Below are 72089 nucleotides of genomic sequence, written 5' to 3'. Positions count from 1 at the left end.
TGTCCATCAAGAACAATAAACAATGGATCCTTATTAAGCTCTTCTAAAAAGCTCTAAACAACCATGAATTTCTGAAGGATACATCAAGAACAGCTAAGATATGGGTATCTTGCTAAGACCTCCTAAGCTGTGGTCCAGAGCTGTCTCAGGTGTGCCGCCCAGCCAGGAATCCCCTTACTCCAACACCAGTCACACTTCAAAACCACTCTCAATCGTCCATTTACCAATCATCACCTCCACCTGTTCCCAAACACCTCTCCTCTTATAGCTCACAGGCACCATACTCCAGCCGAGCTAGAGCTGCCTACTCACTTCTCTAAGAGCTGTTTGATTTCTTTTGAATGAAACCCCTTTTTGCTCACCTCCATCACTTGCATCATTAGCCAAGCCTCCCGATTCTTCCCCAAACCTCCGCCTGTCTATTCTACAGCACCGCTGCGCTATAGTATTCATTGAATGCCTATATGCTCACACTATATACCTATATGCTCTTCCAGGTGAAGACCACTGATTCCAGCATAACCACTAGCCATACAACAGACAAGAGTATGGAGGATAACTTCAAAAATGCTACCCTACAAGAAGCAGTCCCACCTGGAATTAGGCCAAAGGGACAGGGCATGTCACAAGACATTAGGAAACTCATTTTGAAACTAGGTGCACTGGGAATGACTTAGTCCTACTCGTCTACTTGTTGTAGAGGGTTATTTTCCACGTTCTTGCCTCAAAATTTCATTGCCAATACTGCTGTTCACTTCAACTTCAGGTGAAATGCAAAAAAGAAAGAGTTAAAATCAGATACCAAAGTATATAATAAGAATGTAATCAAAATCAATATGTATTTACCTTTGTTGCAAGCTCTTTAATTTATTGGCCATTTTTTGTTTTCTCATTATAGAGCCAAACTAAGGGGATCCTTTGAGTGCTGTTGGTGATCTCTCTGCTTCAGGCTGTCATCTCCAGCTGGATAAGGAAGAAAGCAGCAGTAAGGTCTACTAAGCTAGAATAACAATTACTCTGTCAAGGTTCCCCTCCTTTGGTGTTATGGTTCTCATAGCAACTGGATATGTACTCCTTTGTTTTGGGTTTCTTCCTGGTTCCACACTTTGCGTGTGTATTGTAAGTAATGTCCTCCGTGGTTTGCTGTTGGTTTGTGGCATCCTTCATGTATACTTTTAGCCCTTTCTGTTTTTTCTGCATTCCTTTCTGTTTTGTTTGCTGTGTTTTCAGGTTATCTTTCATTGCATGACTGTACTATGGCCGATACTAGATTTGCCCTTAATAAACTTAGTCCATCTATGTGCTTAAATCCTGCCTCGCCTGTCAGATTGTTACATGCTCAGCTTTTTGAATTAGACTTTCTGATTTGTGTATAAATAAGAAGCAAAGTTCAAAGGGCAGAGGCCAATAAGCGGCACAGTAAGTGTTTTATCAAACGTCGAGCCCATAGTCAAACTATAAACTAAAATCAGTCAGATAAACTTGCATTTTCAGTCACCCATCCCTAAAGCATCCAAAAGGATGTGAAATAAGGATTTGTCTTCTCTGCCACAAAAACACAGAGTTACACTTGTGGGATGAAATGGCTTTGAAAACAGAAAATGTTGTCTCTGCTCTACAAATAAATAAATAAAAATAAAAAACATTTAAAAAATAAAATAAAAAATTTAAAAAATCTGCTCCCAACTCAGCAAATCTCCTAATGTAATCTTTGGCCACCAGGGGTCAACCTCTGCATAATTTTGTGTTCCCCTGCCCCTGTGTCATCCTGTCCTAGTTTTGTTCTGTTGTCCCTGTGCATATACTTCCTAATTTACTAATCTGCATTTTGGAGGGACTAGTTCCCTTGCTGTTTTCTGTCTGTTTTAATTTCTGATTTGCCTATACTTGGAATTTCTGGATTTTCTCTCTGCTTTGGTTTAACTTCATTTGGACTTGTACTTTGTATTTATTTGCTACTGTACATCCTCTATTAAATGCTGTATTTGGTTACTCAAATTCTCTTGACTAGTCTGACAATTGTTACAAACATATTTGTGTGTGTGTGTGTGTGTGTGTGTGTGTGTGTGTGTGTGTGTGTTTGTGTGAGTGAGAGAGAGACTATAGGGAGAGATAAAGACAGATAGAAAAAGCAAGAAAGAGAAGCAGAAAGATTATTTAGATGTTTATAGATTAAATTATTTATTCATAATTTATTCAACCATGGATTGGACTTATTGTAGCTTCCCAACATCTACCAAACATGGATAGCATGCTGTTTTAAAGCTCATAAAGTTTACGCCGTTCCAAAGGTCAAGATAAATGCAGTGAACTTCCTCATTTTAAAACAGAGTAGTGGTGCTGATCTTTGAGGTGAGGTAGGAGCCGTGCATAGCAACGCAGAAGATTTCCATTTCAGGTAAATCCCCAATGCTTGGTTTAATTTTTTACTCTGATCAATTTTTGGATATTAGGGACTGTTTCCAAAGTACATGATAAGTGCATTTTTTGAATATGCAGATGTATCTTGTACACATATTTAACATTAGCAGTTTTTAGCACATGCTCCTTCCCAGTATGATTTACAAAGGTGTTTTGTTATCTTCAGAGTCTAATGATACCATTAATTTAGGACCCTCTGAGAGAGAATACACATATTACATACAAGTTCTAAAATATGTATATACACATTCGAGCACTTCTTAAAGAGTTTACTCTTCAGTCTGCTAGTGATTTCAGCTATGTACTCTGCTGAACAGACAAGTAGGGGAAGTTCATTCCACCGTGTGTGTGCTATCTTAGAAAAGGTCTTGAGGCATAACCTTACTGCCTCTCGAGAGGCGGTGGTTTAAGATGAGCTGTGCATGATGGGTGCAATGTATGGTGTGGAGTGAGACCAATGCTTTCAGCTAGGAGGGGGCAGGTCCATTTTTTTGGTTTGCAGGGTTTTTAATTCTGATGCGTGCAAGTACAGGAAGCCAGTGGAAGGAACACAGAAGTGGTGTGATGTGTATGAAATTGGAAGGATTGAATATTTTTGCAGCTGCATTTTGGATCAGTTGCAAGGGTCTGGGGCCCATGTGCAGGGAGGCCTGCCAAGAGTAAGTTTCAGTAGGACATTTGTGACATGACGATAGACTGAGTAAGTAGCTGAGGGATTTCTCTGAACAGAAATGTCTGAGACCTTCACGATGTTATGTAAGAGAAACCTACATGTCCAAGTCATGTTAACATCATAGGCAGAGTATGAAATTATTGACGGTTTATTAGTGTTAGCTATCAGCATTATTTATCACTGTTACCGTCTGCAATTCAGACCTAAGGCTAATTCGAAACTTCACCTTGACTGATCAATTAGTAACTATCACACCAAGACAAGACAGCCATATACTGAAAACCGAGTTTACCTTACCAAGTAAAGGATGAATGCAGAAGAGAACACACAAACGCACATCACACCCTTTTTATTGTAAATAAGCACAGGAGCAGGCCTCTTTAATGTATTTGTTTCAATTTAACTTGTTTTAAAAGGATGGCCACCACATTTATATCAGCTGATAACACGGGAGGTGGCTTCACCATTGTGACACGTGTGATCCCAGTACGGCCTGCATCAGCTGGAACAGGGCTATTTGGACCTGTCACTGGACCAGACGTCTACAGTGCAGCACTAGACAGAACCCTAGAACATAGTGGCTCCAGTGGAGAACTTCGAGTGGAGAAGTTCCTTAAAAGACAACCGAAAGCACTTGGAGTAAGAGACTGCTTTGTGTGATTTAGTCAGAGCTTTCTAATTTTCTATGTTTTGGAATCAGAAATCCGTGAATTTTGAATGAATTACCTACCTGTGATTTTGTTTTCCACAGACCATGCAAATAACAGCTGCAGTGGTGACATTTTTGTTAGGCATCGTGCTGACAGTAGATGCTGACACACTCTCTGTTCGCAGTTTATTTGTGTACTGGGGATCTTTAATTGTAAGCCCTGTCCAGTTCTGTTGAATGTCTATTGCATCGACTCTTTCACAATGCTTACAACTATGCAATAAAACTTTGACAAACATTTGCACCTCCTCCCCCCAGTACATCAGCGCTGGCTGTCTGTCAATTGCTGCTACAAACAAACCTCATCCCTGTGTGGTATGTCAATAATAGCCTTGGGTTTTTCATTATGTTCTTCAGTCCTGATCATTGTTATTTCTTAAAAAAAAAAGATTGCTTTCCAAAATATCAAAAGCAGAGGTATTCAGCTCTACTTTCAGAATCCCAAATACAGTCCTGGATTTCTAATCACTGGTAATCACTAATATTTATGTTATAGAATATAGGTTTTAAAATAAAAGCTCCTCAAGGTCCAGAATACAGATTTTCAGTCTCTGTTTACCTAGGAGTCATATAAACCTAACCCTAAACCAGTTACAATAGCTGTTTGATTAAGTACTAATGATCACAAAATCCTTGACTTAAAACTGCAGTTGACTCAATGTAAACAATGGAACCTCTGATTAATGGAGCGTTCCATGGAGTCATTCATAATTTTGATATAGTCATAGGAGCAATGCATATTTAAACCATCACTTTGAACATTTACGGTTCTAAATACACTATTTTGTTTGTAAACAACTTTAGACATCGTGTGCTATGAAAGGCAGCACTATAAATTCTACAAGCACATAAAACAAAACACAAAACAACTATGTTCTGCATTCTCTACTTCTCTTAGATGAAAGGTTTGCTGGCAATGAACGTGGTCAGTGCCATAACCGCAGGAATAGCTGTGGTTCTGCTTTCACTGGACTTGGCCTCTGGGCCTGGAAATTATTGCGCCAGCAAGATGTGCAACGCATTCAAGGTGTGCGTCTGATTGAAGCAAATCTTAACATATAAGCTTTGTAACATGGCAGGGATCCCCTGCATTACTTTATCGGAGAGTCTTGCTGATCAGGGTGAGGCAGGCGTGGCATACACTGAAGGTCCACAGCATTGGAGCATGTAGGGTTTTCCACTCCAATTCAGAAATAATGTGATATTTTGCTCTAGAGTGGAACTTTGCTCTGGGTGAAGTTGTGAAGGCAGGAAAAACGCTGGACACTGCAGTGCTGCAGTCTTCCACAACTAGAGACTTTTTTTGTGTGTGTGACAACTATACTTTTGCTATTAATTTAGCTATTTTCTAATGAATAGTATCTAAATAACTACTAATGCTGTTATTGCATTGTTTAAATATATTTTATATGATACTTCTGATGTTTCAGAAACAGACAAATGGAATCAATGGGGTGCTGCTTGTGTTCTCACTGCTTCAGTTCATCACCTCCATCTGCATGTCACTGTTTGGCTGTGATTTCATCTGCTGCACTGACCCACTGGTATCAATATCACTTTACTTTCTTAAATAACTGATATACAAGACATCTAGCAGCTTTTATGGTGGAGTGCAGCTGTTAAGATCTGTAAATAAATCTGTATTGTAAAGGTGCCTGTCAGCAGCCGGCTTCCCACCGATGGAGCAAGCTGCTCACTGCTCAATCCTTTCCCAGCTCACAGCAACCAAGAGGTAAGTGACACCAGCAGACCTTAAGGGCTACTGTACATTATATAGTCCATTGAGGGGAAGACGCCCTTCTGAGTTGTATTTGGTTTGGGCATGCTGCATATGTAGGTTTCAGTCCTTGTTATGTCCAGGTTCATCAGCTTTTGAACTCTTTGAAACAGAATGAGATGTGAAAATGAAAAATCAAGTTGTTTCACATTCTGTCATTTTTATACATTTTATACAAAAAATTATTAATCTTCATGCTGTTACAAGATATGAATGTGCTTCTGTTTACAGGGGGTGTTTGTGATCAGTAACACTAACATGAACAACTCAATACCGGCACATCCTCCAGAATACAGTGAGACTGAGCCTCTCTTCCAACCATTAGTTCAACACACAACATCTGGACCTGCAGCAACTAGAATTGAATGGAATATATCTGGAATCTAATGGCTTGTGAGATGGCATGTCAAATAACACTTAAAATTTATTGAAATCAGTGAAAGAAGATTTGGCAAACCTACTTTTATATGAGCTATTAGGCATCAGAAAATGACAGATCATGTCATCAGTATAATTTTGCTAACTTTGAAAATGGGCAGTGCTATGATGATCATTGATAGACGGCAACTCATTAACATAGGGGAAACGGGCTTGAAACGAATTCAGATTGATTCTCTCTATAGTCTAGCTAATATGCTGTAGACTCTGATATTTAAGCGAATGTCAGCTAATGCAAATGTGTTGTGATATCATGTAGCCATGTTTCCTGTTTGTCTACAAAATGTAATGTCAGTCATATTTATGCACTGATGGTTTACAGAGAATTGAAGCATCCCCTTGTGTAAATCACAATAAAATCTAATTTAAAATCACAATAATAATAATTAACAAATCAATTATTCCAAAATGCTTAATAAATACCCATGGTATGGATGTTAGCTTTAATACATCAGATACATCGGAAAGCATGAAACCAGCAAGTCACTTGTACTCTAGATAGATAGATAGATAGACAAACTGAAAGAATTTTAAATCCTAGTCTAGTTTCTAGTGCCATGTATATGCTGTTATTGAGATAAGTTACTGAGATGTTTTATGGATATGATGGCTGTGTAGTTGGCAATTAAGTGCTTTATTGAAACAGGATGGATAGAAATGTTTGCAATGATAAGATGGATGGGACCTGTATGACCAATAATTCATCAAAAAAGCATATTTTTATGTTGTGGATAATATGTTTTTTGTTTGTTTTTAATAATAGTACACTTACACTGCTTTTATGACACCAAGACAAATGGACTACATATATTTCTAATTTAACAATTTAAGTTTTTTGTGATAACTGTTTCAAAAGCAATATAAATTATGGCTTTGTGTTTGATGTTATGAATTATTTTATTATTTATGCTTTAACTGTGATATGTTTCAATTATGTTATATACAATGATATTAAAAACACTTTTTAAGGGCCAGTACACAGCACATGCAACCATATTCTAGTGAATGTATTTATCTGTAGCGCCAGGTATCAAAGTCTGATTCAAATTTAATGCAAGAGAAGTTGTCTCTTAATTCTACCAACAATTTCCTTTTAACTCTGTACTACAGCTTTCTGCACTTAAGAATGCTAATCTTACAGCATTATACATAGCAATTTGCATGCATATATATATATATATATATATATATATATATATATATATATATATATATATATATAGCATACATATATATATTATACATTATACATAGCAATTTGCATGCATATATATATATATATAGCATACATATATATATTATACATTATACATAGCAATTTGCATGCATATATATATATATATATATATATATATATATATATATATATATATATATATATAGCATACATATATATATTATACATTATACATAGCAATTTGCATATATATATATATGCAAATTGCTATGTATAATGCTGTAGGATTAGAGCTTATAAAGCACTTTTATGAAGTGTTTATAAAACACTTTCGGAATGTTGTCTAAAGCACACAAGGCTCATCTAAGACTCATAAGGCAGTGTGGTTAAAGAGGTTACAATACATTCCTAACCTTCCTCTATAAGCACCATCCAAGAGCTGCCATCTTGACTGTTTACAAAAATCAGTGCACCACCACCACATGAAATTATTAAGCAGAATGCAATGAAAAATCCGGAGAATAATGAACAGTTGGTCAAACGAAGAGAGCATCATACAAAGTGTTAGGATACTTGTATATATATATATATGTGTGTGTGTGTGTGTGTGTGTGTGTGTGTGTGCTGCTGCTGCTGTGGGGGTTTTCATCCGATAATCTATACCGCATATTTGCAATTAACCTTAGTTAACTGGTTGGCCTTTCATCTCACTATAAGGTGGAGGACTTTCCACAGATGGACAGTTCATTAGGGTGCTGCTGATGGTTTGCGGTCCCTGTAAAACAAAGAGTATTTGTAAGCATTTCTTTCCACATTAAAATTAAATTCATGTAGTCTAGGTAAAGGAAAGCATAGAAAGTGCAGCTCATGAGGCAATAATGACCTCTGTGGGAAATGAAGGCACTAGTAAACCTGAGTACACTAGTCTGGTAGATCTTCATGTGAGTAACTTCATGTGAGAATACTGCAACTACAGTTTAGACCATAACTTCACTTACTGTGCCATAAAACACAATGTCACAATTGTTGCAATCAAATATGTTTCTAATGAAATATACTGAAACCTTTTATCAGTTGTACGACTATCTAATTTTGGCAGAATTGACTGGAAACTGAGATATTGTGACGGTGAGCGGTAAGGAGGCGGACACGTGTGCTGAGAAGAGCGAGATTTATTATGGGCAAATCCAAAATCAGAGTGGGTATAACAGTCCAGGGTCATTGAGCCAATTGAGATTATGGGGATACATTACAAACAAATAAAAACACACGAAGGCAACCAAGGGAAGCAGACTATAACATAGGCTAGGAAACATGAAGGCTAGGATAACAATATAGGCTAACAAACGAAGGCTTTGAAGCAGCCAGACATTAAACCAAAGACACAAACGCAATGAAGTAAACAACCACAAAAAAAAACATAAATGCACGGATTCAAAGAAACACAATTAACCTAACAACCACAATGAACAGCCCGGACACAGGCCACACGACAGGGTTTAAATACATGAACTTAACAAGGTAGAAACAAGAGACAGGTGTAAGCAGTCAAACAAGGGGCAGAGAAAACCAAACTGGCATGGAACTAAGATACACACGACAGGGAAAGCATGGAACACGGAAGCTGGGAGGGACTAATCGTGACAGATATACTGATATTAAATTGTATAGACAAGCTATATGGATTAATTTTATATAATAAATTCTACAGGGCAATCAATAATTTTTTAAATAGTATCACCCTTAGAAAACTAAGACTACATAACTAATAACTAGTGACCTTTATACCATAAGCTAATTCTAACCATTTAGGTGCATCGTTTCCCATGAAATGTTAAATCAGAACAAGTGCATTTCTTGCAAAATCATTACAATACATGTAGTAGCTTTATTACGCACTTAGTAGCTGGATATGTAAAGCTATTTACCAATGACTTGGCATTTATGTGACTGAGAGTCTTCATATTTAGCAAAATCTGTCTCTGGAGTCACATAAATGGAGCCTCTAATCTCTGGAGTCACATAAATGGAGCCTCTAGTGTCTGGAGTCACATAAATGGAGCCTCTAGTGTCTGGAGTCACTTAATGAAGTTTCCTATTTGTATCATCCTTCACACCCTCTTCAACAACTCCCCAAGTCCTCCATGAGTTACAGTAGTTGGATGAGTTGGAGTAAGGAACAACTCTGGATTGCAGGATTTCCCCAGAAGTGAAACAAACTCCTCTAATCTGTGGTTCCAAATTCATGTCTTACAGGGCCCTAACATCTTACACACACTGACACACCTTATTCATCTCACCAACGAAATATCAAGCCCTTCACGATCTGGATCAGTTGTCTTAAAAGGATGTATTTTACCAGTAAATGACAAAGTACTTTTGTAAGTTGCTCTGGATAAGAGCATCTGACAAATGCAGTAAATGTAAATGTAAATATAAGTTTACACCAAAATGCTACAGGCACACCACATCTAAATGTGCTCAAAAGCAAATGTTTCTCAAGGACGTAGTGCCTCACAGCAAAGACCTACAGGCTTCTCTTACCTATTGGCCACTGGAAGTAGAGAAGGGACTGACCACTGGATGACATTCCTGTGGGTTTGGAACCACAATGTTCACCAGAGGGACAGAGAATTACATAGTTTCACTGCTGTATGGTTTATACAGCATAGTCACTATATAGTCCAAGGTGAATGCATAGAGAATGTTTATAGGCATCATGGGACGATCCCCCTTCCCCCATAAGTCCCTTCCCTTCCGTGGACTCGACAGAGAGACTGGAGGGGTCCGCCCAAAGCCTCAGAGGCAAACCGCTTCTGGGACGCTCCTAGAGCGGCTGGGAGAAGGTGGACCGCTCAGGGGAGGAGTACGGCGAGAACCGGGTCGGATGTGCACGCACCCCGGCGTGTCCGCCGAGGCCGGGGACATGTTTGCAGTGCCTGCACTGACAGCAGGTGCTGCAGCACAGCGCCCAAAGTGATTGCGTGGGCGCTTGTGTTTGTGTAGATGTGCACCTTTTGTGTGTGTTTAGGCGCATCATGTTAGGAGGAGAATACTGGACTGCCCTTAGGGAGGCAGGGATTCTGCCATCCTCCCTCCGTTCAGGAGGTCTCCTGAGCTTTCGGCTCCTAGCTTGCCTCATGTTGGGTAGGCACCTGGCAAAGCCGTGCTGTGTATGTGTGTACACGGCGGCCTGGGGCTCACGGTCCTGGAGTGGATGCGTCGGGAGCTGTACCCCTTGGGAGGAGGCTCGGTCACGGGACGCTCACCCCCCCCCATAAGTCACGTGGTAGGGCCAGCGTGCAGGGGGGTTCACTCCTGTTTGTAGCCACACCCCTGTGATGGCACTCATCTGTAAGGGGTTAATTGCTCGTGTTTTGTCAATCTATTTAACCCCCATCAGGGCGTGCCTCACTGTTGGTTTTGTTTGTTAGTGTCTGCGTATAATGTTAATGTCCAAGTTCATGTAGCCCTTGTTAATGTTTGTTTGACTGTTGTGCCTGTGTATATTGTCTTCAGTTATGTGTGAGTTGTTACTGTTATATGTGAGTACCACAGTTACTGTCTACGTTGCGTGTTAATAAATGTATTTCATAGTCACGGGAGTCTATGCGTCCTGTTATAGCAAGTCAGAGCAGAGAGGAACTGCTCATTTTTAGCTTGAGAAATCTAGTACAAAGCATAGATAAACATTTGAATATGCCACATAACAAAGCTCTCAAAGTTTTGGCACACAAAACTCACAACTATTTCATCAGCTATGTAACAATAATCTTCATCATCCTCATAGCAGGAGTAATATAATGGACCAAAGGCCAAATCCAGGGAAAGCAGGATTATGGCTATTCCTGCAGATATAGTGCTAAACACATTAAGCACCAAAGAGCCGTTCACCTAAAACCACAAAGCAAAAACGTGTTTGTACAAAGAATGCTATTTTACAGGGGCCAAGGAAAAAACTGAAATACATTACATATTTTTGTATTATACATAATATCTATTTAAGTGCATTAAAAGAGTATGTCTGAGAGGATATTTTTTTTATAATAGATTGTGTCAGACTCCAGCCACTCATTTGTGGTCTAATAACAGCTAGTGTTATTAGAATGGTATATTATTGATAAACTGGCAATGTGGCTTTCAAATCTTCTGAGACAATCCCATCCATTCCACTTCATGGAAAATGAAGTATTGCTTGATTTGTCAGGTTGACCAGATCTTGGGATAGGCAACATACTTTCTTAAAAATCAATTTTATTTTACAATGATTAAAATTACAATGATGTTCCCTTTTCTCACAGGGCCCAGAAACTGGAATCATCTCACTGGAGGTATAAAAATAGTTTGGAGGAGCTGAGAAGTTCTAAAAGTCTTTAAGACAGCTTTCTGCACAGTGAAAAAGCACTCAAAAACATGCTTACATTATGTTTATGTTTACATACCAAACAGCGATTATGTTTGTTAATTGCTGCAACAGTGAGTGAACCAGCAATGAGGTACTGAAAGGGAATGAAAAAAAGGTTTTAAAGTATTATTGGGAATGCCATTGGAAAGTACTTCACCTGAGAAAAGGTTTGAATACAAACGTCTGCATAATTATGGTGTGTACCGACTTAGCATGTAGTTGTGAATTTGTGTGTGCCTCATCATATGAACTGTTATTTAGATCAAATGAAACAGAGCATTTACTATTAAAAAAATAATGTCAATAACCTGTTGTTTAATACACATTACATTTTTATTTTAATACTTTGTATTAATTTGAGTAATTATGTTCCTGTCACTTATGTTTACTGTTTATGATGCAAATTTTTACATGTAGTGCACATGCTACTTGTTTGAAAATTAGCTATTAGTGGATATTTATGTAATCATGATTCTACAATAAATATTTTGAGACTCATCACACATTTTCTGATGAGATGGTTTTAAGAAAAAAACTTTTTGTTTTGGTTCTTGTTCTCCTGGTTTACTGGGATGTGCAGCGTGCGCTGTTGCTATTGCCTAGGAGACAGGGACGCATGACATAGATGACATAAGTCTTAAGCAGACAGAAACTATAACATTGTACACCAACCTGACTTAAGTAGGCCTGATCTGTCATGGTTTACCATATATGTGGTCTTTGCAAGTACTTAACCTCAATCATTTTAAAAATGATATGATTAGAAATGATCATTGTTGGCTACATCTACCAACTTAAAGAACATCTAACAGCTAAAAGAACAGCTACAACAAACTGTTAAAAAGGCATCACAAGGATGTTTTGATTGGGAGTTAGGGGAAGGGGGATTTCACTCCCCTCCAAACACTGGGGAGATGCCCCTCCCCAAAAAAATACCTTATGCCTAAGGTTTATATTATATTGTCTTCCATTGACTCTCTTTCAACCCTTAACAGTTTTGTTAAGATTTGCACTGAATTTGGTTTTCGTCTTAAAATCTTGTTTGGTTTTCGTCTTAAAATCTTAAAAACCAAAACAAGTGAACAGGATAACTAATCTGTCATGAAAAGAGGCTGTTTGGAATCAATCAAGGATTTGTAGTGCTCTTCCAAAGTTAACTGTAAAAAATCAGCTGCTTAAAATAACACGTTACTGAAGGCATGAACAAATATTAATACTTTACTTATTCCTAATGCCTTTGGCTCTCCTTTCAGAAATTTCTTAAACGGACCAAGACCAACGACGCTTTCTGTTCCAGCTGGTGCCGTTGGTTGGGAAATAACATGAGTCACAATGGTGTAGCCATTCCCCATGTTCTGCATTGGTACAGCGGTGCTGGACATTTTGAATGCAGGTTATGTTGTTCACCTATGAAAAACCACACACCCCCTATATTGTTAGAAGACTACAAGTGAAGAGAAGAGAGAAAATCTTGCAGTGTCATGTATCAAGCTCCCATGTAGAAAGCTGCACGGGGATGAATTTGTGTCCCCACCCCATCCATCTTTAACCCTGCTTACACCAACCCCACCCCATACCCACGTGACATATCACCATCTCCTCCACATCCTCGTGTAGTTTATTCCTGTCCCTACTCCACCCCCTTGTGGCCCAACAGTGTCCACATATGTCATTTTTCATTGTAAAAACATTTTTTTAAACTGTGTTATTTTTATAACTATTAGAACTACAATATCATGATCGCTTGTATGATACAGTACAATACAAATATAATTCATGTTTTGCTAATATTTAAATGTCATTATACTTTATATCTCAATTTGACAGATGAGTCTTGAGCAAGAAACATATTTGAGCTTTCTCATTCAATATATGAATATGTATTTCTTAACACCAACACTAGTTCTATACAGCACCCATCAAAATTTAGAACATACAAAGGTCCCAATATGTATTCTGTCAGCTGATGATGGAATACAATACTAGACTGCCATAATCAACATAACCTTTGGCAAACTAAAATGTACTGCTCAGTCATAGACAGTATGTCTGTTCACTCTGATCAGTGCAAATTGTTCCCAGACATCACTTTCGGCATTATTCATTTCAAAATATAATGGGCCACTTTTCTGACAAATAGAGAAACATATTATTGCATGCTACCTCCAAGTGGGAGGGTCGTAGCTCCAAATTGGTTGCTAAAAAGTTCCTGAGGGGTTTTCTGTTAATCTCGGTTTGTTTAATTTTTTTAATTAAAAATTGTGTTAAATGTTTTGTGTACAATCATCACACTTGAGAAAAAAGGGATAAATGGATAATAGTGATTAAAATGTGATTCCTTCATTTTTATGTTTTATCTTAACTGTTTAACGGTCTAGTGAAACAGTTTTTCATTGAAATAATCTGTGCTTTCACTACTTGTAGCCAAACAAATGTAGATACGCAATGTAATCAACATTGTCACATGGAATGTCCCAGACCTGCTGTTTCAAAACCGTGTTTTTTATGTCCAAATCTAAATCAATCATTGCAGATTAATTCATTTTTAGATAACTAATATGAAGAGCAATCAGTTTATTATATATATATATATATATATATATACACACACACACACCAAGGCAAGGTCTGCACTTCACGAGTGGGGTGGGGGCAGTCTTACAAGGTCTTTTTTTCACATTCTCCCTCAAACTGGCCCCTTTATAAAAATGTTGCTTAGATTAAAAGACCAACATTTCACTGCACCGAGATTCCATGTAAATGCAGTTTAGTTTTTATATATTTGTATTAAACCAATAATCAATCATTTAATCAAAGGCAATGTCAATTGGAGTTAATACTAACCACATTGGAGTTAAGTTCCTCCCTTGGAGTTGATGTGTGTCTTATAAAATTACTGACACATGTTAAGCACTAGGCTACTTCATCCGTTACACGAAGAAAAAACATGCAAAGTAAAGATGTTGTGAGTTGAACTATATGGAAGTCAGCACTTACACCATTACCTCAAAATAAACAGACATTCCCCAAAAGAATACAATAAATCTTATCCCCATTCCAACTGTCACCATAGAAATATTTGTAATTTTGTCCCCAGCTCACTACACACTCGTATTACTTTAGAAATCCGTGGTATTATCCCCATTCCCGTGCAGTTGTGTACTACCATGAATCTTCCAACCATATACATGACACCCACAAGTACATAAGTAATAGTTCTGTTAACCTACTCCTTTAAGTGAAACAGCAACATTTTTTTAGTGTGTATAACCAAGATCGCAGCGTATAAGTGGCCGGCATGCAAACAACCGTAGCTATTATTATATGATTTACATTACAGTAAGAACTAGACTAAATCATAATGTTGTTCATAACACTTATTGTCCTTGAATTTATTTAACATGAAGAGCATGAAGACCAATCACACATACCAGTGAAATTCTGTTGCTGTTCTTTTTGGACTGCAGTTTGGTGTCTGCCGTTACTTTCCAAATCTTCTCATCTCTTTTGTTTCTATTCTCATCTCTTCCCCGCAATACAGAGCTCAGAAGAACTTCCTAGAGTGCATTTGCCAGATATGACACAGATCTCCTGCTTCTGGTCAGGCGGTGTTCGTGTGGTCCTATTACAAAATCACAGTGTGCGTTTATTTAGCAATGAGAACATGAGTTGTGTTACTAGGACGCGCTCGCACGTCGCTGGAGAAACAGTGAGTGTCGATCCCTGAGCTACAAAATCTGTAGAGGTTTCCAGGAAATGTCTGCTACTTGTAATCTAATTAATCACAATTGGTAGATTAAGGTAAAACACTAAAAATAATATTGACAATAAAATTAACAATATTACTACTACTGTTACTAGCTACTAAATAATAATAATAATAATAATAATAATAATAATAATAACTTTGTGTTCTTGCTTTAGTTCAACACCTCCATCTGCATGTCACTGTATGGATGTGATGTCATCTGCAGAACTGATCCACAGGTACCACCTCAATATCACTTCAGTTCCTTAAATAACTGATATACAAGACATCTAACAACTTTTACTGTTAAGTGCGGCTGTTAAGATTCTGTTAAGAAAACTCAAATTATTCATCTTCATGCTGTTACAAGATATGTGTTTCATTTACAGGAGGTGTTTGTGATCAGTAATGATTTTAATAATCGTACATATATACTGTAAGACTGTAATACTTATGGCGCCAAGACAAACTGACTACATATATTACTAATTTAACTAATAAGTTTTTTGTGATAAGCATTATATATTCAAACGCCTTATAAATTCTTTGTGTTTGGTGTTATTAATTATGTTATTATTTGTGCTTTAATTATGTTGTTTCAATGAAGTTATATTCAAATATAATAGAAACTATAATATGTAAGGGCTAGTACACTTCTTAAACAGCACACGCCACCCAATATTAGCGAATGTATTTTAAGAGGGCCCGGTCTCAAAGTCTGATCCAAATTTAATGCCAGAGAACTTATCTGTCAATTCTACAATTTCCTTTTGACTCTGCACTACAGCTTTCTGCACTGTAGAATTCGTTGTTCTACAGATCCCATTGTACTGTACATACATGAACATAAGTGTTTCTCATCTACTCATTGCTTATATTGATAACTTTCACAACCCAAATAGCAAAATCCATCAGAACATGATCATATTTAAAAAGAATATTATGGTTAATGCTACAAGGAAAATCACCATCCCTGAACACTCCCAAGAAACCAATTGTGGTGATTGTGGCTTTGCATCACAAGAAACATACGAATATTATGAATATTATGTTGAGAGACACTGGTCATAATAATCCAGTTTGAAGTACTGGGAAGTACTACGAGATAAACTTATTCTTATATAAACTTATATAAACTTATTATAAGCATATTCTGTTTATCGCAGTTCGCCATCACAACTATTTTTGTGTTGCGTGTTCATCCAGAAGTAATCTGTTTTTGTGCCATTTTGACACATATTGCTATTTTTTAGCTTTCCCAGCAAATACGTTTACACCCTGGGGTTAAAGGTCAATTTAAGAAGCAACTGCAAAAAATATTTTATTAACATGATACATTTATTAACATGATAGTAAGACTACACTACACTACACTAGCCACACACACAAACATATACATATATATATATATATATATATATATAGCCAAATTCCCATACATAGTGCTGTAGGATGCAGTTAACAAGGTTATAAAACATTCCAAACCTTCCTCTTTATGTACCTTCCAAGTGCTGCCATCTTAATTGTAACAGTTTACAAAAATCAGTGCACCACCTTGCGTCCCATCACCACATGACATTATTAAGCAATGAAACATCAGGAGAATAATGTACAGTTGGTCAAATGATAAGAGCATCATACCAAGTGTTAGGATACTTGTGAATATGTGTACCCATAGGCATATATTTGTCAAAACATAATGCTGCTGTGTGTGGGCTTTTTGCATCCCATAATCTATACCGCATATTTGCATTTAATCTTAGTTAACTGGTTGGCCCTTCATCTCACTATAAGGTGGAGGATTTTCCACAGATGGACAGTTCATTATGGTGCTGCTGATGGCTTGCGGTCCCTGTAAAACAAAGAGTATTTGTAAGCATTTTCCTCCACATTAAAATTAAATTCATGTAGTCTAGGTAAAGGAAAGCATAGAAAGTGCAGCTCATGAGGCAATAATGACCTCTGTGGGAAATGAAGGCACTAGTAAACCTGAGTACACTAGTCTGGTAGATCTTCATGTGAGTAACTGAGGATACTGCAACTACATTTTACACCATAAATATACCTTCTTTACTCTTTATGAACTATATCATCTATGCTTCCCTTACTGTGTCATACAAAATTAACTAGTAACTGAGATATACTGATATTAATTGCATAGACAAGTTATATGGATAAATTTTATACTCTAAAATAAGGCTAGGTCCTACTGAGTAAAGGAATTTGAGCTTTTAAGAAGTCAAACCTGTGAAATTAGAACAAACAATAATTTTTATATTTTTAATAAATATAATCACTTTTATTTCACGGCACTATTGCAGTTGTTCTTAAAACTGTTTATCCCTCTTTGTGTTTCATCTTGATAATGTTCAGTGTCATTCTTCATGTTTTAGTTTCGTTTTCCTAAAACATCTGCATTTGTTCAATCCACGGCTCACCTTTACATCCTGCCTCTGCCTTATCGATGTCACCATACAAAACTAAGGCTACCTAACTCAAAACTAGTGATCTATCTGCCATAAGTTAATGCTAACCATTTAGGTTTGTCATTGTCTATAAAATGCTAAATCACTACAAGGGCACTGCTTGCGAAATATTTACATGTAGTAGCTTTATTAAGCCCTCAGTAGCTGGAAATTTTAAGCTACTAACCAATGAGTTAAAGGGTACGTCTGTTTTTTTCTCTAGCAAAATCTGTCTCTGAAGTCACCCAATGGAGTCTCTAGTCTCTGGAGTCACCCAGTGGAGTCTCTAGTCTCCTATTTGTATCATCCTTCACACCCACTTCAACAAGGAACAACTGTGGAGTGCAGGATTTCCCCAGAAGTGAAACAAACTCCTCTAAAGCTGTGGTTCCAAATCCATGTCTCACAGGGCCCTAACATCTTATTCATCTCACCAACGAAATATCAAGCCCTTCACAATATGGTTTAGGTGTTTTAAAGTACTAAATTGTTCAGAGCATACGACTGTCACCTGCTGCTCTGAGGAACTACAATATAAGTTTACACCAAAAGACACAGGCACACCACATCTAAATGTGCTCAAAAGCAAATGTTTCCCAAGGACGTAGTGCCTCACAGCAAAGACCTACAGGCTTCTCTTACCTGTTGGCCACTGGAAGTAGACAAGGGACTGACCACTGGATGACATTCCAGTGGGTTTGGAACCACTGTGACAATGTTCATCTGAGGGACAGAGAAATACAGAGACCTTCATTCTTTATACAGCTTAGTCACTATTTAGTCCAAGGTCAATGCATATATATACAAAATATAGACAATGTTCATAGACATGATGCAATAGCCATTATAATGTATTATCTCTGTAATACCCACAGAGGGTTCGGTGTTGCAGGTGGCTTTGCAGGCAAAGGCTGAGATGGTGATGGAGATGAAGAACTGAAGCACAGAGAACACCAGCAACACTCCAATTGTTCCCCTGGTCAACTGTTAAAACAAGGTCCATTACAAAAATATGCATCAAGTGATTACACTTTAATTGAAAGATTACACCTTAGTGCTCTCTATTATAGTAAGTCAGACCCGAGAGGAACTGAGCACTTTTATCTTGTTCAAAATATAGTAAAAAGCACTGATACACGTTTGAATATACCACATAACAAAACACACATAGACACACAAAAACTCACAGTTTTGTAGGATGAGCAATTATAACCATAGTCATAGCAGGAGTAAAAGTATCGACTGAAGGCCAAATCCAGGGAAAGCAGGATGATGACTATTCCTGCAGATATAGTGCTAAACACATTAAGCACCAAAGAGCTGTTCACCTAAAACCACAAAAGCAAAGACATGTTTGCAAAAAGCATGCTATTTTACATGGGCCAACAGACAACTCTGTAAAACTTTCTAAAATTTTACAGGGAAAAAAATTCAATACAAAATATGACATACAAAATACAAAATATATATTTAAGTGTGTAAGAGTATACATTATATGTTGTTTATATTGTTTACCAAACTGGTCACACTCCATCCATCCTTTTTTTGGTTTTGTGCTAACTAGCTAGTGTTATTAGCATGGTATATTACTGGCAAACAGGTAATATGGCTTTCAAATTTTCTGAGACAATCCCATCCATTCCACTTCATGGAAAATGAAGTATTGCTTGATTTGTCAGGTTGACCAGATCTTGGAATAGGCAACATACTTTCTTAAAAATCAATTTTATTTTTACAATGATTAAAATTACAATGATGTTCCATTTTCTCACAGGGCCCAGAAACTGGAATCATCTCACTGGAGGTATAAAAATAGTCTGGAGGAGCTGAGAAGTTCTAAAAGTCTTTAAGACAGCTTTCTGCAGAGTGAAAAAACACTCAAAAACATGTTTACATTATGTTTATGTTTACATACCAAACAGCGATTATGTTTGTTACTTGCTGCAACAGTGAGTGAACCAGCAATGAGGTACTGAAAGGGAACGAAAAAAAGGTTTTAAGTATTATTGGGAATGCCATTGGAAAGTACATATTTAACTAAATTTAGTCATGCTTAGTTGATGATATGGACAAAGCTTACAAACAAAGAGCCCCAAAATGTGATACCAGAGTAGACAGTGATGGTAATAGGGTCGATTGTTATCACAATACCAAACAAGATAGTCATCAGTCCAATCATTATTTGTATGGTCTGTGAAGATAAACATTTTGACATAAGTTACATGTTCAATAACAACCAAAAAAATATTGTATAATATACACTGCAGATAGTGTATATTATACAATAAAATACGCTATTGAGTTCAAATAAGTTATCATACAACGCTACAAACTAAAGTATTGTAGGATTTACAAAACGAATTTTTGAATGTTTCTGTAAGAGCCATTCCACGTGAACTCACCTGAATAAAGGTTTGAGCACAAATGTTGGCATAACTAGTGTCCGTACTTTTTGAGTATATAGCTGTGAATTTTGTGTGTGTTTGTGTGTCTCATCATATGAACAGATTTTTCATATAAAACACATGCTACAAATATGATATGCTAAAAAAAGAATATCAATAAATTGTTGCTTAATATGCGAAACATTCTCACCTTGACTACTTTGTATTACTTTCAGTAACTGCTGTTTATGTTGTTTACTGTGTATGACGCAAGTCTTCACACATGTAGGACGTGATACGTGTCTGAAAATTTGCTAGAATATTTATTTTTTACTGCATTTCAAATAGCATTATAATTTCATAATTTTTATTTTAAAGAAATACTTTATATTTATATATATCCCAAGGCCTGTAAAAATCCCTTACACACAGCTACTTAGACTTAAACGCATTTCCAGTGAGAATGAAGACTTCCACCAGAAAAGAATGGAAACGTGAATATCTTCTAAATGTGGGTTTCCTGAGTAAGTCGTAGATGATGCTTTTGCTTGTGCTTTACCTGTCCAGAGTAGACGCACTGTCCTATAAACAATCTGCTGTTAAGACTATAAGACTTCCCTTGGTGCTGACTTTTCATCCTACAAATACAACAGTGGCTGATATTATATTTAAACTAGGGGTGGGACTTTAACATGTTAATTTCGATTAATTAATTACAGGGAAGATTTAACGCATTTTAATCACACTTTTGGACCTTGGAACGTTTCTCAGTGCACGAGTTCCAGGCATACTGATTATATTGACGCACAATGTGATGAGCATGATGGAGATGACGGAAGAGGCTACGCTGGTGGATGGGAAATTTAAATACAAGAAACTTCCAGATGGAAGTACAAACAAAAATGTTGTTATTTGCACTTTATGCAGGAAGGAGTTTGCTTATCACAGGAGCACTTCCACCCTTCGTTACCACCTCAACGCAAAACATGTTGGGGCTAGCGTGCAGGTCAGTAATGTTAATTTAGCTGCTAAATGTAATAGTATTCCTAGTACGAGCAAACAGTGTCGCCAGTCAACACTCGACCACATGTCGGGGTTCACATTCAGAAACAAAATGTCAAAGTCCACGTCAGACAAATTGACCAATTCACTGGCGAGATGGATTGCTGTGGACTGTAGACCGCTATCTGTGGTCGAACTTAAAGGGTTACAAGAGACGCTGCAAATTGCGTCAGGTGATGCAAGTTACGAACTGCCGTCCAGAAAGACAATGGCGAAAAAAATCCAGCAGCTGTATGATGAGGAAAGGGAAGTAAAACAGGTTATTGTGAAGATTAATGAATTCGATCAATTAATTACAAAGCTTCTAATTAATTAGATTTTTTTTTTATCGAGTCCCACCCCTAATTTAAACACTTAAGAATCCTTCAGGAGGATGCAGAGACCACATCGCTTTTTAAGACTCCTCCACTAATATCTTACAGACGTGACAAAAACATCAAAGACATGCTCGTCAAGAGTGAGATAAATGATCATTCAAATAATGGCTGTGGTACTGTAGCCTGTAACCGCTCTAGATGTGCTACATGTTAACATAGTCAATAAAATAACTGGCACAAAAGGATCAATTGTCATCCCCCATTCCTCCTCATGCATACTGCACGAGTTGTGTACGGTATTACTTATAGGAGATGTAATCAGCTTTACATTGGAGAAACCAAGAGAAGGCCTTCTGATCAGTTTGCTGAACACCTTCGGATCATTGGAATTAAAGATTTGTCATTTCCAGTGGCAAGGCATTTTAATACTAATGGACACTGCTGGCATTTCCAGTTGTTGCTATGGCAGCAATGAAATTACCTAAGAACTCACCTATACTCTGGGAATTTTAAAACCCCATGGAATGAATCATTTATACACTTTTTCATATATAAACTGGCTCCTCCTACTAATTCAGAAGAACTTTGCTTGCACAGCTGATGAAGGACCTCCATCCCAAACTTTCTGTTTCTATGGAAACTCTGTACTTTACTACAATTTTGAAAATCTGTACAAGATCTGTAAGATCTGTATCCCTTACAAAAGTACACTGCAGTTACTCACCTAGAATCTTTTCAGATTATATATATATATATATATATATATATATATATATATATATATATATATATATATATGTGTATGTATGTATGTATGTATGTATGTATGTATGTATGTATGTGTGTGTGTGTGTATATATATATATATATAGATATATATATATAAAATATAGTTTTATAGCTGCTTTTACATTTTTATCTATGCATACATGTTTCCATGTTTCCTAGCATTCACACTGGATTAACCTGAGAGAGTTAACAGTGGATATCATACTATATAAAAGATATTTGCAAAATTATAATAACAGCAGTATTATCTATTTTAAACAAAGACATTTTATCTATATGATTATATGGTTAATACAAAGATAATAAAGCATTTGTAAATATACAGATATAAAAGAAACACCTAATAACACCTATTTTGTAGAATACATCAATCTTATGCAGACAGGAAGTGTTTCATTTTTCACCCCACTGACATAGAGAGGCTTTATATGGTTTACCAAATATGTGGTCTTTGGAAGAGCCAAGTTTAAAACTATATGATTTAAAAAATTATAATTTTGGCAACTTCTAACAGCTAAAAGAAATCCTACCAAACTGTTAAAAGGCAGCATCAGAAGGATGGTATGATGCTGTGGGTTAACTGTAAAAAATCAAGTTACTAAAGGCATGAACAATTATTAATACTTTACTTACTCCTAATGTCTTTGGCTCTCCTTTCAGAAATTTCTTAAACTGACCAAGACCAACGACGCTTTCTGTTCCAGCTGGTGCCGTTGGTTGGGAAATAACATGAGTCACAATGGTGTAGCCATTCCCCATGTTCTGCATTGGTACAGCGGTGCTGGACATTTTGAATGCAGGTTATGTTGTTCACCTATGAAAAACCACACACCCCCTATATTGTTAGAAGACTACAAGTGAAGAGAAGAGAGAAAATCTTGCAGTGTCATGTATCAAGCTCCCATGTAGAAAGCTGCACGGGGATGAATTTGTGTCCCCACCCCAGCCATCTTTAACCCTGCTTACACCAACCCCACCCCATACCCACGTGACATATCACCATCTCCTCCACATCCTCGTGTAGTTTATTCCTGTCCCTACTCCACCCCCTTGTGGACCAACAGTGTCCACATATGTCATTTTTCATTGTATATATTTTTTTGTACTTTGGGTCAATTTTTATAACTTAGAACTACGATAGTATGATCAGTACAATACAAATATAATTCACATGTTTTGCCAATATTTAAACGTGTAACGTTTTAGCAGGGACGAGGCGAGAGGCAGAATGCAAATGCAGCAGGTTCTTTAATAAGCAAGGAAAACAAAACACGGAAAGCTAGTAAACTGAGACACGGGGAAAACACGGAGGCAAATAAAAACATGAACTAAACCAAGGGCAAGGACCAGGACGATGACGCAGAGTACAATCGAATATACCAAATTTACCAAAAATAACCGACAAACTGAAATGCAAGACACAGGGCTTAAATAACTGAGACCGATGAATACTAAGCAGACGCGGGTGAACATAATTAACGGCGAAAACCAAAACAAGGACCGGAAAAGGAACAGGCGAAAGCAGCGACAGCTGCGGAAAACCAGACGAGGGGCGGAGAAAACGAAACTAAAGAACGGAACAACGAGTAAGCAAAGGAAAACGGACACGACAGGGAAACCACGGAAACAGGGATGCCAGGAGGGTGCCCAATCGTGGCAAAATGTAATTATACTTTATACCTCAATTGGATAGACTTGAGTCTTGAGGAAGAGACATATATATTCAAGCATTCTCATTCTTTCAGCCAAATATATGAATGTTTATTTAAGTTCTAATATGTATGCAGGTAAGACTCGAAACACATTTACCAGATGACAGAATACAATACTAGACCGCCATAGTCAACATAACCTTTGTCTAACTAAAATGTAACACTCAGTCCCACAATCACCTATCAATTAATAATCATGCATATTTACATTCCAGCCTTTCTATTTAAGCCCACGGAACCATCTTTTCAGGGCGTCACATCGACCTTCTCCTGTATGAGAACGCGTCTCGCAAGCCTACGAGCTCCAAGACTTCAGCCTCTCTGTCTGTTTTCTTCTTTGCACTTTTCTTCTTTCTGTTACATTTTTGCGCTCAATTCGCCCCTGTGTCAACCATTGTTGATTTTTCATTAAAATATTACCTTTAATCTTACAAGCATCTAACACACTAAAACAGAATTGTTCCCCAGAGATAAAAACTAATGGTTTCAACTAACTAATTCCTAGTTTGTTCTTGCTTAAATTATGCCCTGATTTAAATATCTTACTTTAATGCAATTTATTCATATCTAGACTATAGATATCTAAATTCAGCCAATACTAAACAAATACATATTCGCCTAACGGTAGTACGATTTTTATATGGGTTAAAGAAAAAGTGGTGCAGTGAAATCTGTCCAAACATAGTCTGCTAATGGCCAAGGGCTCCTAATCTTATCTGGTAGTGTCACAGAACGCTCGCCTCCCGCGAAGCACATGGTTTGGCCAGCCACTTACAGTGGAGGGACTTTTATTTGTGGCCACGCCTGCACACCTGTACCTCGTTTCGTCTGTGCATTTAAACCCACACCAGCATGTGCAGCGTCGTTGGTCATTGTTGATGTAACGTGTTAATGGCAGGTTAATGGTCTTTTCGTCATTGTTAAACGTTTGCGTATTCATCGTGTTTGTTTAATGTCCACCATTATATGTTCATGTTCTGCGTTTGTAATACGTGTGAGTGCTGTTGTCGTTTTGTGTAAATAAATGTTCGTCCACGTCACTGAAGTCTGTGCGTCCTGCCCCTCGCCCTTCGGTACTCGGGCCACCTAGTGTTACAGGTAGTTGAATTGTTTTAGCTAGGGGTGGGACTTTAACGCGTTAATTTCGAATAATTAATTACAGGGAAAATAACGAATTAAAACATTTAACGCATTTTAATCACACTTTTGCACCTTGGAACGTTTCTCAGTGCACGAGTTCCAGGCATACTGATTATATTGACGCACAATGTGATGAGCATGATGGAGATGACGGAAGAGGCTACGCTGGTGGATGGGAAATTTAAATACAAGAAACTTCCAGGTGGAAGTACAAACAAAAATGTTATTTGCACTTTATGCAGGAAGGAGTTTGCTTATCACAGGAGCACTTCTACCCTTCGTTACCACCTCAACGCAAAACATGTTGGGGCTAGCGCGCAGCTCAGTAATGTTAACTTAGCTGCTAAATGTAATAGTATTCCTAGTACGAGCAAACAGTGTCGCCAGTCAACACTCGACCACATGTCGGGGTTCACATTCAGAAACAAAATGTCAAAGTCCACGTCAGACAAATTGACCAATTCACTGGCGAGATGGATTGCTGTGGACTGTAGACCGCTATCTGTGGTCGAACTTAAAGGGTTACAAGAGACGCTGCAAATTGCGTCAGGTGATGCAAGTTACGAACTGCCGTCCAGAAAGACAATGTCGAAAACAATCCAGCAGCTGTATGATGAGGAAAGGGAAGTAAAACAGGTTATTGTGAAGATTAATGAATTCGATTAATTAATTACAAAGTTTCTAATTAATTAGATTAATTTTTTAAATCGAGTCCCACCCCTAGTTTTAGCATTATGGGACGTTTCTGACAAATAAATAACCATACTGTCTCCAGGCCCATTAATAACAGCATTTTAATATGGAAAAAGTGGAAAAAATGAGAAATTTTAAGTGGTACAGTAGAAACTTTCCAAATTTGCACTGGTGATAGAAAAAGTCTACAACTCTTGTGTGGTAGTAGAACTGTTTTGGAATTCTGGGAAAATTCAGGAAAAAAAATGTAATCTTACTTTCTCTGAATTAAATGGGCATTTAAACATCATTACAAATACAAGGACTTCAATAAAGCTTTATTAAAAACTGGTGCATTAGAATCCTTTCACACTTTATCTGGTGATAGCCAAGGGCCACCCCTCTTGCCAGTGGAGTTTTTCAGCCCTGAAGTACCCAGTGCACTGCACATTTGCAACATTTCACTAGTGATAACCCCTGTTTTAGCTTTCAGTCCAGGTCTATAATAAACCTCCGAGAAACATTATATAGTAAAACCATTTTGCACAATGTTTATTAAGCTGGTTAAATAAATTACTAATTGTGTTTAATGTAATGATACAAGTAAACTAATTCAATCAAGTAGTTTTTACCTATAAATACAGTAAAAGTGCGTATCTAAATCGAAGCTCAAGATCAAAAATATGAACGTCTGTTTCTCTTTGATTATGGAGCGTTAGTTTTATACCGTAAAATTGCGCATAAAGGCGCATTCGAATTTAAAGCGTCGCTGACGACCGTGAATCGCTAAAGGGCGAATAGCTTGACCGCGGTGAAATCATCTGGGCTAACGCTGTTTCTAACAGCTGTAGTGATACAATAATGTAACTAAATCAACATTGTCACTTGGAATGTGCCAATATTGCTGTTTCGACGCCGGTGTGTTTTTATGTCCAATTCTAACGCGATCAATGCAGGAAAAACATTTTAGAAACATATCATTTAAAAAAGAACATTTTAAAAACATCATTTTCGTATATCTGATATGTTTTTGTCGTGACACAAGCAGTGTCTCTCTCTCTCTCTCTCTCTCTCTCTCTCTCTCTCTCTCTCTCTCTCTCTCTCTCTCTCTCTCAGAAAATGGCAGCACCTCGCATACCCCCTTCAAATCGCCCCGTTTATAAAAATGTTGCTTAACATATTAACAGCCTAATATTTATCTGTACTGGAACCACAGGGAAAAGCAAAGACTAGCCTACAGTTTATTTTCATATATTTCTATTAAACCAATAATTAAACATTTCATAGAAGGCAATGTCGATTGTAATTATTGCTAACCAGTTTGCAGTTAAGTTCCTCCCATCTGGAGTTGCTCCAGCGATGTCTCATAAAATTACTGACACCCCTTTGCGCACAGCTTTCCCGTTAAGTATTGGGCAACTTCCTCCGTTATAGGAACAAAAATTCATAATACAAGCAAAACATTTGGGTGGCTGAACTATATGGAAGTCAGCACTTACACCGTTACCTCGAAATAAACAGACATTCCCCACAAGAATACAGTAAATCTTATCCCCATTCCAGCTGTCACCGCGGAAACATTTTTAATTTTGTCCCAGCTCATAACACCCTCGTATTCCTTCGGAAATCCGTGGTATTATCCCCATTCCCGTGCAGCTGTGTACTACCATGAGTCTTCCAACCATATACAGGACACCCACAAGTACATAAGTAATAGTTCCGTTAGCCTACTGCTTCGTGTGAAACAGCATTTTTGGGGTGTATAACCAAGATCACGGCCTACAAATCATCTGTATGTAAACAACCGTAGACATTATTAAACAACGTACATTACTGTAAGGACTAGACTAAGTCTTAACATTTACTTTCATTTAATTTATTTACCGCAAGGAACATGAAGACCAGTCACACATACCAGTGAATTTCTTTTGTCGTTCTTCTTGGACTGCAGTTTGGTGTCTGCCGTTGTTTTCGAAATGTTTTTTTTTTATCTCAGGGTAAAATCCCAAATCCCAGTGTGCGTCTGATTAGCAATGAGAACATGAACTGTGTTACGATGACGCACTGGCGCCTCGCTGGAGAAATGTTGATTGTCGGTTTCCAGGAAATGTTTGCTACTTGTACTCTAACCGATCATATATGGTAGATTAAGTTAATTAGGAAACGCAGGTGGCAAGTATCAACAACACTAAAAATAATATTAACAATAAAATGAACAATATTACTACTACTAGTAGTAGGTACTACTAATACTACTAACAACAACAACAACAACAATAATAATAATAACTTCCTCTTCGCTTCATTGTCATCTGCTGCATTGACCCACAGGTACCAACTCAATATCATTTCAATTCCTTAAATAACTGATATGCAAGACATCTAACAACTTTTACTGTTAAGTGCGGCTGTTAAGATTCTGTTAAGAAACCTCAAATTGTCATCTTCGTGCTGTTACAATATATGAATGTGTTTCCATTTACAGGAGGTGTTTGTGATCAGTAACACCAACATGAACAACCCAATACCGGCACATCCTCCAGAGTACAGTAAGACCGAGTCTCCCTTCCATTCATTAGTTCAATACACAACATCTGGACCTGCAGCAATTGGAACTGAGTGGAATATATATGGAATCTTATGGTTTACAAGATTGCATGTCAAATAACACTTAAAATGAAAGAAGATTTGGCAAACCTACTCTTATATGAGCTATTAGGCATCAGAAAATGACAGATCATATCAGTGTAACTCTGTCTAACTTTGAAAATGGGCAATGCTATGATACTACTGCAACTCATTAACAAATGGGAAACGGGCTTGGAACTAATTCAGATTGATTCTCTCTATAGTCTAGCCAATATACTGTAGACTCTGATATTTAAGCAAAAGCCAGCAAATGCAAATGTTTTGTGATATCTTTTCAGTTGGTCTACAAAATGTAATCTCAGTCAAATTTATGCAATGTTGGTGTGACGGTCCAAGTGCCGCAGGGCAAGGAACAGGATACAGAAGTGTCTTGACTGTTGTGTCCACATGTGTGTGTCTATCTTTCATGTGTTTCAGGCTTCACTTCTGACTCTCCAGTGAGCTGAGGACCATATAAAAGGAAGAGCAATGGAAAACACAAACTATTGTCCAATCGCGATCCTCTCCCCAATTTCCTTGGATCCAGGAAGTGGCAGTGCAGGAAGTGCCCACGCACCTCCCGCTAGAAAGTCCGTCCTTCGCTGAGGGAGCTAGCGTCCTGTGGTGGTGGGTCATTCTGTAACGTTGTCGCAGGCCCGAGTGCCGGCGAGCGTGGAGCAGGACGCACAGACTCCCTCAAAGTGAAACATTTATTAACATAAAACATATAGAACAATGCCACTCACACACAGTACTAACGACAGACATGACTTATACATTTAACTAAACAGACTACACTCACATCTAACAAATGACTATATACGCACTAACATACATCAGTGAACAAACAATAACCAACGGTGAGGCATGCACTGACGAGGGTTTAAATAGACAAACACATTAACACGTAACCCCGTACAGGTGCGTGCCTTCACGGGGGTGTGGCTACAAACATGGATGAACCCCCCTGTACGCGGCAGGCCGTACCACGTGACACCTATGTTACTGCCTCCCAGCCTAGACAGGTTCGTAGCATAACTGGGGGCTTGTCCTTTCTTCTTTTTTCTTTGCCCCTTTTGTGGGATTTTTGATGGGTTTTTTTTTTTCTCTGCTGGTTGGTGGTTTTCTCTTGTGGGTGGGGTGGCTGTGACATTGTGTGTTGGGAACATTTGTGTTAGGATAGCAAGTTTTTATTTGTCTGGTTTTTATGGCCTCCCAGCCTGGACAGGGTTGTAAAATGACATAGACAGACATTTATTTACACGAGACATGGAGAAACAATATGTTATGGAACTCACATAGAACAAACAATGCAGTGTGTTGATAAACAAGTACAGAAACATAAGCACGAGCAGTAACAAAATCAACAGGACTGGTGAACAATGAACAGGAGCATACACGTGAACAATGACCAACAAGGTACTACAAACACAAGCGTTTAAATACAAGTGAAATGATTAACAAGGTGCAGGTTTATGATGGGGGTATGGCAGTCACAGAGAACCAACAACAAACACGATTCCCATAGCATTGGCGGGCTGTACGACATGGTGTGTGGGAAGTGGGGCAAACCATTATAGATGGTTTAAAGAGAATTGAAGCATCCCCTTGTGTAAATGAGCAAATCACATTAAAATGAAATTTAAAATCACATTAATAGCTCACAAATTATTCCATAATGGTTCATACATACCCAAGGTATGGATGCTAGCTTCAGTACATCACTTATATCAGAAATCATGAAGCCAGCAAGTCACGTGCACTCTTCAAAGATATATGCACTGAATTAATGCAAACTTTTTTCTTTTTCTTTTTTTTTATACATTCCTAGTCTAGATTCTGGTGCCATGTATATGTTTGTTATTGATATAAGTTGCTGAGATGTTTTGTGGACATGAAGGCTGTATAGGTGGTACTTGTTGTATGTATGCATAATTTCAGTGGTATTATATAATGTTTTTAGCTTTAACAGCTGTACCATCAGGGGTTGGGCAAGATTATGGGGTTGTATGCTGCAATTTAGAGTAATTCTGACTCTTTAGGACCAAGAGGAAAACTAACAAAACAGCCTAAGTTGTTCCATGCTTGTCAAAGAGGAAAGAAAGTGAAAACCATTTTAGACACTGATGGTGATGTAACCAATCCAGGGAACCTCAGCAAAGTGAGTACATTCCACAAGATGGAATTTCTCGATGGAATTTCACATGCACGTCATAAAAGGTTTGTTTGGAGTAGGAATGCTAGGGTGTGATGTGTCAGGATAATTTTCAGATAATACCATCATAACGCAGAGGCTCTCATGCACTGTGGAGTTTTTTTCGTCTTTGTGTCTCAAAAGCCCAGCTCCCCGGTATTGCAATCACAGTGAAGATTTGGGTAATTTTCGGGGGGTTTGTAGGTGGGTCAGGATTTTATTATACATTTTTAATGTCATCCATTTTATTGGGCTGTTTTGTTGCAATTTTCAGGACTTGTTTTAATGTTAAATACAGCACTTAAAAGAAACGTATCCATTACATAGCCTTGTATTACTCTGAAACATGAGTTATCTGCTTTTGCCAAAAAACTAACTTTAAACTTTCATGGAAATTTGTGTTTTAAGTTATGTTACCTGTATTTGGTATAATTATTTGCTTAATGATAACAGCCCAACTACAGTTTCATTGAAATTACTAATATATTATTAAATGCACAAATAAAAATTTTTTTATGAAACTTCATTAACATTGAGATATCTGCTTTTGCAAATAAACTCTTCATTTGTAGGTTCAGTAGGCAGGCTGTGATTGCATTCTTGTTACTGTTTCAGAGCAAAGGCTTGAACTGGGTTAAAACAAGTTGGAACAGGACAGAAGAACACGGACAGAGGGAGAAGAAAGAATTATCTCTGGATCATGTCGTTTCTCAGTTTACATAGACATTGCCCTCCAGAGGACAGTTCAGCAGGATTTGAAAAAATGCAGGCAGTAATAGACGAGCTGAGACATAGATTCGAGAGTCTGAAAGGCAATTGTGAGTATAATTCCACAACACAAATGTTCAGTGGGTTACCTGTTGAACCAATATAGTTGGCGATGAGCCAGTGGTTTTAGTGTTTTAATTAAAAGTGTTATAGGATGGAAAAAAACAAGATGGATGGGACCTGTATGACCAATAATTCATCAAAAAAGCATATTTTTATATTGTGGTTAAAATTATGGTTTTTATTTGTTTTTAATAATAGCACATATACACAGTAACACAGGTTTATGGCACCAAGACAAACTGACTAAATATATTTCTAATTTAACAGTTGAGTTTTTTTGAGATAGCTGTATAGCCATATAAATTATAACTTCATGCTTGTTATGAATGATTTTATCTTTTATGCTTTAACTGTGTTATGTTTCAATTATATTAAATACAACCATATTAAAAACACTTTTTAAGGGCCAGTACACAGCACATGCATCGCAGGACTGGTGAATGTATATACCTGTAGCGCCATGTATCAAAGTCTGATCCAAATTTTAATGCAAGAGAAGTCGTCTCTTAATCCTACCAAGAAGTTACTTTTGACTCTGGACTACAGCTTTCTACCTGCACTGTAGAATTAGTTTTTCTACAGACCTCACTGTACATATATGAACATAAGTGTCTGATGTAATCATTGCTTATACTGATAACGGTCACGACCCAATTAGCAAAATACGTCAGAACATGGACATATTTAAAACACTTAAGGTGGTCTCTAGGATACAAGGAAGAACGGAACGCAGAACGGCAATTTAAGGCTTTGCATCACAATAAATATGCGAACATTACGGCAACATTTTTTGAGCTTCTCCTTAAAACGTCGACACTGCCCTCTAAGCTCATCCTACACACAAGCACTAGCTAATTAACAGAGCAAAACATGCCAGCTGTAAAGTGACAGCACAAACCGCCATCTTACGTTTGCTGTACTTGCGTCACCAAACTCCAAATGTTTCTCTCACAGCTAGTGATAATTAAAGCTCTCGTTAGAGCATCGATATCCAACTTGTCCAAAATGTGATTATGTACATACATGAGTGCTTTCCTGTATTAAATAATCAAGAAAAACTTTAGAGAAATTGAAACTGCCTGGCTGGTGTGGTTATAGCCAACCGTGAACCCTTTGACCTTGTTACATAGCTTCTACTTTACCACTGTTGTGAAGTGCTGGGGTTATTGTAATAATGCCACTCAAAGTACTTGGAGTAGGAGATAAACTTACAGGAGCATATTATGTTTTATGTGTTGTGTATTGAAGTACTGTAATATTTATTATTTATGTAATTTTGAATACAAGCTTTTCCAGCAAATGCGTTTGAATCCTTAGGTTAAAACTCAGTGTAAGAAGCAAATGCAAAAAACATTTAACATGATATATTTACTACCATGATAGTAACATTATTATTGTCATATTACACTAGACACACACACGGATGTGTGTGTGTGTGTGTGTGTGTTTTGTTAAAGCACAAAACTTTCAGAATGTTGTCTAAAGCACACAAGGCTCATCTAAGACTCGTAAGGCAGTGTGGTTAAAGAGGTTACAATACATTCCTAACCTTCCTCTATAAGCATTATCCAAGAGCTGCCATCTTGACTGTAACAGTTTACAAAAATCAGTGCACTACCACCACATGAAATTATTAAGCAGAGTGCAATGAAAAATCTGGAGAATAATGAACAGTTGGTCAAACGAAGAGAGCGTCATACAAAGTGTTAGGATACTTGTGAAAATGTTATATATATATATATATATATATATATATATATATATATATATATATATATGTGTGTGTGTGTGTGTGTGTGTGTGTGTGTGTGTGTGTGTGTGTGTGTGTGTGTGTGTGTGTGTGTGCTGCTGCTGCTGTGGGGGTTTTCATCGGATAATCTATACCGCATATTTGCAGTTAACCTTAGTTAACTGGTTGGCCTTTCATCTCACTATAAGGTGGAGGATTTTCCACAGATGGACAGTTCATTAGGGTGCTGCTGATGGCTTGCGGTCCCTGTAAAACAAAGAGTATTTGTAAGCATTTTTCTCCACATTAAAATTAAATTCATGTAGTCTAGGTAAAGGAAAGCATAGAAAGTGCAGCTCATGAGGCAATAACGACCTCTGTGGGAAATGAAGGCACTAGTAAACCTGAGTACACTAGTCTGGTAGATCTTCATGTGAGTAACTAAGATTACTACAACAGTTCACGGTTCGTCCCTCCCAGCTTCCATGTTCCATGTTTTCCCTGTCTTGTATATTTTACTTCCATGCCATAGTTTCGCTTTCTCCGTCCCTCGTTTGATTGCTCACACCCATCCCTCGTTTCTACCTTGTTAAGTGCATGTATTAAAACCCTATCTAACACCCTGCATTAGGCTGTTCATAATCTTTGTGTGGAATATATTGAATGTTTAAATGTGGTTGTACTGAATGTATATCTGCCTGAATGTTTGTAAGTCTTGTCCATTTTCCCAGCCTGTGTGTTTATTCCAGCCTTCGTTTACTCATGCTTCTGTGTGTTTCGTTCTAGTCACTGTTTGTGTTTAGTTGTTTGTGTACTTGTGTTTTTGGTTCATCATGTATCCTCGTACTCTCCGTATTGGCTCTATGACCCTGGACTACCCTAACGACTACAACTCTGGATTTGCCCTTAATAAATCTCGCTGTTCTCCGCACATGCGTCCACCTCCTTACCGCTTATTGTTACACAACAAAGCTACATTTCACACCATAAATATAAAAATACCTTCTTCTTTATTTATGAACTATATCACCATAGCTTCCCTTACTGTGATATAAATTACACAATTATTTGTCACACTTGTTGAAATGAACCACATTGAAAACTTTTATTCTGTCAGAATTAAATGGTAACAGATATACTGATATTAAATTATATCACCATAGCTTCCCTTAGGGTGTCATAAAACACAATTATCGAACACTTGTTACACTTTTTGCAATGAAATATGTTTCTAATGTAATACATTGAAACCTTTTATCAGTTATAAGGCCATGTGATTCTTGCAGAATTAACTAGTAACTGATATACTGATATTAAATTGTACAGACGAGCTATATGGATTAATTTTATACTCTAAATTAAAGATTAGGTTCTACTGGGCAAAGAACTTGGGGTTTTAAAATGGCTTGCCAACCTGGGAACTTTGAAACAATAATAATATTTTTAATAATTAGTATCACCTTTAAAAATCTAAAAGCCACCTAACCATCTGCCATAAGATAATGCTAACCATTTAGGTGTGTAATTTCCCATAAAATGTTAAATCACTACAAGGGCATTAGAAGGACATTTCTTGCAAAATCTTTACAATACATATAGTAGCTTTATTAAGTGCTTAGTAGCTGGAAATTTAAAGCTACTTACCAATGACTTAGCATTTATGTGACTGAGAATCTTCATATTTATCAAAGTCTGTCTCTGTCACCTATTTGTGTCATCCTTCACACCCTCTTCAACAACTCTCCAAGTCCTCCATGAGTTACATCAGTTAGATGAATTAGGGTAAGGAACAACTCTGGAGTACAGGATTTCCCCAGAAGTGAAACAAACCCTTCTAAAGTTGTGGTTCCAAATCCATGTCTCACAGGGCCCTAAAATCTTATTCATCTCGCAAATGAAATATCAAGCCCTTCATGATCTGGATCAGGTATTTTAAAGTGCTAAACTGTTCAGAGCATGCAATTGTCACCTACTGCTGTTCTGAAGAACTATAATATAAGTTTACACCAAAAGACACAAGCACACCACATCTAAATGTGCTCAAAAGCAAATGTTTCCCAAGGACGTAGTGCCTCACAGCAAAGACCTACAGGCTTCTCTTACCTGTTGGCCACTGGAAGTAGAGAAGGGACTGACCACTGGATGACATTCCTGTGGGTTTGGAACCACAATGTTCCCCTGAGGGAACATTTTTTTATGTCACTAGATCCAAGGCGGATGCATAAAAATGCAAAATGCAGGCAATGTTTACAGGCATGATGTAATAGCCACTATAAAATTTTATCTATGTAATACCCACAGAGGGTTCAGTGGTGCAGGTGGTTTTGCAGGCAAAGGTTGAGACAATGATAGAGATGACAAACTGAAGCACAGAAAACACCAGCAACACTCCGCTCATTCCCTTGGCCCACTGCTGAAACAAAGGTCCATTACCAATATACAAAATCCAAAAAGGTCCATTACACAGTCATTACAGCTTGTTTGACTCCATAGTGTTCTCTGTTATAGCGAGTCAGAGTAGAAAGGAATTGCTGACTTTTAGTTTGAAGAAAATCTAGTAAAAATCACTGATACACTGATATAACAAAACATATAACAAAAACTTTTTGTGAGATGTCCAACTTTAACATACATCATAAAAGTTGTAAATGTATGGACCAAAGGCCATATGCAAGGAAAACAGGGTGACTGCTATTCCAGCAGATACAGCACTAATAACATTAAGCACCAGCGAGCTGATCACCTAAAACCACAAAGGCAAAAACCTGGTTGTGTAAAGTATGCTGTTGCAAAGTGGCCAACAGTCAACTGAAATACAAAATATTAAAGTGCATTAAAATGTGGGGGATATTTTTACACAATATTTTGTTCATAATGTTTAACAAAATGGTCAGACCCCATCCACTTGTTTTGGTCTTGTGCTAACTAGCTAGTGCTATTAACATGGTATATTGATAAACTGGCAATGTGGCTTTCAAATCTTCTGAGACAATCCCATCAATTCCACTTCATGGAAAATAAAGTATTGCTTGATTTATCATAGTTTTTTGTGGAACTGTAAGATTGGATAGGAAACATACTTTAAAATGATAATTTATTTTACAATGATTCAAATGTTAATAGAATAGAAGGCATAGAAAATGGAATAATTTCACTGGAGGTACAAAAATAGTCTGGTGTGGCTGAGAAGTTCTAAAACACTGATTTTAAGACAGCTTTCTGCAGAGTGAAAAACCACTCAAAAACATGTATTTATGTGTACATACCACACAGCGATGGGGTTTGTTGCTTGCTGCAACAGTGAGTGAGCCAGAGACAATGTACTGTAAGAGAAAAAAGGTTTAAGTATAAAAGCAGTTGGAAAGTTCTTATTTAGTAATATGTATTCATGCTTAGTCAAAGATATGGAAAAAGCTTACAAACAAAGAGCCCCAAAAAGTGATACCAGTGTAGAGAATGAAGGTAAAATGGTGGACTATCACAATACCAAACAAGATAGTCATTAGTCCAATCATTATTTGGATGGTCTGTGCAGATAAACATTTTGACATAAGTTACATGTTCAATAACAACCAAAAAAATATTGTAGAATATATACTGCAGATAGTGTTTTGAACACAGCGTTTGTATTGAGTTCAAATAAGTTATCATACAAAGCTACAAACTAAAGTATTGTAGGATTTACAAAATGAATTTTTGAATGTTTCTGTAAGAGCCATTCCATGTGAACTCACCTGAATAAAGGTTTGAGCACAAATGTTGGCATAACTACTGTACGTACTTTTTGAGTATATAGCTGTGAATTTTGTGTGTTTGTGTGTCTCATCATATGAACAGATTTTTCATATAAAACACATGCTACAAATATGATATGCTAAAAAGAGAACGTCAATAAATTGTTGCTTAATATGCAAAACATTCTCACCTTGACTACTTTGTATTACTTTCAGTAACTGCTGTTTATGTTGTTTACTGTGTATGACGCAAGTCTTCACACATGTAGGACGTGATACTTGTCTGAAAATTTGCTAGAATATTTATTTTTTATTTCATTTCAAATAGCATTATAAAGTCAGATTTTTTATTTTAAAGAAATAGTTTATATTTATATATATCCCAAGGCCGGTAAAAATCCCTTACACACAGCTACTTAGACTTAAACGCATTTCCAGTGAGAATGAAGACTTCCACCAGAAAAGTATAGAAACGTGAATATCTTCAAAATGTGGGTTTCCTGAGGAAGTCGTAGATGATGCTTTTGCTTGTGCTTTAAGTAACATGTTCAGTAACAACAACCAAAAAAAAATTTTTTAATATGGTAGCTAAGATGCAGCTGTTGTATTGATGTTGAACATGTTTTACAAATCTACAAACTGAACAACAAATGTCACACAAATGTCAGCATAACTACTATGTATTGAGCATATAGTGATATTTTTTTGAGGATAGAATTTGGTTGTGTGTCTCGTCTTTTATATCAAATAAAACACAGGATATGCTACAAAAGAAATGTCAATAAATTATTGTTTAATACGCAAAACGTTCTTATTTTGAATACTTTGTATTACTTTGAGTAATTGCTACGTTTATTTTACTTATGTTTACTGTTTATGGTATTATTGCATTTCAAATAGCATTAGACAATCATTTTTTTAAATTTTAAACATATACTATGTCTGATCTATATAGATTTATTATATTTTTGCCTGTCCCAAGTCCTGGTTCACCCACTCAGACTGGCTATTTGACTGGGGGGTGGAATCCAGAGGACAGGCTGACCGTGGCCCCCAGGGAGTTGCAGAATGCTTTCCATGCTTGCAGGCCTTACACGAGGTTCTTTGTTATAGGCTCAGACCCCACACATGGACACGATCTCTGCATGTCCTGCCCCATCATGGGTCACCAGAAGTGTCACCCAATGAATTCATGGGTGCACATGGCCCCGAAATAAATCCCACCAAGCTTACCTCCAGTTCAGCCACTTGGCCCCCTGGATATATGCCAAGTTCTTGTGGTCTGTTCAGATCAACAATGGATGCTTGGACCCCTCCAGACAGTGTCTCCCATCTTTGGGTGTGAGATTAATGGCCAGAAGCTCCCAGTCTCCCAAATCATAGTTCCTCTCAGTAGGAGAGAGCAGATGAGTATGGTAGGCGCATGGGTGGAGGCTGTGATCGGCTCCCGATTGCTGAGAGAGCACTGCCTCATGCCAATCTCAGAGGCATCAACCTCCAGGATTAACAGGAGCTCAGGGTCAGGAAAATGGAGGAATGGCACAGTTGCTGGTGCAGAGTTTGGCATTGAGGGGCTAAAACACCTTCTGTCCTTGCTCCATCCATTGGAAGTGCCCTGGCTGTTTGTGAGTTAAGGTAGTGATGGGGGCAGTAATAGAGCCAATGCCCTGAACAAACTACCTATAGAAATTTGCAAAGCCCAGGAAGCAATTGTAGAGGCAGACTGAGATTGGGAGATGCCATTCTGCCACTGCATTCAGTTTCAGTCGGGATACATAACTAGGTGACTCTTGGAGACCACAAAGCCCAGAAACTGGACAGTTGTTAAGTGGAAAGTGGACTTTCATATACAAGTCATTCTCCAAGAGTGGTTGGTGGACCTGCCTAACATGCATCACATGATCATTCAGGGTCATAATGTAGATGAGGATGTCATCAAGACAAACAAAGGCATATTGCTGGATGGCCTCCCACAAGACCTCATTAATGAGGCATTGGAAGACAGCCAGGGCAGTCATTAAACCAAAGGGCATAACCTGATATTCATACAGGCTCATGGGCATACCCGGATGAGGTGGTAGGCACTGCACATGTACAGTTTGATAAAAATGGTACACTGTGCCATGTAAGGTCTCCAGACCTGTATCAGCTGCTAATGTAGGGCACAAGCAGGAATCCCTGCAATGCAGCCCCCACTGCCTTGGAGAGCAAATCAGTGTGCGGTTTGTGGCATTGAAGCCAAGAGAACCCCAGGATGATCTAGCGGGTTGGAATCAGAGTCAGGAAAAAGGACAGGGTCTCCTCATGTTGGCCCAGCCACAACAGGATTAGCTGGCTGTGCCAGATCACTGACCCAGAAATCAAAGGCTTCCTGTCGACCACTGTAAATGGCAATGGCCTCAGTGGGCAGCCCCAGGGATTTGGCTAGCCTCACATCCATGAAAGTCCCCACAACCTGAGTCCACTAGGTTGCAAAACCATCACTCTTTTGACCGGGACACCCAGAACAATTCAGTGTAAAGAAACAACCCAGAGACCCTGGGAGGTGGCAGGCCTTCCCTTTTCCCGATCAGCAGGGACACTTCTTCCTGGAGTCCATTACTACTGAAGCCTTACTGCGACAGGGCAGCAAGGCTGTCAAGGCGATCGGGGGTGAGGCACCCCAACAGACTAGCAGATAATCTAGGAGGGAGGGACCGCCTAGATGGCTCCAAGTGCAGATGAGAGGGTGCATGGAAAGAGGAGTGGAGAAGAGTGGCATAAGCCAATCAAAAGATGTAAACAGTACATGAAGGGCATAGAACTGAAAGAGTGGGGGTACTAGCGCACCCAGCTCTGCCTGCTACATTCCTGGGAAGCTAAAACAAAGTCCAGGAGAGGGGAAGGGGAATGCTTGGTGCTGACTGGGATGAGGCACACATGACTAGCCCATGATTGAACCAGGGTCCGCACTAGTCAAAAACCTCCACCTCACACACCTCCCTACCCAAGGAACACTTCCCAAGGAAATACCAATAACTGGCAAGATTACCACATGTATGTCACACCAAAGCTTTGCAAAGGGAGATCAGTCTAACAAACCCTGATTTTGGTGGCTGCTAACTGGCATTGCGAGCCACCTGTTACGGTTTATTTTTACATTGTTATCTACACACACATTTTCATATTTCTTGGAGGGGGGACCCCCCCCCCCCCCCCAAAGTTATGTGTTCATGATACTACAATAAATATTTTGAGACTGATCAAACATTTTGGTTTTAAGAAAAAAACTTGTTTCTGCTGCTGCTGCTGTTGCTGTTGCCCAAGAGACCCACTGACTTAAGTATGCAAGATCTGTCATGGTTTGCCATATATATATATATATATGGTCTTTGCAAGTACCTAACCCCAATCATTTTAAAAATAATAATTTTGGCTACCTCTTACAGCTAAAAGAAATCCCATCAAACTGTTAAAATGCAACATCACAAGAATGCTGTGTGTGGGAATTATTGAGAAGGAGGATTTCACTCACTTCCAAACACACCAAAAAAAACAACCTATGCCTATGGTTTATATTATACTTTCTTACATTGACCCTTTTGGCTCTTTGACAGTTTTGTTAAGATTTGCACTGGAATTCGTGTTTGTAGAGTTTCTGGGCCAAGTACTGCAGGGCACAGGGCAGGACGTACAGACTTCCTTAACAGTGCAGAACATTTATTAACATTAAAGACAAAGGTGGCATTCACATACAACATTTACAATGAACATGACTATACAATTAACATTAAATTGAGAACACATACACTTTGACACGGGACTATACAAACTAACGTTACAGCTACAAAGATCTAATTGAACACAAACGTTGTGACAATGACCAACACCAGTGCACACACCTGACAGGGGTTTAAACAGATAAACACCAGTAAACCCTGAGCAGGTGTGTTAAATCTCAGAGGGTGTGGTTACAAAACACATGTGAATCCCCCGCACGTGGCGACCCGAACCACGTGACTCGTGGGGGGAGGAGCGTTCCGTGACAGTGTTGAAAGCTCAGTAGAATCCAAGCCAGATGAACAGGATAACTAATCTGTCATGAACGTAGGCTATCAAGAATTAATCAATGAAAGCATTTTGTAGTGCACTTCCAAAGCAAACTCTAGAAAATCAGCTGTTTAATAATTCAAGTTACTGAAGGCATTATTAATGCTTTACTTACTCCTAATGCCTTTGGTTCTCCTTTCAGAAATTTCAGAAATGGACCTAGACCAGCCATGCTTTCTGTTCCAGTTGGTGCCGTTGGTTGGGAAATGACATGAGTCACAATGGTGTAGCCATTCCCCATGTTCTGCATTGGTACAGCGGTGCTGGACATTTTGAATGCAGGTTATGTTGTTCACCTATGAAAAACCACACACCCACTATATTGTTAAAAGGATACAATCAAAGGTTTCGTTTTCTCCGCCCCTCGCTTGAACACAATGATTCCTGCAAGCAAACACTTCAACCTCTCTTTGAAATATTTCCTGTTATTCTGCCTCAAGCAGAGTAACAACTTCCTGTACAGGTCTTTCAAGGGATGTAATTTTAGTTGTGGATTTTCCTTTTTATCGTATGTGGTGTCACTAACTAGCCATCTTACTTTTCTGACCCTACCATCTGAACCTGGGTAGACGTCTGTGATTCTGGCTAGCTTCCATTCATTGCATTGTTGATTGAAGTCTTTCTTTGTAGTTTTCTTGACATTGATTTTGCTTGGCTTGTGCTAGTCTTTGCTCTTCTTTGGTTTGCTCCTCATGCAGCTTGCGGTACGTATCGCAAACTGTTGCAGCACTTTGAGTGGTGAGACAACCAAAACATAGCCTTTCAGCTTGAACAAATTTGATTCTGTCTGAAACTGCTTTCTCCATGAACTTCTTGCAAAGTGCAAAGTATGTTCAGTATTCTTAGAAAAAATGCATGTTATAACAGTCTTCTCCAATTTTGCTCCAATGCTTTGATGTCTTTGGCATTTTGCTTTTCCACCATGTTTCAGTGACTGCAGCAATGTAACAGGGTAGCAGGCAATTTTTATTTCCTTTGCCAGAAATTTGACAAATTGGCTGAAGGAGGGGAACTGGGTATTCTCTTCTTCTACTTCAATAACCTTTCAGTTGCATCTCACTGTTAGCAAATCCAGTAACTTCAAAATAATTCTTTTCCTGTTTTCATTAGGCATTAAAAATGTAATACCTTGATGTGGTTCATAGCAGCCTCAAAACTACAAAGAAAATCAACAAATTCTCTGAGTGTAAAGCTGTCCTTAGCTCCAACCTTGAGCCATGCCTGAAGCTTGTCTCTGTGCACCTTTTACACTATAAATTTGTTTCCATATCTCTCCTCCAAAATTTCAAAAACAGTAAAATAGGCAGACTCTGTAAGAAATAGCCATCAAGTGCTTTTTTGGCTTGCCCGTTTACATATCTATGGAGATAATATATCTTTTTGTCTTGAATGTTCTTCTGGTCAATCAATGTTTCAAAGGAGAGTTACCATAGGTATTTTATAGAGTCCATACTGAATGCTGACAGTTCAGGAATTATCTTGACACTTAAAGCTCCTACCAGCACCTTAAGAAGCTCTGCTGTACTTTCATTTGAAAAGGTGGCCACAGCTTGCGGTGTGTGAGTCATACACTGGGACACAGGACTTGTGGGAACAGGCACTTGGTCATCTCCTACCACATCTTTTGGGTTTGTCCTTCCATTCTTCTTCTATGGTCTTCACTTGATCATATACCAGCATTCTTGCTCATGCTGCATTGAGACCTTTCACTGCCTCCAAATGCTGAATCTTTCTCCAATTTTCTTCCAGAGTCCTTTGTAGGGCCATATGCTCTTCTTCCATCTGAGCTTTAATTTAGCTTCCCATTCCTCTCATTTTGTTTCACCTCTTCTTCTTCTTGTTCTAAACAATGCCTTATGGCTGCTGCCTCTTCTTCAGCTATCCTCCTTTTAGCTTCTGCTTCTAGGCACTGTATTTTCATCTATTCTCTTTCTTATTCTTGCAACACTTTCAGAACAGCTTGGCTTGGAGCAGCTCCAGTGGCAGCTTCTTGCCATTTTACAGAAGATCTACTTCAGTGCTCTGAGATGGCTCTCAAGATAGAAGTGACCAAACCTGATTTACAGGTGCTTGGGTGAAAGAGAGAGCCTGCTTCTGGCCTGTCTTGCACTTCTCTTCCTGGTACCCTTCCATCTAGTGGACTTGAAGCTCTGGTTACAATGAACTTATAAATCTCTACACACAAATCCACTCTGTGACCCATAATTCCTGGTCTGGAATTAAGACTTTAATTTCATTATAAACACACTGGACATCTGCAATTATATCACTAAGCAAATCTTCAGACATGGGCTCTGTTGAATGTGATAAGGACTAAATAATACTTAAGAACGCATGAGACATCAAACAGTAAATGGCATTGACTTGTTATTTCCCAACACACTTTAAATTACCCTCTAACTTAGGTACCTTAAGGGGTCTATAAATGGTAAGATTCAATTAATTTACATGAACAAACAAGTCAAAACATTTACCCTATACACCAAAGATGTTATCATTCACAGTAAATGTCTTTGGCAAACTGTTACAAAGCCCGTCCAAGTTCTTCATGGTCTTATCTTGAAAATGTTGCACTTTAAAACTGTGTGCTTCCTTATGTGTGTGTATAGTGTGTGGTTTTGACTCCTCTATCAGTCCCTCAGTGTCAGCTCTGTACATCGTGAAGAGTTTTCAATGTAATTCCCTTGAAGCACAGGGGAACAAAAGTGGCTCTCATTACTGGTTTATTCGAGGCTTCTTTCTCCAAATATACTGTGAAAACTAAAAGTGTTGACAAGTACAGACATAATATAAAACATGCATTTAGCACTTACATAAAACAATAGCATCACAGCATGTGAAAAATTATTTTACTAAAGTAAAATAGACAGACAAAATACCTTGTTGGCTGCATACTATGCTGAGGGGAAATGTCTTTAATCATCAAACGAAGAAACCTTAACTGAAACATAGACAATGCTCACTGCCATCTTGCAGATGGCCGCCAAAACAACAAAAAAAAAAAACCTTCTCAATGAGGCTTGCACATACCTTTAAAATAATAGTCTTTTTTACTTATGGAATATAAAATTGTGACATAAGTGGCAGAGAGGAAGCGAGAGGCGAAGTTCCATCAACAGGTTCTTTATTATTCATTTTATCCAAAGCAGCGATGACGAGTCTAGTGGCTTTTCAGGAGCGGAGTAGCGTCTCTCCAGTAGGCTCGTATGGTCTTGCCCGCTAATGTGCAGCACTGTCCCTCCGAACCTGTGGACGTATAAATGTATGCATAATTTTTAACGAGACTCGGGTGTCTCCTGTCAGAAGACAGGTGATAGCGAGTGGGGAAGGTGAGTGGTACGGTCCTGGTCTGGCGGTGGCGTGTCCCCCCCTGTAGGGGAACGGTCAACCGTGACAAAAATAATTCTAATATTGCAACAAATATTTTCCTAAATTATGTAACTTAGTTAAAATGTATAATTATAATGCAAGTTATAAATTATAACTTACATGCTACACAATGCAGTTACACTGGTGACTGTAAAGAGCCAGACCATTTCCCATAATTGCCCAAACGTCTTGCCCAAATAATTCATAGTTCAGACATTGGTTTTGGCATTATTCATTTCAAAATGTAATTGGTAACCTATTCTAATGAATAGAGAAAGGTATTACTGAAGGCTTGACCACCTCCAAATAGGAGGGGGGGGGGGTATAACTCCAAATGGGACAGGCCTAACTCGGAGCAGAGCGCTTTGCTATAGGTTGTTAAGAAGGTGCCTGAGAACAGTTTTTTGTTAATCTGGATTTGGTGGTTTCATTTTTGTTTTGTACAGTCAACCCATGGAGAAAGTTTAGTCTCATGTAATACCTTTTATGTTAACCATTTAAAGACCTAGTGAAGAAACTCATCCTTGAAATCAGCTGGGCTATCACCATTTGTATCTGAACAACTCTGGTGACAATGTAATTATTCAACACTGTCACTTGGAATGTGCCAGTATTGCTGTTTCGACACTGGTGCTGTGTTTTTGTCCAATACTGAAGCTATCAACGCAGAAAAAGCACATTTTCAGATATCTGATGTGAAGTGCCATTTATATAAGCTATCCCAAGGTTTTTGCCTCATGTTTTTGCTGTGACAAATATATGGTTGATAGGAGCCCCTCTCTCTCACACATTCTCTTTACTGGAAAATGGCAGCCCCTCACCTCTCCACTTCAGCACACAGTTTGCACTCAAAAAGGAGGCCAACATTTCGCCCTGATCATGGTTTTGCAGCTAAAATTATAATAGTGATGACAGAACTTGAGACATCAAAACTGGTCAAAAGAGGAGGCAAAAGGGAGATGGTTTTTGTCTCTTTTTTTTAAGAGGGGAATGACATCCCCTCACAAATCACCCCATTTATAAAAATGTTGCTTAGATTAAAAGCCTAATATTTCTCTGCATTGGAATTACAAGTAAAAGCCAAAGAGTAGCCGATAGTCCATTTTCATATGTTTGCAATAAGCCAATAACAAAGCATTTAATAGAAGGCAATGTCGATTGGCACCAATGCTGACCACTGTAGAGTTAAGTTTGAATTTGGCCCAGTGATGTGTTCTTAAAATTACTGACACCCCTTTGCCCACAGCTTCATTAGGGGCGGGGTGGGGAAGTCATCCGTTATAGGAACAAAATTCATAATACAAAACATTTTGGGAGACTGAACTATGGAAGTCAGCACTCACCGTTACCTCAAAATAAACAGACATTCCCTGCAGGAAGTCAGTAAATCTTATACCCATTCAAGCTGTCACTGTGGAAACATTTAATTTTGTCCTCAGCTCACCACACCCTCGCATTACTTCGGAAATCCGTGGCGTTATCCCCATTCCCATGCAGCTGTGTAGTACCATGAGTCTTCCAACCATATACAGGACACCCACAAGTAATAGTTCTGTTAGCCTACTGCTTTAAGTGAAACAGCAAAAACATTTTTAGCATGTAAAACCAAAAGGTCACAGTGTACATGACCTGCATGCAAACCACCATTGATCGGCGTAGACGATTTACATTACAGTAAGAGCTAGATGAAGTAAGTCATAATATAGTTAACATTTATTTTCATTGAATTTACCATGGGGAACATGGTCACAAGAGTGTAATTATGTTGTTCTTGGACTGCAGTTTGGTTTCTACCGTTAGTCCAAATATTTACATTTCACTGTCACAATCCAGAGATAGGAAGACCGTCAGTCACATGGAGTGTTTCCTAGAAATGACACAGTTCACCCCTTACCAGAAGCAGGTGTTCTCATCATCAAATCCCAATGTGCGTTTCATGCCTTTGCATCAGAAGAGCCGTCGCTGAGAAACGCGAGTGTCGGTCCATGAACTACAAAGTCTGTAGAGGTTTGCCTGGAAGGTTTGCTACCTGTAAACTAACCAATCATATTAAGTTAATTGGGAAATGTCTGCAGCAAGTAGCAACAAAGATTAAATATTTACAATATTACTTCCAATACCAATAACTTTGGTCTTGAAACTTGAGGCAGTGGTTAATATCTGGGTGAGGCTCAGTATAGACTACCTCAAGAGGCTTCACAGGAATTTGAGCAGTTTAGCTTGCCAAACCAAACAAGAGAAAGAAACCTGAGATTTGTTTTTTTAAATAAACACTGTTGGTTAAAGAAAGGAAAGTTGTTAGCACAGACAGTTCAGTCACATAAAAATCTCAGTTTATCATTTCCTGATTTTATAGAGTAATTCAAAGTAGTAACAAATCTGAAGAAAAAGATTCAAGGAACCCAAAGATATTTATTGTACTTACTCATGTATTTATTTTAATGTGAATTGCAGTTATTGGGTATAATGCATTAAATGTTAAAATGAAATAAAAAAAAAAATTTTTTTAAAGTTAACACTAAAAACTTAAATGCTTTGGCCGACACTAAACACACACAGTCCCACCCACCCTCCTCCAGATCGTCAATCACCAGTCCCTCCACCAATCACAACACCACTTCCAAGTTCACAATCACCCATCACCACGCTCACCTTCATTCCAGCTTCTCTATTTAAGACCACGGAACCATCTTGTCAGTGCATCACATCGACCTTCTCCTGTATGAGAACACATACTATTTAGATTATTCAGACTCTTGCTCGCCTTTGTTTCCCTTTCGTTTCTTCTCCGTTACATGTTTGTCCCCAGTTCGCGCCTGTATTAATACTTTAATGAAAACTCAATAAAGTTAATTTCACACCTCACCCCTTTTGCTCGACAATGTTACATTTCAACTTTAACGGTGGCGCGACTCTACACTTAACAAAGCTAACTAACATGCAACGGAAGACGATACAAACAGGCATAACAGCTACACAAACGTCTTACAGGGCGACAATGGCCAACGGGGAGCATACACTGACGGGTTTATGTAGACAGAATAACATTTAGCATTCATCCCTATCCAGGTGCACGCAATCCCCGGGGGGCGTGGTTACAAATGACACATGCGAATTCCCCTGCACGCGGCGGACCATACCACGTGACTCGTGGGGGCGGAGCGTTCCGTGACAAACTAACTAATTCTTAATTTGTTCTTGCTTAAATGATACATTGATTAAAATATCTTACTTTAGTCAGACTGACACATTCATTTACATTTGCATTTACATTCAGGGAATTTCACAGATATTCTTATCCAGAATGACTTACAAAAGTGCTTTAGTTGTCTACTCAGAAAAGTATGCTTAGTTAGTTCAAATAAGTGAGTCCAAAAATACACTTTAACTGAGATACTGGCAGGAAAAAAAAAAAACATCACTGCTGAAACCTAGATTGAGGATACAGTACAATGCTATAACATACAAAACAATTTTAATACAATTACTAGACACAACAGTTCAAGTAGAAATATAAACTCCTTATACAAGTGCATGATTTAGTTACATTTAGTTGCATTTCAAAGAAATGAGTCTACATTTGGCATCTGAAGAGGTATGCCTTAGTAGGAGTAGTATTTTAAGTTTTCAAGTGTTTCTATAAGTTCTATTTTTGATTTTCTGGACCTGCTTTACAGATGCTACGATCATGTTCATCCCTTAGCAACTCAACTGCTGAGTGGACTGGTGACTATAGACAGCCAAACCATTTCCCATAATTTTTATAATTTCTTGCCCAAATAGTTCTGACAAAATTTGAAAGTTTAAATTGGATTCGTGGGCACATGAAACTTGAATTTATATGTTTGTTTTACATTGCTAACTTCCTAGATCTTAAAATGCATAGTAAAACCCAGGAGAAATAATGCTGTTCTGCTTTTCACCTTTTTACTGGACTATTTTGTGAAACATTGTCCTGTTGGCATAACACAGCCTGAAGCAAACTCTTTGGTTGTTTACCAGCCTGGTTGCCCACATGACAAAGCTAAAACAAAACATGGTCAAATTTGTTCATCATAAATCTGGAAGTACCCATTCTACTGACAACCATGGATTGCCACCATCTTCCCACTGGCTTTACTTCTTTCTCATTAGTCATGATTTCTCACAGAAGTTCCTGTTCCCGAAAAGATATTTTATAGGTCAGTATTATCATTGTTCTGATCCCTGTTCCTTGCAACTCATCAAATGCTCTCTCATAAATAGTAGCAGTAGTTTGGAAAATTCATCCATTTGTAAGTGCAATAAATTTGTAACTAATTTGTATTACTTGTTATAATCTTTAAAAATGTGATGAAGAAGGGCATCATACTGCCTTCCGGTCCCGTAGTTCAGAGGTTTGTGCATTTATTGCGATGGTGCTGGTCACGTTCTGTGTGACTGTCAGGACTGTCCAACACAGTGAGTATTCCCAGAAAGTGGTTGGTATCAAAGTCTTTCTTTCTGCCTGTCACCTTGTACTTCCCTCAAACTTTCTTTGTTGTTTCAGCCTTAATCGATTCCAGAGCTGTGTATAACTGTGTGTAACTTCACACCATTTTCCAATTTGCCCTCTTAAAACCTTTTAAAGTTTAAAGGGGGCATATTCTGCACATTTTCAATGTTCATAATTTAATTCGGGGGGGGGGTCTACTAGAATAGATGCTTCAATGTTCCAAAAGCACATTATTTTTCTAATAATGTACATCTTTTCACCCTCTGAAACGTTATTAGAGTTTCTATGTTTTAAAGCTTCCTGAGCAACTGTAAACACCAATTTGTTTGAAACACATACACACACACACTAACACACACACTCATAATAATTCACATAGAATGGTTTTGGAATACATACTCTCTAAACTTTGAAATGATTAAGTTTTAGAAGAATGCTTTTTTACTCCTGCCACCATCCCCTTCTCTGGAGGACCTGTAATACTTTGTTAGTAATACTTTGCATAAATGTGTGGTAAATAAATAATTATGAAACAAACAAAAAAAGAGATAACATACACAAAACACCTGCATACATACATGATATTACACTTATTATTTTCAATCAGATCGTCATCACCAGAGTATTGAATTCACCTGTGTGTTCAAAGAATTGTTGTATAGACTGTTTCAAGCTCTCATTTGTTGCAAAGTATTGCCTCTAGACTTTCTAAGCATACTGAGCATTATTTTCTTTGACTAGCTTCCTGTGTACCATACTTTGTACCCTTACTTTGTCTTTCTTGTTGCCAATTTTACCTGACCTCCTTTTGTATTTACGTGGCTTTTGTATTGCTCTTCCGGTTTTGGACACGTACTTTGATCTCTCTATGATTTGGATTTCCCCTTACTTTGCTCTTTTGATTTTGACCCTGAGTTTTTCTGCTACTATTGATTGGAACATTAATAAAGTTCTTATTCTATATCCACGAGCGTCTGATTCTGCCTGGCCCGTCACATGGTGTGACTCAGTGCAGATTGTACACAGTTGCTGACTCCTGACTCTTGACAAATTTTAAACTACAGCAGTGGCAATGTGCAAAGTTTACAATGGCAGCATGACACTTGTACTTCCTAAGGGGGCCCTGACCAATTCCACTCACTCCTGTTGCAAGTAGCATGCATGACTCTTTAATGACAACAAGTTGGCAACAATAAAAGTCAGCCAAAGAAAATCAATAGAAGTTATGCTTCTTCCAGCAAAAAGAGGAAGAAGAGAAAAGAGGAAGAGGAGAAAAAAGCATGACAGTGATGAGAGGAGTAGATAATAGCCTAATGATCAAATATAATGCTAAATAACTAATGCTGCTAGTCTAGCCTTAACTGTGGGGGAGATACACTTGAATAACATAACTTCCACTGAAATGACATTATTTACTTTGTTTACTTTGACATTTAACATCAGTTAACCTAGCTAGCCGAGCATCCTAGTGTGTGCAGCTCTGCTGGCCATGACATGAGTCGATACGCTGGCAGCAAACTTGTTAGCAGCTAGCCTAGCAGACTGACAGAATGTAGAAATTAGTAGCTACAGTATTAGCACTTCATAACTGTGGTTCCTATATTCCTCTATATGCTGGTATAGTCATTTCTATTTCATTCAAAAATAAAGTTGCAGACTTGAGAATTAGTTGAAGCATTACTGAGGGATCCTCCAGAGAATGTCTGACAATCGCACAAAGAGCTCAGTTTTTATATAGTTTTCAGGTAATTGTCTCTCCTTCAGGGTGGTGATGGCTCAGTGGTTGAGGTGCTTTGCTTGTGATTGGGAGATTGCTTGTTTGATCCCCGCTGCTGTTGGGCCCCTGAGCAAGGCCCTTAACCCTAAGTTTCTCCTGTCTAGGTTTGGGATGCCTGGCAGTATGCTGGCGTTGATGGTGTGGTATTCTGTTCTACTGTGTGTGATGTCTCTCCTTTTCTACATTCCAATCTTTGAAGTTACCACGATTATATTAAAAATATTTATTATTCAACATTATGTAAATTGAAGCTTGATAGCATTATATCCAGAAAGCATTGAAAGGTTTTCCCTTTAAAAAAAGATCCCATTTTGCCCGCCTACTTTTAATGTTTAATATGTTTTAATATAAATGTTTCCTGCATCTCCTTGTGCTTGATGCAGAAATAAACCAATATAATCCGCTTTGCTCCTGCACACTGACCATGAAGCTCTCTTCACTGTGCCCACAGAAGCATTATCAAAGTTTCTGATTGGATGAATAACCTTTATGCCTTCAAATATTGCTCTGTATCATTCTGCGCCTGGTAAACCTGAAGAGGCCTTCAGAGGCCATTACACTTTAGGTCACAGATCACTTTATGACAATACAGAATAACTCAGTACTTTAACCTTCTTTTGCCTTAAAAAAAAACAACCATTTTATTACTTTATAACCAGTCAACTTAGTCTTGTGCATCATAGACATATATACATAGACATCGCATTGGCCATTTTGGCCCCTTGCTGTGATACATCAGTGCAAGTAATGGAGTGATTTGGAGGGGGAAATCAACTAACCTTTTTCTGTAGCTATCTGATGAAAGCTGTGTCTGACTGAGATAGCAGTCAAGCTATGAATACTAATTTGTGAAATTTAGATGCAAAGGTTTGGATCAGTGTACATATCAGTAGTGTACGGTGATTTTATTATACTGAAAACTGTAAATTTTCATTCAAATGTTTATATTTACATTTAGAAAATAATAGTACTGTTAGCTTTTTGAAATAAATAGTTTACATTTCACAATTTTTTGTTGGTGTCAGATTATTTATAACAATGGTGGGAAGGGTCCCAGTGAATTTTTGGATAGGGCCCCAACAAACTCTAAAACCGCTGATTGACAAGGGGAGACGTGGCAACATGTGGGGAATGGTAACTACACACAGGACAAGACAACACGATAACACAATATATGTATTCACACCAACATAGACATGGATGTATGTTTCAGGAAGAAAAATTGTGGAGCAGTCTGGATGGATGGATGGAAGGATGGATGGATGGATGCATACATATTTGTGGCTTACTGTTTGTATATGTAGTGTAATAAGTAGCATATCAAGAATCCTTAAAATGTGACATATCTTAATAACAACCCTCCTCATAGCTGTGTCACTATCACTTAGTAGTAGTAAGTAGTAATAGTAGTATAATAGTATAATAACATTTATTAACTAAATCAATCAATGCATAAATAGTCTTTTTTTTTGTGCAAGTGTAATAAATGGTTCTAAAGTGATACGCATATTTGTTCTGTCAAGCAATCCAGAGACATCTAACCACAATCAGGTCAACTGTAACCACAAGCCATATTTAAACAGCATTCAAAATTTGAAGTGACCATTGGCAAAAGAAGATCTGGGAACTAACACCTTGAAAGCCTCCACTTTCAATTTTCAGGTAAATATTTTCAGTTATTCCTATTTGATGAGGTATATATATATATAAAACAAATGGTGCAAATTCACGAAAAACCTGGTAAACCCATGAGTGACATTTGCAAAGGAAGATCTGTGAACGAACAGTTTTAGGAAGAGTCCACTTTCAATTTTCAGGTAAATATTTTCAATTTTTCCTATTTGATGATATATATGCACTCTTAAAACAAAAGGTGCCAATTGGAACCAATGAGGGTTCTTTAGAACAATGCCACAAAGACCCATTTTGTTTCCATAAAACTTTTAACAAGATTCTTAAAAGAACCTTTAGAGCAACTTTAGAGCAACCTTTCAAAAAGCTTTTTTGTAGAATCTCCACTTAAAAGGTTTTCATGGATCACTAACTGGTTCTTCTACGAACCAACACCAAATGGTTCTTAATGTACAGGAACTACAGGAGGAACCAGACTAAACAATGAGCAAATCCCAAAAATTTTATTGATTATTATAACTCAGGGATATTTTATGCATATTAAGAGGGGGAGTAGTTGTTTATCTGAATAGGTAATGAAACATCAGTGTGAAGAACCTCTTTAAAAATGAAAGAACTATCATAATGAATAATGAAAAGGTTCTTCATCACCAATTAAAGCTTATTCTAAGAACCATACTAGCAAAGAACTTTTTTAAATAATGTAGGCTATTCAAATATAGCAAAATGAAATAATCTGACAGTACAATTTTGCCATCAGCCTATTAAGAGTTTGAATGAAATAAACTTTGTTAAATTTTATTTATAGGCTACATTCACAGTCTCTCAGCCAAGTAAACTATACAATATATATACAGACTCACCCAGACAAAGTTTAGTATGGGTTACAAATGAGGCATCAATCTGCTGAAGGTTTCAAATGAGTTAGGTCCAAGCTCTGTACAATTGCAAGAATAGAAAAGGCAATGCAAGTTGATTTGTATAGCATTTTTCATACTTCACATTGACATAAAAGAATAATAAAGCTTTTGCCAAAAACAAAACATTACAAAAGCAATTTATTAAATTAGGTTAAATATAGATAATTTTTATAGGAAACTAAAGTTATTTTAAAGAAATAAAATGAAACATTAGAAATAAATGCTGAATTAAAATATGATTAATAAAATATTTAAAGTACATCATAGCATTGTACACAGTAACATGGGCAGGCATAAGTAACAGTGGAGGGGGGAGGAGGGGGGGTACTAAAGGTCTTAGCATATTAAATAAAATATGAGAATTGTTTTAATTTTTAGAGTTAAAACAATTAGGGGGCTTTGGAAAGCCACATTCTGCGTCCTACTTAAAGTGTATGTGTTTTTTTCTCATGCGTCATAGATGGTGTATAAATGTAAAAACCACATCCTCGTTTCTAAGATGATTGTCCTACATATAGCCATTACCAATTTTATCATGTACATCTAAAAAAGTAAGTAAGTATGTGGGGGGAGGGTTGATCTGACAAACCTCCCACATACAGCTGTTACCAACTTTATTTTATCAGGTATATATATATATATATATATATATATATATATATATATATATATATATATATATATATATTTATTTATTTATTTATTTATTTATTTATTTATTTTTTTTTTTTTTTATTATTTTTTTTTTACAACACGTGTGTTGAGGGGGGTGTCTGGAAAACCACATTCTTCATGATGGTGGGTAGATGTAAAAACCACAATATAATTTCTGAAATGATTGTCCTACATACATGCATTACCAATTTTATCATGTACAAAAGTAATTTGTGCAGTCAGTAAATCATCTGTAAACTTTACTAAACAAATGTAAAAGTTTATGTCCAACACACTACATAATTTCTTATTAATTATGTTACAGAACAAGTTCACATATAAAGAGAACATGAACCAAGTAACAGAGAATCAGATAAATTCAATGCATCTGGTTAGGTGTGCTTCAGGACCCACACTCCTGGAAATTCATACTCTAGTGGTTTCAGAGTTGTAACCTGTCTGTTAATATAAATGTTAGAGGTTTATACATGAGTAACCACTGTGATCCTTGCTCTGTCACAGGATTTATCCAGCTCTCCATAAGGATGTCTACCACAGTTGTACCAATGGATAACGCAAGAGAGGGCTTCACCATTGTTACCCATATTATCCCACCACAAACAAATCCAGCTGCCCACATTTCGGGTCCACTCCAGTCATTTCTGAAAGGAGAGCCAAAAGCACTTGGGGTAAGATTTTTGGCCAGGTTTTCTTTACTCTTTATCCTTGAGTAACTTTATACATTGATCTGTTTTTCTTTTGTTCTTCACAGACTGTCCAGATAATGATTGCAATCATGACAATCTTGTTTGCCATTGTGATTGCTGTCACTGGGCCTACTTTGTACATCTACAGTGGTGTCTTCTTCTGGGGATCCCTTATTTTATGTCCTGTCTCTTTGTGTTGCGTTTAAAGCCATGCAGTTCCAAGTGTAATAGGATCAGATAGAATACATTCATATGAGCTAGCTGTGTGAGAAGGGCATTTCATTCATAACAGGAATTGATAAATGCAATATAAAGGATTTTTTTTTTACTTTGTTTTTATATATCAGCATATCAGTGCAGGTTCTTTATCTGTTGCTGCAGAGAACAAGCTTAATTCCTGTGCGGTATGTAAACATGCATTCTCAATCCTATCAATTACTAATTAATTTAAACAGTGGAACATGTTTGAATAATTACTCATTCTTAATCCTTGGATAATTCTTTCATGAAATTAACTGACATGCTTCCACACTGTAAACATGCTACCATTTTCCATTTACTCTGTTTTATAGGTGAAAGGCTGCCTGACAATGAACATCATCAGTGCTGTGACTGCAGGAGTAGCCACCGTTCTGCTGTCTGTTGACATCGGGCTGTTAACGAATTTTATCTATAGATATGAAAACTACAGCAAATATAATGATTCAGAAATTTTTTATAGGGCTATGGTATGTATTTTCTAGTGGCTGTTGTTATTTAAACATTAAATAACAGTTTAAACACTGTTGTATTCTTACAGCATACCAGTACTTCCATATTTACCTGCTTTGTAAGAGTACTACCTAATTATAACAGAGCTCTTCTTTAGTCATTCTTATAGTTTTAAGTGCTAGCCATCTTGTTCAGTGCTGTTTGTGCTTTTGGTGTAGGGCATAAAATCCATTTATTTTGGAAAGTGTTGGGTATGTGGTTTAAAAGTTAGCTTTGGTGTGGGGGCGGGGGGCCACTCTGGAGGTTTCATTGGCTTAATTCAGTCAAACACTGATAAAGGGAGGTGCCTACCTGATGACTCTTGTGAAAACTTTATGATGTAGTGGGTTCTTCGAAGCAGTTAGGTTTATTATGAGTGAAATTAGTGGGATGGGCCCTATGTGAAGCTTTAATGGTCTGGTACAGGATATTTGATATCTTTTCCTGTGTATAATTACATTCAGAAAACCAGGAAGTGGTAGTGAGGGAGGAGAAAAGGAAGTGGCAGAGGTGAAGTGAAGTCATTGGTGGTGGTTGGATAGGGAGGCAGCAACATGTGAGGTCAGCAAGGTTCCTTGGTTGGCTTTGCTCAAGTTCTTTTGGCATGTGGTCTCCTCACTTGTCTGATGACCAGCAACAACCCACACTGGCATTAAAGCTCCCGTTTGTCTGTGCCGAGGTGGCAGCACCTGGAAGGACCTTGATTTGCAGTCCTGAATAGCTACTGATTATATTTACAGTGGGGAAAGACCAAAGTGTCCATTCTAATGTGAGCACAGTCACTTGTGTGAGAGATCACAGATATAAGAGTGGGAGTGCAAAACTTCCAGCAACATCTCCATGGCGAGGATGAACACAGTGTACAATTTGTTAATTTTACCTGATTGAGAGGAGACAAGCTTTTGTCAGTACTGGGTTGGTGCAGCACTAATCTGAGATGTTGTTTCAGGGTTATCTGAATGGATTTAGAGGTATACTGCTGGTGTTCACTGTGCTTGAGATGATCATCTCTATCTGCAGCTCAGCATTCTCCTGCAAAGCCATCTGCTGCACCCAATCAACGGTAAAAACAATATAGTATATATATAATTATTATTATTGTTATTATTATTATTATATAACATTTATATTTATATATATATATATATATATATATATATATATATATATATATATATACACACACACACACACACACACACACACACACACACACACACACACACACAAAATTTAAATTAAATAAATAAATAAAATATTCGTAGTTGGATCAAATTGCAGACCAAGAAAAAAAACTATTGTAGCTATACCAAAAACTGCAGGATAGAGTCAAAAAACACAAACATAGTCAGCAGGTTACATTGACTCAGATAAAGAAGCAAGACTTCCAGCAAAGAAAAGCAAGGAGTTTGTGTGCAGTGTTTTGATGTGCATGTGTAAGTACATGAAAGATTTGGAAATCTGAAAATGGCACAAGACTGCAATTTTGTTTATTATGGATTCAGGTAAAGTGGGACAATTTTTGTTCACATTACCTGAGCTCACACTACATATGCAAATAGGCAAGGTCTATGCAAACTTAGGAGGCTGATTTTTAAAGTTCATTAACATGTAGGAACATGGGGACCATTTTATAGATGGTTTATTCAAACACATTCATGCATAGTAGCTATCTTGCTAATGTTTTTGTTGTTGTTGTTGTTTTTCGTTGTTGTTCACGCTCCCCTATTTTTTGCCTGTCATTTAGTGTTACTAGCTGGCTAAAACCTTCCCTTTGTCAAAAGTGTAGCTATGTCACTAGGTTGCTGTCAATGTGCCTATGAATATAGTGTGATGTTTCACTGGCCAATACCCTATATAGCAAACTAAACATTTTTCTACATAGAGAATAGTGAGTAAGGGAACAAGGCAACTATTTCAAACAGTTACAGATCGTGAGTCAGACACAGAAGTGGAATTTTGCCCTCTGTGGATATATTCTGTTAATCAGGGGCGGACTGGGTCTCAAAACTGGCCCAGGAATCCTTCAATGAGTGAGGAGACGAGGTCGACCTACTCGACCAATTATTCATTGTAATTTTCTTAAAATTTGTGATGAGTACACGGCTCGCTCCTTGCTATGATATGAACTCTATCTAAACTGTTGCCAAACTTAATCTGTACACTGTTGTTTAGACACAAGTTAAAATTAGACGACATGCTTAGAAACAAAATGTAATGAAAAACAATCATTTAGTAACACGGCTTACACGTCATATGTCAATATCATGTCCAAGTGCCAGTACCCTAGTAGGCTAGTAGTTTATGCAAGATAGGGACTTCAGAATTAGTTGAAGAGAATAGCTGGTCCGTTCTTTATTGCAGGTCAATGTTAACAGCCAATACAGGGCCATCCTTCAGAGAATGTCCGACAAGTACACAATGAACAGAAATTTTTATATAGTTTTAAAAGGATACGGAATCTCTTTGATCCTTTATGTTTTATGTTATTAATATTTATAATTCAACGTTTAAACCTGTTTTTCCTGTAAACATGTTTTACTACCTTAGCCTTCTGACACAGTCATTGATACCGCTAATGTATAGAAAGCCAGTTCTGTACAACATGATCATGTGAGTACTGTGTGTTTACAGACTCTAAATGTTCTTTCCATTTCAGACGATGTACAGTACGGCAGGGAGCTTTCCGCTCTGAGGAAATGAAAAGTTGATCGCACCTTAAATGTTTCGCTGTTAACTGATCAACATCACAACTACCTTTGCTTTTGCTTGGAGTTATCTGTAACTGAAAAGTTCTTGCCTAAATATATACAAATCATAATGTTTGCCCTTAATCTTAAATATGATGGTAAAAGATCAGTGTCTTTATATATTAATATGTCACCAGTAAGAAACATCTAGTGTCAGAATATGATTCAAGAGACTCAGAATATTGTTTTGAAGATTGTGAATCTGCATTGTGATTCTGGAGGGGAAAATATAATAAATTTACATTTTCTCTACACATGTAGAGTGTGTATCTTTATATTTAAAATGCCATTGTTCAACCTCTGTCCCAAACACATCTGTGAACACTTTGACATGCTTCCAATGGAATTCATTTGTTTGGCGATTTGCACATTACATTTGATACGGACTCTGTACACAGTCATACTGATGGAAATTAGATTCAATCGAAAAAAAGATGGGAAAGGAGAATCAGAAAATGATTGCAATAACTAAACATCGGTTGCGTTTATAGGGTAGCTACCCTAACCGGCTCTAAGCTAGGATTGAGATAAATGGTTAGCTATCTAAATAAATGTAACGTGCATTCATGTTAACAGATTAGCAAGTTGTATTATCTTGCTTAAACTTCGCCCAGCGAGACAAAGAACATCGGAGAACTGTGCTAAATATAACACTAAGCGCGCTAAACGTGCTGCTCTGTAACTAACATCAACAACAGTATCATCGTGCACTTATAACTAGCTTTGCCCATCGTGGTTTTTAAATGCTGAAATGGAAACTGCGTCGGGACGGTTTTCTGGACGTGTTTTGCTGCTGAAGTGAATGTTTGTGTTCCCTCGACCCTTCGAGTGCTCATCTAACACAGTCCACTTCCGTTCAGCGGAGAGAAATGGAGAGGAGGAACGGGTGAGGGCATGCAAAAGAGACTACTGTAACGTAAGGCTACTTGTGGCTAATGACGCTGACACTGCATCTGGCGATTCACAACTCCTGAGTTAGTCATGGGGTTCTTGGCCATGTGAAATGGCGAAAGGCACTATGCGAGACTGTACCTTTATAGGACTAATACAGACCACACAGAGCAAGGAGCTTGGAGCTTGGAGCTTGGTTCCCATTTAATACTTGTGAATGCCCGGCAGCAGACATTAAAAAAAAAAAAAAAAAAGGTGAAAATAAATAGAATTAGGTTTTTGTTCCTCTGCTAGTTGTAAGATTTTTTTGCAGAGGCAGTAAGCCTCTTTAATGATTATTGTTGTGATCACCTCACATTTGAGATCACTGGAGATGGTGATACCTAGAAATCTAAACAAGTCCACCTTATTCACTGCACAGTTGTTGATTTTCACGGGAAGACAGAGAGCTGAGCTCTAGCTTGTTTTCAAGCTGATGTAATTTTTTATTGTCCAAGGAGTAGAAGGGGAAAGTACACATTCTTGAGAAGCCCCGGTGCTGATGTATAGGGGCTTCTGACAGGTAAGATCCCAGACCCACAAGTACATGTGGACTGGCCTGGAAATCGGGAAGTTCAGGAATTTCAGGGCCAGCCTAGTGAGGGCCAGTCTCCCCCCACCCCCACCCCAGCTATTCATATAGATATTGATAAGGTCAATTTAGCTGCTGCAGCACAAATCAGATTATGCAATCCATAACAGCAGGTAGCCGTTGCCATTAGAACTGAAAGTGTCCAACATGACAGAGGTTAATTTCTAGCACATTAAAAGTATAGTGCTCATTGTCAAAATATGGACAGTATGGATGATGATGAGAACTGTGGCGAAAAGAAACACAAAGCAGTGAGCAGAGAGGCAAAGAGGAAGAGTGAACAGGTGGTCTGGCATGCTTACATGCTATGTGCTCTGAACTAGCTAAAGAACAAAAAGTCACAAAATGTTGTTAAAAGGGGGATTTCAGTTTCTTTGGAGTGTTTTTAAAAATTGTCATCAACTTTATGGTGACCAGCCAGTGACATGTTATAGCAACAGTAACTGCACATATACACAGGATAGGATGAATAATATCCTATGCTATTACAGCTCCACATAGATACCTGCTTACTCTCTCCAACCAAGCAACCACAACTAAGGCCATACCCTGAACATGCACCATTAATGCATGCTCAGTGCCGCCATTTCCATTTTACCTATTATATCAACACGGTGGCTAAAGCCGGCACCGTCAATGCCTGTTCCAAACCACCATGCAGGTTCCCTATGGATCTATCACTTTACCCAATGACACAACCTTAACCACCTTTATTGTGCATTACCCCCACTAGTCTGAGCTCTCCTTATCCACAAGCACTTACTAGACCTTTCAGCTACTTCTAAAAACTCCTAAACTCCTTTACAGCTACTCTTAATTTACAGCCTTGAATGTCAAACTGCACAAGCAATGATTTCAAAAGCTTCATCCACTTTCTCCTCAAATGGAAATTTTAGCTCTTTATAATAAGCTCTCCATTTATTTTCAGAGTACACCACCATGTCTGGCCTCAGCGTAGTAAATGCAATACTCACATTGTAAATGCAATTACTACGCTGTTAATTTAACACCTCAGTTAATTTGAAAGTTTGATTTTCTTTATTGCAATAATTTCTAATGGATGTTACAACTGACAGTTAAAAAAAAAAAAATGTTAGCCAGGTAAATTCAGCATTGTGTAACTGTTAAGACAATGATACTATAGAGAGGTAATAGCTAAAGTATAAGCAGGATAAAATTCTTTGAGGTATTGAATTAGCCAGAGTTAATGGGCTTGGTGGAGGATCTACTCTGTGGTCATGTTATGGAGATTTTTGCCTCCACATTTTTACATTCCTGTCCTCTAGCTATGGTGTAAACGTCCAGTGAAGCCTTTTGATTTTGTTCTGTTTTTGTTTGTTGGTTTTGTGTTTGTAGGTTTTGGTAGGAATTACCATTTTATGCTATTTTCAGATTTTTTTAAATACTTTACACATTGTCTTTCCTGGTGGTCTTGTGTAAGAGAATGGTAAATATTTTTTTAAAGGTTTGAATGGAGTTATTATGTCTTACTTGGTTTCAGCATGTACTTTTTATTTCAAACTCACCATCAATTCATGTTTGGACCAGACTGACTAAGCCCATGACATAGGTTGGGAGCCTAGAATTACCCTGAATCAACCTTATCTGCTTTAACTTGAAAGCGACAACTAATTGTCAACTATTTGTCAAGTAATATATTTCTGTCTAGCTTGTTAGTATAAGATTACCAGTAAACACTTAGAATTACAATTAGAAATTGCAGACTATTTGTCTGACATAAGTATGATGTAAGCAAATGGTATTGAAGAAATAAAATAGAATAATAGAAAGAACTATTGACAAGTTCCCAAAATGAAGAAACAAACAAACAGCTTCTAAAGTTGTGTTGGCTTGACATTACTTGCTTGTTAAATAATTTGAAGACACCATGAACAAGACATTAAACCTTTTACATTGTTTTATCGAACTTGCACCTACCCAGAAACAGCATAACATTACAACTCGTAATTTTGGCATGGTGGATGTATGATAGGAAAGGCAATTAATGTTAAATATTGGTAGTTCTTGCAAATGAAATCAGTATGAACAATCAATATGTCTTTAGCGTCCTTGAAATATGTACAGAGAACTTAGTTGTCTGGTGTAAGTTCGAATCTGATGGATTTTTAGAAACATAAGTTTAATGGCACCATGAGATAGTTGTGTCAGAGTCCCACATTCCTACCTGGTTTGAGCATTCAAAGGTCAGAGGAAGCGTACTGCCAGAGGGCAATTAGCCTCTGGCCACATCATAAAACCAGAGTTAATCCTCTTAATGATGTGAATGTCAGGCAAGATGGCACCAGTATTGCCATCTTGGCAGACCCCATGGAGATAAAGGGAGACATTCATTTTAAGAGAACAACAAAATTTGAATCCACCAAAAGAGAAATCAGATATCCACTACGCCCTGCAAGTTACTTTTGCTTGAAAGGCCGATGTAAAATTAGTTTCACAGAACAATTATACGCAATAAAGAATCAGTTCAGACACCATGATGTAGAATGTATTTTAAAATTAACAATTGCTTTTTGATTCACTTCACCCATCATTTAGATTTATGCAATGCAAAATTCTAAATATAAATCAAAGATAATGCATATAAAAATCACATAAATCCCATATAAAACACATGGATTCAGTCAAGTTTTCTAAGAGAAATCATGGACTCGGTTGCAGGTGCAGATTAAAAGAGTGACAAAGTTTCAAGAGACAAGGTTATATAAAATTATAAAGATAACTACACAGAAAACCAACAGGAGGGGCCATCAACATAAAAATTATTAAAATTACATAAAATTAGTCTGAACTTTTGGTAACACTTTATTTTGAGTGGTCCTTTATAGGTAATATTAAATAAATGTATTACACCAAACAGTACTCACAAGTGAAACAGTTCAAAGCTCAGACACTAGCAATCAGACCTCAAACCAACCAAATTTAACCTCAACACAAAACCTAATATAGCCTCAAGAAAAAAATCTAATCCTAACCCACCTGTGAATTTGTTTTAAAATGATTTTTTAAAAAGATTTTTGTATGCAACAAAAGCCCATGATTTGAGATTTTAGTGGCACAAAGACCCAGAAAACAGCACAATATGGATATTATTATTAACACAAAGACAAGAGCTTGTTTGCTGATGAGACAAAATGCAAACAAAAATGTCAACAGTTATACAAAGACAAAGATATACATACATCACAATGTTCAGCTTTCCTCCATAAATACAATAAAACAAGGGCACTCTTTTAAGCACAATCATCTTATGCCTGTGGCGCTCTCAATCCCGTTTGGAGGCCAATGATGTCGTGGAGGTTCCTGCTCCATACAGCCAGAAGCGTCTCCAGTGCCGTAAAATGAGACACCTGTGAGAGCTCAAGCAACGATTGACACAGCGTTAACATATACTCTCAAACACCAGTCAATACTGCGTGTTGTAGCCCGTCTTTGTAACCTGTGCCCTAGTTCTTATGCTCCTCCTAGTACTTCCTGTGCACTATCAAATGCTTATTTGCTTCTATCATCCCTACTGCAGGATTTATTAGACAATACTGTTGTTTTGCGCTTGCTAACCAAAACAAGTTGCTGATTTTTATGCCCTGAATCAGGCAACACCTCTGAAGTTCAATTATATTTGCAAATGTCTCTCTACTCAAGGAGGTGGTGGCTGAACAATTATAACAACAAAATTAACCTCTGAGTTTTGCCTTACATCATTCAAATATCTCACTCTGAAATGACCTTGTTCCATTTCTGAATTATTATTGTTGTTAGTAACTTGTCAATAAAACAAGCAGGATTTTGACTGTCTTGTTTCTCCTGTGATTCGTTCAGTTAAGCAATGCAGAGACACTGTCTTCAGAAATCAGCAGTAGCATTGGCTGTTCATAACCGGAAATTTGCAAAGACACATCAAACTGTGTTCTGGCATAATTGACTGCATATATTAAGATGATACCAGGTTTATTTGTGCTGCCTCTTTACCCTGTAAAGAATCAGACGTGCAAGTGAAAGCTAAAGCAGAACGTTTGTTTAATAAACAAAGTAAAAAAAAGACAAGGAACACAGAACAATAAACAAGAAGTCATAGATTCAGGACCACAAACAGACATGGGAAGGTGTAAGAATTTCCAACAGACACACAAGGACTTTAATTAGACCCAGAAATGACATGCAAATGTGCCACTGGTGCTAGTAGTCAGGACAGGCGGAGCACTAGAGACACACCCCGCAGACACATGACGTGTTCTTCCTGATTAATGAAAGTGCCTCGCGTTGAATGGAAAGCTCTACACTGGGTATTTGCTATAACAAAAACAGAAGTAAAAGCAAAAACATGCTTTAAACTATTATTGACCCCTCACTTTTCTAAATAAGAAATTTTCATGCAGCAGCACTGTAAACAATGATGACAAAGTTCACATGTAAAACTTACTTAAATAACCAATTCTGATGGACTCAGTAGTAAGTAAGAGTTATAAACATAACCAGGCTTGACAATGCGAAAAATATTAGATTTCACAATTACTGTAGCCTGAGCATAACATTAGTAAATTCACCAGGCCTAATGATTCAAGATTTTCAATTACTGTTTGGGGGGAAAACAGAGTTATGTGAGGTGTAAAAAAAGAGGGTTGGAGAGGATTGTTTTTAAAAATTGTTTTAATTCCCTTTGCCTGATAGTTGTATTACATCATCTAGCTCCTTACATCCTTACATCCTTGAGTAATAACCATGTTCATTCCAATTAAAATAATATATTGTATCCATGTATAATATACTGTATACATGTTTACATTCATTCATGAATCCCAGCTGACCATGCAAAGAGGCTTTATGATGGACATACTGGAACACACTACAGTAAGATCATGGTAATATCTTGGTTATGGACTTTTGAGTATTGAAACCTACACAGATGCACTGCAATTGGAGCCAATACTGAAGGCACCTTATGGAAGCCCATTTTCACTACTTAAAATAAAAACAAATCCAGCAGCTAATTATTATTTTTTAATCATTATTAAGTGATTTGCTGTGTCTTTATTTTGAGATTCAATCTGATTATTTCGAAATCCTAAATAATTATTTTGAGATGCTATCTCATTATGTTGAGATACTAAGTCATTATTTTTGAGATATCAAGTCAATATTATTTTAAGATATTTTATTATTCTGAGTGGCTTGAAAGAGATAACATTAACCTGAGCCATAAGAAGGAAAATTCATCCTACGTCAGTTTGAGGTCTTCCTCAAGTTCGGTTTATTCGTCACATACATAGTCATACACAGTATAACACGCAGTGAAATGGTATTCCTATATGTAATAGAAGAAACTGTGTTTGGAATCTATTGATAGGCTTACATTTAAGTGATTCGATGAATAGTTTATTCATCTAAGAAAGCTTTCATAATCAATTTCCAGTCTATTTAGCTGACCGTCAGAAGAAAATTTACCATATGAAAAGAAGTCCCTCCCTATTGTATTCATGTAACCATGGCAACCCCTTCCTTTTCCGGAGGAGCCACTGTACTTTTATCACCAACTGGAGAAAACGGGTATGAATTTAACTCACCAGTTTGCCTTAAATAAGTTAATTTGACTTTAATAGATTTTCCTTTAATAGGTTACCGCTGTGTAACTACGTTTTTGTCGTGTTCAGCTCGTTACCGCAATATTTACGCCTATTTATCGTCATTTAAATAATGTGCTGCAAATAAGTCCACACAAGTACATAGCTTGCCGTGTATATTTGATCAGCAGCAGTAGGGGACCTAAACAATGTTTTTACAATGGCAGTATTTTTAGAAGAAAAGTACGACCGCAGTCTGCAAAGAACTCAACGGTTTTGATTTTTGTTGTTGATGTTGTTTGTTTGTGTGTTTGTTGTTTTGCTTTGCTTGGTCTCAGATACAGAATATGGAGTGCGGGTCAGCGCGTGCAACGGTAGCGAAGTACAGTAGCGAGACCCAGAAATTACTTCAAAGTGCGCGCGCGCGTGCGCTAGAACATTCCAAAGATTCCATACATGGCAAAGGTGCCACAAAGGTTCTAATCTGTTCGCTTATCCACAGCGATGATGCGAGAATCGCGGCTCACCAATTTTCAGCAGCGGCAGATTAACCATCAGCTGAACAGTAAGAGTGCATGTCCGTTGTCTTACAAACGGTTTAACAAAGAAATGCACGAGTGTTTCACCTTATTCTGGTGATAAAACAGATATGTATAGCTGCCAAATCTGTAGTGTTTTGGTTTATAAAACCACTGGGCCATGCCCATATCCTATTATGTCTAGAAACGAGATTGTTCGCTTAGCCGCCAATTTACTTATATACCAGAAGGTGGCGCCCTACCACTGCTGTGTAACCCGACTTCGTCTGCCCCGCCTGTACAACCCCGGCCAAGGATAAGCGAAAATGGCACTTACTCAACCAGACCGCACAAACGCAGCGCCGAGCAGTGCTCCGCCGACAACAGCTACACCCGGGAGAAATTTCGGCCCAGCGCAACACGTGGGCATTTGTCTTTTCTTACAATTGTTCCGTTCAAAGCTACTTCATTTATTTAAATGAGGTCTCTAGGAAAAAAAAACTTTTCAAATTTCCTTTCTTAGCACATAACAAATTCTATAGTGCTTCTTCAGGCATGCAAAGAACATTTTTGTCCTTTACTGATGTCCTGGCAATCCTAACTAGTTTGATGCACTCCACCATTTAGACTAACCATACAGTCATTTTGCCAGGCTATTGTTTTAGAAGAAAATGTGGCATGTGTTAGTATCTGACATGTAATACATTTTTCCTCCCTTCTGGCCAAAGGAGACTTGGAGAAAGAGAAACGCAGGCTTCAGAACATCCTCGCCACAGGGCAGGATGAAGCCCCACCATCCCGCTCACAGGCACCGCCCATTAAGGGAGGAGAGGAGAGTGAGAGAGACAGGTTCCAAGAGGGTGAGGCCAGTTCATGTTCCCAGCAATGAACACATGCAGTCTTTACTTTGTAAAAAAAAAAAAAAAAAAAAACAAGAAAGAAAAGAAAAGAATCAAAGCCAGGGTGGTTTATAATTAGTGTCTGACATAATCAGGGGTTAAGTGTTTAAGTGTGCAAGCTGAGTATGCAGTTGCCTTACTGGATTCAAACACCAAGGAGAAAATATGCAATATTATTTTGTTGTTGCCAGTTTGTGAGGAATTGTACTTTATGTGCATGATGTTTATGACCACACTACTGCCTGGCCCTCACAGTTCTGGATGAGATTGAGGAGAGGAGGCAGTTTTTGGAGGAGATGAGTGCTCTTGGAAGGAGAAACCACTATCATCACATCATTAACACCGAGATATCTCAGGTAGAGAGACGGAGCCTTAAGTTGGCTACTTTCATTCTGAAATATTCAGACTGAACACAGATGCCACACAAACAACACTTGAAAGTGTTTTTCTGTTGTTGGGATTTTTTTTTTTTGCAGACTTTTGTCCTCAACACTTGTAGAACATAATTCTAGATAAACATACAATAAATATTACTGTTTACGCATATGACTGCAACTTTCAGCTGAATACATCAATATGCATTAATGTTGTTAATAACAAACATTGCTGTGTTTTCGACGGGGAGCTTTTAAAGCATCGGGATTCATACACTGCCTAAGCTCTGCTAGTGTGTCTTCCACAGAAAATCCGTGAGCTTGAGCTGATCGACAGAGCACACAGCAAGGAGCTGAGGACTCTCATGATGAAAGAGAAAGACAAGGAGAAAGAGACCACAGATGAAGGACAGCAGTGAAGGAAGAGTCCACTGTCTACAGACCTGACTACATCTCACACACCAAAAGCACATCATTGCATGCAGTTTGGCAGTGGGTTGGGACTTTAAGTGAACACTTATTTCAGGTGGTGTTTATTCTTTATTTCATCAGGAAGTGCCTGACACAAAGCTTAACAGCACCTTAGTATTAGCAGTACCAGGCACTAGACCAGAAGAGCAAACTATTTTTGAGCCAACTTCGGTACTTAAAACCCACACGGCCACCTGTGAATTAGTTTCACTACATGTTTTATTCATCATTTAAACCAATCTGCATCTGGATGTTTTTATGCAACAAAAGACCTCAGTTTGAGATTTTAGTGGCAAAAAAGAGCCAGACCGTGGCAAAATATGGATATTATATTAAAACAAAGACAAAACCCTGTTTGCTGATGAGATACAAACAAAAATGTCAAGTTATCTAAAGACAAAGATATACATACATCATAATGTTCAGCTTTCTTCCATAAATACAATTAAACAATGGCACTCTTCAGCACAATCATCTTTTGTCTTGCTTGAGATGAAGGCTCAGAAGATAACATCAAACTGACATCCCAAGAATAACAAGGCAACGAATTTTAAAAATTTTAATTACACAAAGTATTGCAAATTAGTTTCCTACAGGGCTTCCCCCAATTGGTAAGCAACTTCTGTTATTACTTCATGTTAAAATACTATTTAAAAAGCTTTTTGTTGCTAGAAATATCTTGAAACCGTGGTTTGTTACTTTAAAAAGGTTTTGTTCATTTAGAGAGCTTAGTCCTAAAAACATCAGATGAATTAAACATATATGTGGGTCTCAAGTCCAGAACAGTGCAAGTTGAAGTTCAACATATTTCTACCTGTTGGCTTTAGCCAAGTAATAATTCCAAGTGGCTTGGACGATGACCTGAAGAGGACTTTTACTTTGCTAACTTCAGCTTTCCACCTCTGAATGAGACCCACATTCTAGGACCTGGTTTTGCAGAACCAAATACGTTTCACTGGAAATGCTTTACACAAACAGTAATAATCAGGATAACTACATTTATATAACTACTAGCTAAGCTAATGGGTAATCCAGTTTCTTAACCAATTATTTGCATTACTAACGTGACCCAATATTACAGGAAAATTATTGCATGAGTCTGATGACATCTTTCACAGATATTTGGCCAAAAATACAACTCAAAATACCCAGTTTTCAGCCACTAGAATAAGCTAGTTTAGTTGCACCACTCCAACAATACAGTTTCTATGAATGGCCTGTTATTGGGAAAATTGCAGTCAGGAACGACAGAGCAGGCATGGGAGAGTTACAGTGCTGCGAAAGTGCTTTCATCAGCACCATTGGAAGCCTATTCTCCGACAAGCACCAGACTGCACAGGAATACAACCATACCAACAAGCACATAAAGCAAATCTCCAATGTCAAGGTTTTGCGCTAGGGAGATGCTTCAAAGCACAATCACACATTGTTATACAGACACCGTGAAAACCAAAGAACCCAGTTTACAGTTTAAGTAGAACCTAAAACCTTGCATGAATGACCAAGTGAAAATTATTACGTCTTTGGAACTTGACACACTCATTTAATGGTAAATGTCATTCTGTTTAGACTGGTCTTGCTTCTTAAACAAAAGAAGAAAAAGTTATGACCCATTTTATTTACTAGTCAATCACTACAGCCACCTGTTTCATTAACCAATTTCATACTACATCTGCACATAATGGTAAGGATAAAAGAAAAATGATAAGTGTGTTTTAATAAATACCGGGAAGGGCAGATGAGGGTGGCAAAAAGCCCACAGTTGTTAAATGTTCTCACAACCATTTCATTACATTATTGTCATTCACTGAAACATGAAGAGGGATAAAGAAAATCGCTCCTGTGCTTTTTCATTTATTTATTTTTCTCCTCCGTCTGCTCCCATCTGCTCCACCTCTCTGCAACCTCAGCTCTTCTCCTTCTGTGGACTCCCACCCTTTGGCACCTCCCCTTTCGTGCTCAGCCTCTTCAGCACCTTGATGGGTTTAAACTTGGCAGCCTTCTTCTTCTGCTCCCCCTCACCATGGAACTCTGGAAGAGGAGAAAGGGGTCGACTGAAAAGGAAGCAGGAGCACCTAAGAGGCAGTGGTAGCTCAGTGGTTAAGGCATCATCTAAATGCCATCAATGTAAATAAAGGAGTGGGAACAAAAAAGAAACAAACAGACAGGGCCTACCTTTTTTCAGCATAGCAGCCACTAGTTTGTCCTCTTCCTCTTCCCTAAAGAAACAACACAGAACCTGAGTTGTCCTGCAGGATGAATGGTGGGGCTTTCATATTTAGTTTCACCTCAGTGTCGGGTAGATAGCAAGACGTACTGGACAGCAAGTGTGGAATTGTGCAAGTGTGAGGCAGTAGATTACCTCTGCCTGTCTTGATCCATGCTGTTGATGATCTGGTTCCTCTGCTCGATGGTGGTGACCAGCTCGGCCATCAGCTGCTTTTCCCTGTCTCGATCCTCATCATTCCACTCCCTCTCTGCCAAAGAGATTGAGAGATAAACACAGCTAATAAGTAATAATAATAGATGAGGGGAGGACATGAATAAAGGAATAAAGGACATTTTCATAAGCAAAGAACCCATAGTATCTCATTAATACACATGTATTGACCTTTTACTGGCATGACTGTGTGAGTCAGACACTGGGGTCCATGTGTATGCTTGTGAATGTGACATTTTTGGCAGGTGTCCACCAACACCCACCTGGCTTGTTCAGGAGACACCTGAGCTCATACTCCACATCTGCTTGCCTCTCTTCCAGATCCTGCTGCTTCACCCTGACATGCCATCAACAGCCAATGGTCAGTGAGAATTTCCCTACTCTAAATAATCCAAATAATCCTTAGGATGTTCCCAGGCTATACAACACAATAGATTTTCCTATTGTTTTTAATCACACAATCAGTGAAATTAAATATAAAATGTACATAGTAAGGCAGGGGCACAGCAACACTCAATCTGTCCTGCCAAAGACTCACACAGATGTATTCTTTAAAAAAAAAAATACTGACCACCACAAACTCAATGGGTCATTTTAATGAAATTGCAAAACTGAGCCACACAGTGGTTACTTTCAAACATATGAGACGTTCTCCCGCCTACTGTTTTCTCCTGGCTGCCTGTCGCCAAAAACTGCGGCAACATAAAACCAAAAGACAACCACTATAAACAGGTTCATCCACATTATTTCAGAGGTAGCATGCCTTTTATACAACCATGTATAAAAAAAGAAAAGTTTATCTTGAACAAAGGTAAATTAACCTAGAACGGACATCCAAACATTTCGACATAGAAGAGATTTTTTAAGGACTTCCTGTTATGTAATAATATAGCCTATTATAACAAATATGTGGAGAAGTCTATGACATGTATCAAATATTTGTAGCCCTCTGTTGTAGATGTTTGTAAAATCAGCCCTTGTTAAGAATCGTTTGTGCATAAAAATCTGTTGTAGGACCATTAACATATCCTATCACACTGTCTCATGAGCCTCTTGTCCGTGTATGTCTTGGATGACTTACGTGTAGACTAGCTCAGCTTCTCGGCGCACCAGTAGGTGTTTCTCGTGAATCAGTGTGAACCAGTCCACCAGCAGCCTCTCCTCCTCTTCCTCTACAATACACAGAGGTCTGAACATTTAAAATGCAACCTCTTTGATAAGGCAACAGTTCAGCCGGCCCGTTAATGAGCTTGCTGTTGTACAAAACAGGAACAGCAAGGGGCACTACAAAGTTCACTCCCAAACAAATGGGGTTTTGCAGTTTCTTTGTGTCAGCCAGGTTGACTCTTGTGAAAGCAGAACTTAGACCATTGCAATACAAGTATAAAAACTTAGTGTTTCATTTCTTAAGAATTCCGGCCCAGTTCTGAATCTTCCAGCCATCTTTCTTTGTGACTGAATAATGCGTCACTCTACACTTGCATTTCATTCATTCAGCCCTGACCCCAGATCAGTAGAACGTTCCTCACCATTAGAGCACTCCCTGAGCCTGTGCTCCAGATCCACTCCTGTGTGTTCCAGTTCATCCAACTGCTTCTCTAGCACCCCCATCTCTATGTGGATGTCCTCGATGGGGATGTACTGATCCGTGTGCACCTGTGCAGCAGACAGGAGGAGACTGCGGGCATCAGTAACGATGTTACTGATGTACCTTTGAGGGTGTGGTGCAGAATGGGATTGCAGGGATGTGTCATAAATGGGATTGTGGGGGTGTGGCATAGATGGGATTGCAAGGGTGTGGCATAGGTGGGATTGCAGGGGTGTGGTGCAGAATGGGATTGCGGGGGTGTGGCATAAATGGAATTGCGGGGGTGTGTCATAAATGGGATTGTGAGGGTGTGCCATAAATGGGATTGTGCACTGCTCTTCCTTGGGCAACTATCCCACTATATGACTTGCAACGATGTTGTAGAACACCCACGAACTTGTGTTCTGCCAGACTATTGGCGAACATTGCTCCAATTTTGGGAGCTATGAGCAACGGCGTTAATTTCATTTGTTTAACAGTTCTATTATTTTGTAATTGCCACTAAACAAGAATCAAACCACAACTTTGTCAATATATAAAGACAGCATTCTACTACTGCCACCAGAGCTACCAG

At 38.0% G+C, this 72089-nt stretch overlaps 5 protein-coding genes and 2 long non-coding RNA genes across 11 annotated transcripts in view; 3 read left to right on the top strand and 4 right to left on the bottom strand.

Annotated features, from left to right (window-relative positions):
• Positions 1-16748: 16748 nt before the first annotated feature.
• LOC113567884 (membrane-spanning 4-domains subfamily A member 4A-like) lies at positions 16749-27933 on the bottom strand. 3 transcript variants are annotated; one of them, XM_035524905.1, is made up of 8 exons: positions 27805-27929; positions 22999-23179; positions 19894-20004; positions 19729-19785; positions 19001-19141; positions 18687-18797; positions 18456-18536; positions 16749-17200 (listed from the first exon to the last, which is right to left on the bottom strand). In XM_035524905.1, exons 2-8 carry the CDS (start codon positions 23152-23154, stop codon positions 17108-17110), a joined length of 750 nt encoding a protein of 249 aa, XP_035380798.1. In that variant the 5' UTR covers positions 23155-23179; positions 27805-27929; the 3' UTR covers positions 16749-17107. The 3 variants fall into 3 exon arrangements, with proteins under 3 accessions (XP_035380798.1, XP_035380799.1, XP_035380807.1); XM_035524906.1 differs by lacking the exon at positions 27805-27929 and adding an exon at positions 27207-27223; XM_035524914.1 differs by lacking the exon at positions 19894-20004 and having other exon boundaries at positions 27805-27933.
• A 159-nt stretch (positions 27934-28092) lies between these two features.
• Positions 28093-29249, top strand: LOC118241138. The gene is made up of 3 exons (XR_004775862.1): positions 28093-28220; positions 28375-28438; positions 28956-29249. It is a non-coding gene; the product is annotated as an uncharacterized LOC118241138 (long non-coding RNA).
• Positions 29250-35835: 6586 nt separating this feature from the next.
• On the bottom strand, positions 35836-41404 carry LOC113584096 (membrane-spanning 4-domains subfamily A member 8-like). The gene is made up of 4 exons (XM_035524946.1): positions 41210-41404; positions 36691-36798; positions 36538-36594; positions 35836-36014 (listed from the first exon to the last, which is right to left on the bottom strand). The coding sequence occupies exons 1-4, from the start codon at positions 41363-41365 to the stop codon at positions 35895-35897; spliced, it is 441 nt and encodes a 146-aa protein (XP_035380839.1). The 5' UTR covers positions 41366-41404; the 3' UTR covers positions 35836-35894.
• Positions 41405-43614: 2210 nt separating this feature from the next.
• On the bottom strand, positions 43615-47306 carry LOC113584061. Of its 2 annotated transcripts, none has more exons than XR_003411375.2 (3): positions 47116-47306; positions 46358-46499; positions 43615-44340 (listed from the first exon to the last, which is right to left on the bottom strand). It is a non-coding gene; the product is annotated as an uncharacterized LOC113584061 (long non-coding RNA). The 2 variants fall into 2 exon arrangements; XR_003411374.2 differs by lacking the exon at positions 47116-47306 and adding an exon at positions 46584-46628.
• A 7159-nt stretch (positions 47307-54465) lies between these two features.
• Positions 54466-63023, top strand: LOC113584095 (membrane-spanning 4-domains subfamily A member 4A-like). The gene is made up of 6 exons (XM_035532585.1): positions 54466-54609; positions 54693-54812; positions 54975-55031; positions 55200-55355; positions 56327-56440; positions 62949-63023. Exons 1-6 carry the CDS (start codon positions 54466-54468, stop codon positions 63021-63023), a joined length of 666 nt encoding a protein of 221 aa, XP_035388478.1.
• Positions 63024-65172: 2149 nt separating this feature from the next.
• c1h22orf23 (chromosome 1 C22orf23 homolog) lies at positions 65173-67958 on the top strand. 2 transcript variants are annotated; one of them, XM_027020800.2, is made up of 7 exons: positions 65173-65211; positions 65564-65639; positions 65728-65790; positions 65992-66165; positions 66472-66603; positions 66898-66998; positions 67325-67958. In XM_027020800.2, the coding sequence occupies exons 2-7, from the start codon at positions 65573-65575 to the stop codon at positions 67433-67435; spliced, it is 648 nt and encodes a 215-aa protein (XP_026876601.2). In that variant the 5' UTR covers positions 65173-65211; positions 65564-65572; the 3' UTR covers positions 67436-67958. The 2 variants fall into 2 exon arrangements, with proteins under 2 accessions (XP_026876601.2, XP_026876602.2); XM_027020801.2 differs by having other exon boundaries at positions 65189-65211; positions 65570-65639.
• Positions 67959-68032: 74 nt separating this feature from the next.
• Positions 68033-72089, bottom strand: part of micall1a (MICAL-like 1a) — a 16117-nt gene continuing 12060 nt past the window's right edge. The window contains exons 11-16 of the mRNA XM_027020799.2: positions 71457-71583; positions 71009-71099; positions 70191-70264; positions 69850-69964; positions 69663-69706; positions 68033-69518 (exon numbers count right to left, since the gene is read on the bottom strand). Coding sequence (XP_026876600.2) covers positions 69394-69518; positions 69663-69706; positions 69850-69964; positions 70191-70264; positions 71009-71099; positions 71457-71583 — 576 coding nt within the window. The 3' untranslated portion in view covers positions 68033-69393. The remainder of the gene's footprint in view (positions 69519-69662; positions 69707-69849; positions 69965-70190; positions 70265-71008; positions 71100-71456; positions 71584-72089) is intronic.

The sequence above is a fragment of the Electrophorus electricus genome, chromosome 1 (genome assembly GCF_013358815.1).
Source record: "Electrophorus electricus isolate fEleEle1 chromosome 1, fEleEle1.pri, whole genome shotgun sequence".
In the NCBI taxonomy this organism is placed as follows: domain Eukaryota; kingdom Metazoa; phylum Chordata; class Actinopteri; order Gymnotiformes; family Gymnotidae; genus Electrophorus; species Electrophorus electricus.
Note: the sequence above shows the minus strand (reverse complement) of the source record. Positions and strands in the feature narration are given on the sequence as shown.

Coding starts and splice junctions, on each gene's coding strand:
- LOC113584096 (XM_035524946.1), bottom strand. CDS start 41,365: ATGTCCAGCACCGCTGTACCAATGCAGAACATGGGGAATGGCTACACC. Junction 36,799..41,209: donor GAGAACCAAAGGCATTAGGA/GTAAGTAAAGCA, acceptor TTATCTGCACAG/ACCATCCAAATAATGATTGG. Junction 36,015..36,537: donor ACAAACCCCATCGCTGTGTG/GTATGTACACAT, acceptor TTGTGGTTTTAG/GTGATCAGCTCGCTGGTGCT.
- LOC113584095 (XM_035532585.1), top strand. CDS start 54,466: ATGTCTACCACAGTTGTACCAATGGATAACGCAAGAGAGGGCTTCACC. Junction 55,356..56,326: donor AAATTTTTTATAGGGCTATG/GTATGTATTTTC, acceptor ATGTTGTTTCAG/GGTTATCTGAATGGATTTAG. Junction 56,441..62,948: donor TCTGCTGCACCCAATCAACG/GTAAAAACAATA, acceptor TCCCGTTTGGAG/GCCAATGATGTCGTGGAGGT.
- LOC113567884 (XM_035524905.1), bottom strand. CDS start 23,154: ATGTCCAGCACCGCTGTACCAATGCAGAACATGGGGAATGGCTACACC. Junction 20,005..22,998: donor GAGAGCCAAAGACATTAGGA/GTAAGTAAAGTA, acceptor TTATCTTCACAG/ACCATACAAATAATGATTGG. Junction 17,201..18,455: donor CTACTTCCAGTGGCCAACAG/GTAAGAGAAGCC, acceptor TTTGTTTTACAG/GGACCGCAAGCCATCAGCAG.
- c1h22orf23 (XM_027020800.2), top strand. CDS start 65,573: ATGGAGTGCGGGTCAGCGCGTGCAACGGTAGCGAAGTACAGTAGCGAG. Junction 66,166..66,471: donor ATTTCGGCCCAGCGCAACAC/GTGGGCATTTGT, acceptor TTCTGGCCAAAG/GAGACTTGGAGAAAGAGAAA. Junction 66,999..67,324: donor TTAACACCGAGATATCTCAG/GTAGAGAGACGG, acceptor TGTCTTCCACAG/AAAATCCGTGAGCTTGAGCT.